This window comes from Ailuropoda melanoleuca, chromosome 7 (assembly GCF_002007445.2).
Source record: "Ailuropoda melanoleuca isolate Jingjing chromosome 7, ASM200744v2, whole genome shotgun sequence".
NCBI classification, from domain to species: Eukaryota; Metazoa; Chordata; class Mammalia; order Carnivora; family Ursidae; genus Ailuropoda; species Ailuropoda melanoleuca.
In genome coordinates, this window is record NC_048224.1 from 29,850,941 (window position 1) to 29,923,029 (window position 72,089).

Here is a 72,089-nt window from a genome sequence, read left to right on the forward strand (position 1 = left end):
AACATCGCCTGCGTCAATCACGCGCCTCCTGTGCGTCAGCGCCGCGCGGCTCCAGGTCCTGCTCCCCCCATCCCCCAGCCTTTGAATGGATACAATGTAGCAGCGCCCTCCTTCCTTCCGAGACTGGATTGGAACCCGTGGCAGTGCAGAGGCTCCGTTCGCCTCTGCCGGGTCAACTTTCGGAGCATCCTCCCACGGTGTTCTCCACACCACCCTGTCTGAAGTGGAAGTGGAATCGAAGAAATATACCGATGTCGTATATATATACTAGTTTTGTTTTCAAGTTTCTGGTGCTAACTCGAACCTTCGATTCTGAGCCGTGTGCTGTCAACGGGATCCTCCCCCCACTGCGCCACACACACACACACACACACACGCACGCACGCACACAAACATTGGGACATGTCAAAGAAATAGAATGTCACACCTGATTTAAGCGGACTGCATGAAGACCATGCCGTCGGCGTTGTTGCACTCAAATATTTTCTCCTCCTCAAAAATTCATATCTAAAAGAGGTTGTTTTCACTCAGCTGCACTTTGGAACTAGGAGACTTTAACTTTGATAAATTTTTGTTTTTGTTTGCAGCGAGAAATTCACACTTAAATTCAACATTTCCAGGAAGAAATTGCTCTCCCTCATACAGTCGCCCAGGGTTTCTGCACACCATTTCATGACAAATGTGTCCCAGAAGACCAGAGCAAATCCCATGGCGAGGGACTGACTAATAAATCCTGTTGATTGATTTCGAAATATTTAATTCGGGAGATTGAGGGGGGGCAACCATCAAAAAGTGAAAGTGTGATCTGAGATTTCCATTTCTGCGGGGGGGGGCTATGATTTGTAACAGTCAGACCCGCTCAGCTGTTCAACACGTGTGTGTTTGTTTTACACACGTTAAGTAGTTTCTGCTGCAGCGCGCACGTGGATGATGGATGTGCACTCAGTTGGGTTATAGTGGGTCCAGTTAGGAAATCCACACCTTAGTATAATGAAATAAGACCTTATCTTCCAGAGCCATCTGCATCCCTGCGCGAACACGCACTCAGCAAATGATGCGAGGAGGAGATGGATTAGCCTAGACGCTGAGGGCCAGCGAGGCTTAAACAGCTTTGGAACTGTTGCTTGAGGAAAGCGCAGCTGCACCTCAGGGAGTCTTCGGGCCGGTGCCTGACTCCTGCACCGGCTGCCAGGTCACTCAGAGAAGCTGGCTGGCGGAGCCTTCCCTTTCGGAAGAGCTGTCCTCTCCCTTACCCCCTCTCCCTGGCTTCATGCCTCAGGGCAGCCTCGGAGTCGCGCCAGCCGCACTCCTCCAACTCTGCTCCACCCGAGCCTGACAGCTGGGCGGTCCCGCCTGACCCGCGGGCGGGCCGCTGCACCCTCTAGCAGACTCGCGCCCTGGCGAGCAGCGCCGCTGCAAAGGGGTTGGCGGCGCGGGTCCAAAAGGCCCCCCTGCCAGGGCTGGCCGCGCCGCGCAGTTTCCATTGTGCAGCCCTGAGAATGGTCGGGGAACGCGCGCGCGCGCGCGCACATGCACACACACACACACACCCTCCCTCGCACACGCGGAACCGGCTGGGCCAGGGGAGGGAGGAGGAGGGTGACGTAGCGTCCCATGGCGTCACATTGACGTCTCGCATTCCAGGCACTCTATGGAGAGGCCGCTAGGGCTCCTGTGGCATAAATGACGTGCCGAGAGAGCGAGCGAACGCGCAGCCGGGAGAGCGGAGTCTCCTGCCTCCCGCCCCCCACCCCTCCAGCTCCTGCTCCTCCTCCGCTCCCCACACACAGACAAGCTCACACCCGCTCCCTCACTCGCACACACAGACACGCGCGCACACAAGCTCCGCACACACACTCCACTCTCTCCCGCGCGCTCACACCCCTCTCGCCCTGCGCCCTCGCCGGTGCAGAGCCGCGCGGCAGCCGGACGCCCCTCCCGGACTCACTTTGCAACGCTGACAGCGCCGGCGGTGGCCTTGGAGGTGGGAACTGCGGAGGCATCCACCCCCCTGGTCGCGGCCGGAGCCAGGACGCCCGCGGAACCCCTCGCCGGCACTCTCCCATGAGTCGGGATCGCAGCATCCCCCGCCAGACGCTCACCACCTCTGGGAGCCGCTGGGCTTGTACACAGCAGCCCTTCCGGGACAGCAGCTGTGACTCCCCCCCAGTGCAGATTTCGGGGCAGCTCTCTAGAAACTCGCTCTAAAGACGGAACCGCCACAGCACTCAAGTACGTATGAGATTCGCCCAGTTAATTGGGGGACTTGCTAAAAAAGTTGGCGCGCTGGGAAGCGTCGCTCCTGAAATTGACAACTTTGAGTGTGGGGTTTTTTCCCCCCTCACCTCCTCGCTCCGGCTTTGCTCGCTGAGCGGCCCGGTAGGTTCTGATCTGAAACTTTTACCCTGTAGCGGGCCCACGGGGATCTCTGGAGCTCGTGGGATTCCAACCCCCACCCGAAGAGGCGAAAAGCCTCTAACAAAGAGGAGGACCGGGATTTGTTCGGTAGCAGCTCCAGCGATGTAATTCAGGGTATTTCGGCTCTAGTTGTCATGGTAATGATGCTCTCGGCGGCGGCGGCGGCGGCAGCGGCAGGGAGTTGCAGCTCCGGTGATGAACGGCAGTAATTTTCCTGCCTTTTAACTAAGATTGAAAATAGGGGCTCCGGTGGGTCCAAGTTAATGTACCTAATGGTGACTCCCAGCTGTTTGACTCGGAGGAAGCTTGGAAGGGAAGGGTCATGGGCAGCAGTGGTTGGAGTTTGCAAAGTCGATCTCTGGAAAGAGGGCGTAATTGTAGGAATGTAGCTTATTGTATTGAAATGAGCCTGGGGCTCCACTAGGCACGTCTGCCTGGCGTAGCCAACTTGCCGGTGTACACTTTTCCCTTCAGAGGTAATCGGGTGTAATTGCCAACTCCCGAGCCCGGACACGCGTGGGGATAGTGTTCCTTTCCTTCGGGCCTTGGCTTGGTGAGGGAATGTTTTCTCTTAACAGAACTCGCGCTTTTGGAGAAGTTGCTCTGAGTGTTTTACTCTTAATAGAAATAAATGAAAGTTCTCAGTGGTGAGGGAAGAGCGGTTATGAGAGCGTAGCCTGCGGAGATTGACTACCAAAGGCACCTCTCGAACCCGTTGGAAGCTTGGGTCAGTACTAAGAAAGCATTTGTCCCTTGATTCTAAAGAACGTTCCTGGAGATTGCCTTTTATTTATGCCTCCAGATTCTTCAGAGGAAAGAGCTGCAAGGAGTTTGGTAATCAGAAATGTCGGGCTGTTATCCCAGAGCCTTAGGGTGCCAGGAGAGAGGTAAAGGGCAAATCCGTCCTGAATCTTCTATTCCCACGGCGGAGAGATATTTTACAGAACTGAGTTGAGGAAAGAAAAAGCTGCCCAACGGCGGCTACTGGGCACAATGAATGAAGGTAGAGTTCCCTCGAGTTATCTTACCTGTATAAGGTGCTCCTAATGGGAATATCAAAGACGCCTCAGGCCAAGCCACCTCCACACCGGCTCCCTCCCCCCACACCCACCCACTCCCTTCCCTGCGACCGCGCGCTCGCAGAAATTCTCCCCCGCGGTTTGTCTCCTCTCCCTCGGTCTTTCTGAGAATCTCTGTCTTTCCCTTTCTGTTGGTCTCTCTTCCACTCCTACTGCCCCCGCCCAACCTCCGCCCCCGCTCCCCAGGGTTGGAAACTCCGCGGAGGAGCCTCGGTCACAATCGTGCGTTTCACGGTTTCCTCCACACACTTCACCACGGGGAGGGGAACATGGGGGTGTTCCTTTCGTCTGCCCACGAGAAAGAAAGGAGCTTTGACAGAGGTAGTTATTTCTACCTAATTTACAACCCCGAGGCTCAGTGCTCCCGGCCCCGGCGGCCGCGAGCCGGAGCGGCGGAACGTGTTTCCAGGCGCGGAGGCTTTGCCTAGGTAACCCGCCAGGGGAGTGGGCGGGGAGGGGGGGAGAGCCGTGGGGCTCTTGGCTCGGCTGTAGGAAACGTGGTGTGGCTCTTTCCCGCGAACGCGCGGCGCTCGAGGGGAGCCCTTTCCTTGAGGAGACGCAACCCTCGCCCCGCGGAGTCAGAGGCAGATCCTCGGGGAAAGATTCCGCTCGAAAGGACCCAGGGGAGGGCAGGAATGAGGGCACCTACTGCAGGAGGTGGTGCGAGGTTCCTGGAGACCCGTATTGAAAATTCTAGGCAGACGGGAAGCTCCTGCTACAGCCGTGGGAAGATCCGCCGGTGCTTGCGCTGGAACGAGCGCAAGATTTCCGTACGATCGGCTGGGGCAGGACTGGAGCTGCGGCTGGGGGTGGCAAGGGAATCCCCGGTTTCCTGGCTTTCGAGGGCTTACCGGACCTGGGGGTTCCGATACCCCCTCTCTCTCTTCCTTCAGGCAAGCCGCTGGCGCAGGGGCGGCGGAGGACGAAACTTACACGCCTCTCTCGGCCCGCGCACCCCCGAGGTTTTTTTGGGTTGTGTTTTGGGTTTTTTTTCTGTTGCATGTTCCCAACCCTCGAGATATGAACGGGTCCAGGCAAAGGGGGCGCTGTAGGCCAGAGTTTGGGGCAGTGGATCCTTCCCCCAAGGCCCGCGGAGCTGCGCTTCCAGCTACAAAGTTTCGCTGAGGCTGTGCGCAGAGACGCTCGCCCGGGAGCCGCTCTCGGCGCCCTTCGGAATGTGCCCCCTCGGGGCCGCCGGATGGCCCCGAGCCTCGAAGTCGCCCACCCTCAGGGATACCTCCTGCTGGGTGCAGGGGGCCTCCCTCCGCCCATCCCACCAGCCTGGAACTCCAACTGCCTGGTCCCCTTGTTTCCAGCGCGGGCCTATTTCCACTGTGCCCTTTTGTTTGCTTGACCCCTGGCCCCCAAAACTCGCGGCTAATAGAAGCGAAGCTCCATTAGCATTTACAATGAAAAGCGCAGACTTTCTTAATTCCTCGGGGCATTCACGCATTCGTTCCGGACCTTGTGCATTTCCTATGCAACGTATAAATTCTGCAGGGGGGGGCAGTGGAGTTGGAAAATGGCTATTTTCCGCTCGTGCACACTTACTGACTCCTTGAATTCGGTCGAAACTCTTCATCAGGAGCTCTTTCTTTGGTTTTCCTGACTTGGCGAGCTCAGAACCAATTGTGGGGACAAGACAGATCAATTTCTGGACGATGACAGAATGCATGTATTTTTAGCCTAGGTTTGGGTGCCACAAAACGGCGGTGAGCGCAGTGGGTGCCTGAGAACCTTTCTGTGGCTCCCCCCCAAGGCGGTGTGATGCTGCTTGCCCAGGAACCCCGTTCACCTTAAGCACTGATTCCTTACCGTTACAATTCTTTGTAATTAACGTAGGATTCACAGTGACCCCCTAGCAAACCACCGTCTCCCAATACGCCCAGCCCAGGCCACGACGACCAGCCTGGTCTCACTTTGAGCTCTGTCCTCTCTCCCGGTGCCCGCAGAGCCTACTGCGGAAGAGCGCAGTCCGGCAAGCCCCAGCCCTGAGCCTGGACCCTCAGCGGAGCCAGGCAGTACTGCCACCGCTTCGCCTCGCCGGACGTCCCCGCCTCCTACCCTCTCAGCCTCCGCTGGAGAGACCCACAGCCCCACCATTCAGCGCGCAAGATATCCTCCAGGTACGTCTGAAGGCATGACCCCTTATTCCTCCCAGGTTGGGAGAGGTGGGGGTGCGGGGAGCCACACACCCCGCAGGCAGGCTGTTCATCTTGCCCAGCGCCAGGACAGTGACTGCTGGCCACGCATTTCACAGCACAGGTGGCTTCCTTGCACGAAGCTCTTCTGGATACCACGCCCTGTTGCTACCTAGTGGAGCAGCCAGATTAAATTAAGCGCTGCATTTCTCAAAAATATTTTTCCTAAGAAAAATGTCATACACCAATAGATTAGGATCTTTTTATACATTTTAATGCCTCCATTTTTGCTCTCCTTTTATATCCAGTTTATGCATGTAAAAGTTATGGGCTCTCTTTGAGCAATACAGAACATTTATGTTTGTATAAAACCCAAATCATTTGATGCAAAAGTTTGGATTATTAAAGCTCAGAGGAAAAGAGAGAAAGCATTAGAGCTGAAAACCAAGGAGTAAATTTGAATTGGCCAAAGGAAAGGATTGCAGGTTTGGCTTGTAACACCTCTTTATGCATTTGTTAAGGACATACCAGGTGCCTGGACTGTGTAATCACCAAAGATATGCAGATAAATAGAACTTAGTACCAAGCAAACTCATATTCTAGCTGGAAACCTCAGACACAAAGAAGAGCAATGCATAGGGATTGGCAAGGAAAGATGACAGAAGACTAATAGGGAAATCCTAGAGGTGCTGAAGGAAGGAGAATAAATGGAACATCGGGCAGTGTTCTTTCTTTTAAATCATTAGCCTTTCATTTCACCCCAACAAGACACCAGGATAAGTAATCCTTGAACTTCAAACTAGTGACTGTTTTTAAGGCCCTTCTTGGAAAATGAAGGCTTGAACTGGCCTCTCCTTATCACTGCTTCTTCCAACAGGCCCTCATCACCTTTTTTCAAGTCAAGATTTCATCCCATACACGCATGACTCAATCAGATTTGGAAATGTGGGTAAGAGAAAGATGTCAAAGGAAATGTGAAGTACTCACTTTTTTTGTTAGTCACAACTTCTATACGATAGACTCCAAACAGAGGTGAAGCACCTGCTTTTCCTTTGGTTCAGAAAAACCAACCACCAGAAACTGCCCATTTTATCATTTCTAGTTAGCCATAGAGAAAGAGAAATAATTAGATTAGAAAATCACCCACTAGATCCAATAATTCTCAAGGCCTTCGCATCCAGGTCACCCTCTCTGAACAATAATAAGCATCCTGGATACTAGTGCCTTTGGGGGCTCAACATAGTCAACTGGCAGAGAAACTGAACCTACTAAGGAACTGCTCTCTTTTGCAGAGGTACTAATTCTTCTGTCATAAGAAAATTTGTAGGCTAATTCACCTATTACAGTAGCTGTAAACCGTTGTCTTAAAACCGCCACTGATACATTTTATTAGTCAGAATTGGAATGTGTGTATATATATATATATATATATATATATATAACACTGTATATGGCAGAGAGCATGTTTGGTGGGTGTTTTGTTGCAGCTGCTGATCTTTTTCTTTGCAGATGGCACAAACTCCCCCGAGTCCATTTCCTGGGCCTATGTTCCCACCCCTCCACCTAGCTGGCTGAAGTCATCAACAGGGGTCCAGTCTGTGTAGGCTGTTAGCTGTGTTTGGAGAAATGGGGAGGGGGTGGGAGAAAGCGACCACAATGCGTGTGGGTAGGCTCAGCTGGCACTCATAAAATGTTAGGATGTCAGTCTCCCTTGGCCAGTAAGTCCCACGTAGGACACTTTTTTTTTTAAACTAACTCATAGATTTCTAAATCAATGTGTGTGACTTTGGGGACTAGTGGCCTCTTTCCCCAAAAATAAACCAACAGAGCATTCACTGGCTTTCTTTTTGTCCTCCCAACTTGTGGCTCAGACCATCCCCAACTAGTTAATAGGGCTCAAAACCACTTTGTCAAAATATCACTGGGCGTATGAAGGAAGGAATCAAGTTTCCCAGATCTGGTGGAGAACAAGGGCAAGGGAGGGAAGATGGGCAGAGGTCCCCAGGAGGCCTGGTTTTGGCGTCCTGTGGCCCCTTTCACAGTCTGTCAGGCAGTCTGTTTTCTTCCCAGGGAAGAAAGTAAGCATGAAGCTTTAAATCTATGCTAGCAGAGGGAGAAAAGGATGGCACTCCCTCTCCCGTTTCCCAGATTAGAGAGCAATGAATCCGGTGCTACCTGGCAGCTAGGAGAGAGTGCTGACTTGCTTCTGAAAGACCCTTTTCCCTGTCCCGCAGATATGCCCTGCGTGCAAGCCCAGTATAGCCCTTCGCCTCCAGGTTCCAGTTATGCAGTGCAGACCTACGGCTCGGAATACACCACGGAGATTATGAACCCCGACTACGCCAAGCTGACCATGGACCTTGGCAGCACTGAGATCACGGCCACCGCCACCACGTCCCTGCCCAGCTTCAGTACCTTCATGGAAGGCTACTCGAGCAACTACGAACTCAAGCCCTCCTGCCTGTACCAAATGCAGCCGTCCGGGCCGCGGCCCTTGATCAAGATGGAGGAGGGCCGCGTGCACGACTACCACCACCACCATCACCACCACCACCACCACCACCACCACCACCAGCAACAGCAGCAGCAGCAGCAGCAACAGCAGCAGCAGCAGCCATCCATTCCGCCCCCGTCCGGCCCGGAGGACGAGGTGCTGCCCAGCACCTCCATGTACTTCAAGCAGTCCCCGCCATCCACCCCCACCACGCCGGGCTTCCCCCCGCAGGCGGGGGCGCTGTGGGACGACGCGCTGCCCTCTACTCAGAGTTGCATCGCTCCCGGCCCGCTGCTCGACCCGCCGATGAAGGCCGTGCCCACCGTGGCCGGCGCCCGCTTCCCGCTCTTCCACTTCAAGCCCTCGCCGCCGCACCCGCCCGCTCCCAGCCCGGCCGGCGGCCCCCCCCTGGGGTACGCCCCGACGGCGGCCGCCGCGCTCAGCCTGCCGCTGGGAGCCGCCGCCGCCGCCGCCGCCGCCGCCAGCAGCCAGGCCGCCGCGCTCGAGGGCCACCCGTACGGGCTGCCGCTGGCCAAGAGGGCAGCCGCTCTGGCCTTCCCGCCGCTCGGCCTCACGGCCTCTCCCACCGCGTCCAGCCTGCTGGGCGAGAGCCCCAGCCTGCCGTCGCCGCCCAACAGGAGCTCGTCGTCGGGCGAGGGCACGTGCGCCGTGTGTGGGGACAACGCCGCCTGCCAGCACTACGGGGTGCGCACCTGCGAGGGCTGCAAGGGCTTTTTCAAGGTGAGCGCACGCCTCCTCCTGGCGCCCCCTCCCCTCTGCAGCCAGCCTCCTCTGCCACCCGCTCAAGTGAGCGTCCAAGAGGGTCCTTTCCTCTTCGAGAAGTGGCATTGTTACCCTGTGCGTTCCTGTAGCCCTTCCTAGCACCTTCACACCCACTCTCTCAGGGGGTTTTAAGTTGAGGTCCATTACCGGAGGCAGACCTGGATGGATTCCAGGGGGCGGTGAACCTCCTGACTTGGCTTTACCTTATGAGCATTTTTCTGGAGAGAGCCGTTAGCAGATCCTCAAAAGGATCCCTGGACTTAAAAAAAAAAAAAATGCAAAAGCCTCATTATATTCCTCCTCTGTCCATGCAGGGTATCTGAGGGGATGGGGTCTGTGTGCCAGGCCCTGGACATTTGTATCTAATTTAATTCTCATATAAGAGCTGGGACTCTAGAATCAGACAGACCTGAGATTGAAATCTGACCACCCACTAGCTATTTTTATTAACAGTATCTTGAAGGTAGGTATTAATTATCCTTGCTTCACAGATGAGGAAGTGGGGGCTCATAGAGGTTATTCAAGTTACCCCAAGACGCACACTCAGAGTGAGATGGAGGCAGGATGCCAGTTCATGCTTGCATGTTCCCAAAGTATACACCCTCTTTGCAGATCTGCCACAGCAGAATAGACAGGAGCAATGAGCTGGTTGCAGTTTGGGGCAGCTGGCTCTGTAGAAGATAGACGCTGGGGTCTCACCAGTCCTCTCCAGCTCTGTGCCACACACAGTGCCAGGTGCAGACACTGTTCATGACCCCATAGACCCACAGGAGAATTTTGCAGGGGCAGGTCTTTGTCCTTCCCCATATCTCACCCCTGAATAAGCTGAAGCCTAGAAAGAGAAGCTTTGCACATTCTATAAACGGTCATTTAGTGGCGTGCTTGGCAGTTCCAGCTGGTTTCTTTCAACGCTTGAGGTCAGTGCTCTTCCTACTGTTGAGGGGGAAGAGGCCTTGTTCTCTTGCCCCTCTACTTTTGCTGTTGACTCCCAGACTTCTTCAGACACTTAATTCTGTGCCACCCTCCCCACTCCCTTGGCCATTATGTCAGGCATTTGCAAACCCACAAATGCTCTGCCACAAAAACCACTCCCTGGACTCCAGTGCTGGGCAGGGTGGAGGGAAAAGGGAAACCAGATGCTGATTGGGTAACTGGTATTTGGGAGGCCAATAGCATATATCTGGGAGTGTGTTAAAATAGGACTCAGAACACTCAAATAGGAGTCCTTGATCTGTCACCTACCAATCTATGATGCTGAACAGGATATGTCTTTCTAGGCTTCCATTTTCCAGTCAGGTGAATAAAATTCAGGGAAGAGCTATGAGTATTAAATTAGATAAAGCAGTTATGAACACATTTTATAATCTTTAAAGGGCCATAAAACAGTAGTTCATTATTAAATGAAAACTACAATGTATTTATTAAAATGCACATGTATGTGGATTGGTATAACCACCAGCAAGCAACAGTTATTTTTGATCTGGGGTTAGGCGTCATGAGATTAATTAAATTATGCAGATAAATGAGAAAATGTTTGTGGGAAGACTTTGCAATATGTCTAGTGCCATATAGGAGGCATGCAGAAGTATGTTTTAAATGTAGAACCCTCAGTTTAGCCATTTTTTTTCTGTCTGAACTGCTCATGCTTTACCAGGGTTCTTTCCAAGTTAACCACGTTCCTGTAGCAGATTTCATTTTCACAGTATTTCAGTGAAATTGCTGAAGGGCATTGAAACAGGCAGCCAAAAAGGGTAAAAGAAAGAAAAACAATTAAGAGAAGTACGATTAACCCACAAATATAATCACCTCTGAATAATTGAGAGTTAACCAAAATACAGGAGTGGTAATACATTCCTAGTCTAGAAATGTCAATTAAGTGTTCCCCAACAGCGTCCCTTTTCTGCAGCAATGCCTTGAAAACAAATCTATACTTGAAAGGGTGGGGGTAGGATGGGGGAGAACCACCCCACAGATCTGTTAATTAAAGGAACAGGAGCAGGTTTTACCCAGTGGCTTTCTACCATTAAATTGAATTCTTTAAAAATGTGACATGAGGTGCAGTTAATGATGGGAATTCAGTGATTGAACCATAACGATCTCTCCCTGTCCTTAAACTGTGCAGGCAAACACAAATGTGCGGAAGGTTTCAGGTTATTGGGAAGATGTATACCTGAAGCAAAATGCCACCAGCTCTCAAATTGGCGTATAGCCTTGAGGATGATGGCAAGAAACATAGTTTTAGAAATTACTGCATGTCCAATGAAAGAGAGCTTCATTCAGGAAACATAAGTTTCCTACCCTTACAGACTGTTGAGAATTTAAATGCTGGAAACTCAGAGATATGTTTGTGTTTTGGAATTTTGCATTTTAAACTAAATGGATCTGGCTTTGGTAGATTTTTAAAGTCATAGAAGCAGTTTAGAAACCATTCCCTGAAATGAAATTAAAGGTGATAGGGTGAAAACTAATACATGGGGGTTGAGAATTGCTAAAAGGAAAAGGTTAAAAGTAAATCTAGAATTTTGGACCCAAAATAGATCACCAATCTCAAATTATCTGGATTCATTCCTTTCTTTCTTTCTTTCTTTCTTTCTTTCTTTCTTTCTTTCTTTCTTTCTTTCTTTTTTCATGCATCCCAGGCTTACCAAATAAATTCCAACTTTCTGCTCTATTTGGAATTGTATAGATTCAGGTAATTTCTGAATAATTTTGCCCTAAGTGGTAAATATACATCCACTTGCACAAATGTTTTTAATTTTTTTAAAAAATCGATCATTTTTTAAAAATCTGGAGCATAAAATATGCTTCATTATTTCTCCATGTGTCATTTTAAAATTATATGTGATTCTGAAGAATAAAACATCATTTTATATCCAAGCCCAAGGTTTATGATGTGTTGCTTATGATATGGCTATTTTGATGTCTTTGTCAATAGTCATTTATGAAATAACTTATTAATAGGAATTTTCATTGAAAATTTATGGCTCTCATATTTCCTTCTTTTTTTTTTTACTCTTTTTGTTTTTCCTTTCAGATGTGATAGTGGTTTTCAGTAAACAATTTTAAGATTTTGCTTTCAAAAATCAAAAATAACCAGTTTACCATACATAGCCTCTTAAGAGAATATTCTCTTAATATGTATTATCTTAATATTTTAAAGATAAAATAAATGATATAGGCAGGTTAAGTGATAGTGATTTTTTTTTGCATAAAAACATTTCCTATATGTTTTAACTAGTCAAGTCCTGATTTTGCTTTTTATGATTTCATCTCTATTGGGGAACAAAGCCAGTTACTGTGATATTTGACTTACAATAGTGATAGCCAACAAAGTACATCCCAGATAATTTTGATTTTATTTTAATAAGGTCAGCAATAATCAGGGGAGTGGAACAAGTAGAAAATTGTTCCCAAAGGGATATTAAAAGTGGAGATAATCTAATCCTCCAAGGTATGATATGTTGACCTGGTAATTTCAGATATGATTTTATCATTCAGACTTGGGTGTCTCCTGAGACCTGCTTCAGAACAATCCGAGATGATTTTCATTGTCAGCAGCTAACACTAATAAAATTGTTTTTCCTGCAGGCTAGCGTGTTAGGAAATTAAATTTATCTAATTATACGAATTGCACTGTCGCTTTTCACATTGTAATTAAAATACATCTTGTCAGGTCCTACCTCTTTCCAGAAACTATTAGTTGACTATCTCTGTATTGTGTTTTCTCAGAGAACGGTTCAGAAAAATGCAAAATATGTTTGCCTGGCAAATAAAAACTGCCCTGTAGACAAGAGACGTCGAAACCGATGTCAGTACTGTCGATTTCAGAAGTGTCTCAGTGTCGGCATGGTTAAAGAAGGTATGAACATAATGCTTTTTATTCAGCATGTTTATACGTATTCTCAGATACCACTGAAAAAACTGTTAATATTGACGTTGGGATGGTGAATTTTCCTAGTTTCCCTTTCTTTCCAACATTTTACTTTTATGGTGTGTACTACCATTTAAAAATAGCTGCAGCCTACTTATTCTAATTTCTCAAAATCAATAGAGAGCTTGTGTACATACTCTGTTCTATATTTAAGAAGGAGACTTTTAGGGCTAATTCATTACCAGACGTAAGTATGGGTGACTTTTATGCTGCTTGTTTCAACTCTCATTAAATCATTGTGTGGCTATAATTCCAAACTTACTGCCACTTTTAAATGGTTGGTCTCGTTAATGATTGCTCAACTGTAATGTGTTTTGATTCCTTTTTGTGATTTACGGCTCTTCATGGATATCTTTGAAGACATTTTTTTCTTTCTTTCTCTTGGCATCAGTTGTCCGTACAGATAGTCTGAAAGGGAGGAGAGGTCGGCTGCCTTCCAAACCAAAGAGCCCATTACAGCAGGAACCTTCTCAGCCCTCTCCACCTTCTCCTCCGATCTGTATGATGAATGCCCTTGTCCGAGCTTTAACAGACTCAACACCCAGAGATCTCGATTACTCCAGAGTAAGTTTTATGATGTCCTGCTTTTCAAATGAATGATCAGGTCTCTGTTCATGATACTAGTAACATGAGTTGATTGAATGACTATGCGCCTGGCACTGGACTTAACAGTTTTCATACCTTTCCTATATTTCTCACTTCATTTAGCAATTCTGGGGCATCCATTGCACTAAATCATTTTTGCTTTATTGGATCTCTAAATGCCTTAACAAATGACCCTGACAGTGCTGCACCTGTCGTACCATTGTTGCAGGATTCCTGGTGGTTTTGCCAATGAAAATCTGCACAGGTGAATTACAATGTGCAGATTTCTTTTGTGGTTTAGAGGAAGTGACTACCGCTTTTTTCATATTGTGATCAAACCATTTGGGTGAGCCTCAAGTCATCCTTCAGCAGTTTACCCAATTGCATCAGCACTGGTTGACCTGCTGCTTATTCGGAGGGATTAGACCACTGATGGAGAGGAGCAAGCTCTGGCCTTGACATTGGGAGGTATCAGGGGGACCGGGATGGAATGCTGCCTCTGCTGCTTCCTGCCAGTGTCACCTGGCTTCTGCTCTTAGCTTTCTCATCCCTACAGTGGAGATGATTATAATATTTAACCCCAGAGGGATGTTTGGTACATCAGCCCCACAGGAATGATGGTTTTGAAAACCATAAATGTGTACCAGTATTATTATTTAAGTCAACCAAAGCATATCAGTATTTTTATTTCTTAAAAGATGTGGTGAAATATCATCAGTTTGAACTCCAAAAATTCCCAGAAATTTGGGTAACACAGAGGAGAACCATGAGAAGGGATTTTCTGAGCAAATGTGTAAACATTAGTGGAAGACAGTTTTGAAAAAGACTTAAAAAAGCAAACTTCTAATAAGACAGGGTCTCACCAGAGAGGGAAAAAAAGGAAAAAGACCACAATTACTAAGTTATTTCTGCATGCTAGACATTGCAGTCTGTTGTGTCATTTCACCATTTAAAGAACCATGAACTGTGAGGATAGTTACCCCCTCTAATACAAGAAAATTTAGAAACACAGTTTGCGCGCAGATGAGAGAGAAAGACCAGTCCAGGGATCTCCAATTGGTTGAGCTGGCTTGGCAGCTGCTACCAGATTGCCCTCCCCAAGTCTAATCAGTATTTCAACTTTCTGATGGAAGAGCTGGCAAAGAACGTGTGTGTGTGTCTGCTATGTGCCCTCCTTGTGGGTTGCAGTGTTGACAGAAATGAAGGGGTGATTGGTATACCTGCTGTGATCCTCCATCCCTCATCTTTATAGGCTTCACAGCCTGTAAGCCTAGTAACATGAGTTGATTAAATGACTTTGCGCCTGGCACTGGACTAAACAGTTTTCGTACCTTTCCCTATATTTCTCACTTCATTTAGCAATTCTGGGGCATCCATTGCACCAAATCATTTTTGCCTTGCTGGATCTCTAAATGCCTTAACAAATGACCCTGACAGTGCTGCACTGTCATTATAGGCTCTGACGCCTCCTCTCCACACCTAATCACAAGACTTTGGATGAGAAGCATGGTAAACCCTTCACACCAAAGGTTGAGGACTCTTATTCTGATTACAAGTAGCATCTCTTAACTAAAGTCAAGTCTCAAATAATAGTCTAACAGAATAATGCTGTGGTTAAGGGCTTAGGCTGTGGAACCATGCAGCCCTCATGAAAATCCCAACACCGTCATTTAGTAGATGGGTGACCTTGAGCAACCGATTAAACCTCGTAATGCCTTGGTTTCCTCCTCTGTGTTATGGAGAAATAACAACAGTATCTACTTCCTGGGGTGGTCTGTGAAGAAGATGCAATAAGATGATATTTGTCAAAGCTTTAGCGTAGTGCCCTGTATGTTATCTCCCTGACCAACTTTTCTTAAGTTATCATTTGTTGAATATATGAACACTACACGTGTCATGGGCCATGTAGCAATACCGTTAACGTAAGTGTTATCATCTATTTCACAGATGAGGAGATGAAAACTGGGAAAGGTTAAAGGAGTGAGGTGCCCAAAGTCACATAGCTGATATTTATCAGAGAGAGGATTAGAAGCCAAGTGTGTTGGACCCCAAAGTCTGTGCTCCTAAATAACCAGGCTTCACTGTGTCTTTGGTTTCCATGAGAGTGGGTGCTAGAAAAGCATTCGAGAATAAAGACATCTTCTCCCTGAAGCAACCTTGGACCTCCCCATATGCAATTTGTCTGAATGAATGAAGCTGGTCCACACTGCCTACGCTGAGCCTGTAGAACGGTCTGACATTGTTCCAGGGCATTGGAAATCACTACCGATGGTCAGTCCAGAGAACTTAGGCCCCCAGAGTGATTTTTTGGCCCCAAATTATCCAATTATTGGTCTACATGGCCTAATTAGTCATTCAGTGGCAAACCCTCCCCAGCACTTTGAGTTGTCCCAGCTGGGAACTGTCTCCACACTGAAAAATCAATCCATTGTGTTTGCTTGCCTCTGCACTATTCAGTGTGTTAGACTGGAGTCATCATCCTCATCAACAAACATTTACCCACTTTAATTGTTAGCTTTGTCCAAAATAGCAGATTGATCATGCCAGAGTCTGGGTCACATTAATACTACCTTTGGGGCCTTGCTCAATTTTGTAAAGTGTATTTATTTTAATTGCATTGTTTTGGAATCAGGTTGAACCTCATAACTTGGATTCTCCTGCTTTTAGATAGCTTTACAAAATTATCAAAACTTGGACCAAAATCAATTAAATTAAAAGGCTTTTTAAAAATACAGTGAGTTTTCATCAAAAACTTGGATGAAGGCATAGAAGGCATGCTGATCACATTTGCAGATGACAGAAATCTGGGAGGGATCGCTAATATGATGGATGTCAGTATCAACATTCAGAGTGATTTCGACAGGTTGGAACAGGATGGGCTGAAGCCATCATGAAGAAAGTTAACAAAAATAAATGTGAAGCTCAGCATTTAGAATTTCAAAACATGGGAGAGCCTTGGCCCATCAGTAGTTCATGTTAAGAAGATCTTGGGACTTTATTCCATACACTCTCAATATGAACCAACAAAGAGTATGTGTGCTGGAAGGAAGGGATGCTGAATTACCTTAGGTTGCAGTAGTAGAAATATAGGACCAGAACCAAGCTAGTGGTGGTCCTACAGGCTCTGTCCTATGAGACCATACTTCAAGGGTTAAGTCCATTCCCAAACTGGAGTCTAAGAGGGATGTGGACACACCGTTTCTGGAAACTTGTAAGGGATGGTTGGAGGAAATGAAAACATCTAGATAGGAAGGGAGGTCTGGCAGGATTAGGTTACTCTTTCACCCTATGGAAAGATGACTGTTGCTCCCAAAGGTAGATCTAGAGGAAGAAGAAGGGGGTCCCCTTCCGGCTCATTCTGAAGATAAGGATGAGCTCTCTTAACTACAAGAGCTGCTGTGGAAGCATGAGTTCGTCAACACACGAAGTAACTAAGGAGAACACATAACAGGATTTCTCACAAGCAGAGAAGTTATTTTGAATATTGAATTCCTTCCAACTCGAAGATTTTATGATTCTGGGGTTTACCTTATTATCCCTAAATGCAAGTGATTTTATACTTCTGTGATTTTAGATATGTGTGTGTGTGAGAGAGAGAGAATATATGCTACGTAACTTGCTATTTAACAAAATTGAACTTGCTTTGTTCTCTACAAAACATTACCATAAAATGAATGAAGCAAAATGAATTTATTGAGTGCCTGCTTTGAGCTAGGCGCCATCACATATGTCCTTACATCATTTCACTTAAGCCACAGCTTTCTGTGCTATAATTTGTGGTTTCCGTCATTTTTTTAGGAATGTCATTCCTTGAAACTCAGTTTTCATAATACCTTCTGCTGTTATATATGCGAATGTATAAAACTGGAGGTGACTTTGAAATCGTCTAATCTAACCACCATATTTTCAGAGGAGTCAGTAGAGACTTCCAGGGCTTATGTGTCTTCCCTGAGGTCAGGGGCAGAGCTAGGGCTAGATCTGAATCTCAACACTCAAGGTTTTAAGTTCCTATTTCACCATACTGCCAGGTCTGTGTAATGAAAATTTACTAGGTTTTTTTTTTTAATAGAAGCTTCATTAGGCTTTTTAAAATTACAATAATAGTAATACATATCCATTGGTTTTTTTTTAAAAGGCAAACCATTTAGAAGAAGACAAAGTGAAACATGAAAGTCTCATCTTCATTTATTCCTGACTAATCCCACGCTTCAGTGGTAACAAATATTAATATTTTAGTGTGTGTCCATAATTTATTACGTTTTAAATAAGAATTTGTCCTGCGGATTTGAGTCAGGCAGTTGATCTGACCAAGACAATTTGTTGACGATGCCAGTTTCCCCCATGAATCGGGCGAATCGAGAAATGAGACAATGTTTGCCAGATAGGTATGTTCTAACCTTGTTCCGGCATGTGTGCCTCTAAGGTTGTGAGTGAGTGGTTTTCCTCATTTGTGGGAAAGGGAGGTGGAGGAGTTGCGTTCCAAGTCACAAAGGGGAAGGCATGCATGTGCGAGAGGCCAGAAAGAGAGCTCCTCACTCTGTGAAGTGTTCCTGGCTCTGGGACCTTCACTTCTCCTTTGGGCCAAACTTCTCTCCTTCAAAAGTGAGCTCAGATCATTGTATATCAGTGCAGTCAAAACATGTCACATTTGATTTGTTTCTCCTTGAAATGTAGCTATTCTTTGCCCCACAGTTGCTTTTAATTTAGCAATACAAGTATATATAGATACCGGGCTTAGCTTCAGACCCTGCATAATTACTAATGAGAAAATATACTTAACGTCCTCATTAGTTGGTCATTCCAAGTATTTTTTAGCAAACTGGGATGTTTCTTGGTAATTGGTGTCACTCAGGGTAGTAACAGACTCCAAATACAAGAGATGCTGCTCGGATAAAACCAGGCACCCGCAAATGGCATTTAAATATGTTGACAAGATAGCCTGAGAAACAATGCGGGGAACACATGTTAGACTACAAAGTAAACAGTATAAAGACTCTGCAAAGAGAATGGTTGCATGAAGCTACTCAGAAGACCCTCTCAAATTGCCACGAATGCACTAGGTGATTTCAGGCCACTTCCTGTGCCCCAGTGGGCCTCAGCTTCCTCGTCTGACGGGTGAGGAGATGGGACTCAATGCACGGCCATGCTCCCTCCCAGCCTTCTCATTCTCTGAGCCTCTGAGTATCACACCTGCTCTAATCCCACTGTGGGTAGAGCTCAGCATTTCCCGAAGTGGGGTGCCCAGAAAGACCCAGGGTGTTTGCTTAAAAATTCAGATTCCTAGGCCACACCCAGACCTACCGATTCAGAACTGGGAGAGGGGGAGGAGGCAAACAGGAATCCGCATTTTAACAAGCTCATTGGGCAAGTTGTTGCCACACGAAAGTTTGAGAACCACCAATATAGTTTTATAAAAACAATCCAGTTTTACCTCAAATCTCCTGTTTCCCAACATTTTTTTTTTTGAGGCTCCGAAGGAATGAGCGATAGACTTATAAATTTTCAGAAAGTAACCAAGCCATGTAACAAATAACTTATGGAATGGCTGCTGGGTGTCAGGCACTGCTCTTTAGCAGTGGACACATGGTTGAAGAGAAGCTCCTGTGGCCGCTGATGTGGCAGGAAGGAGACAGAAAGTAAGCAAAGGTATCACTGTGGTGATGCCATTAGTGGGAGGAGGAGAGGGGGTTTTTTTGTTTGTTTGTTTTGTTTTTTAGCAGGGAAGGCAATTAGAAAAGAAAAAAATGGGGGGAAAACATATTTGTTGCCAGTTTTGTTTTGTTTTGTTTTTTAAGTGTCAGTTTTTAAACTGTAAAAACCTAGGAATATGTCTACAGAGTTTGGCTCATGTAATGATCACATCTAAAACATACAAAGAAATAGAAAGAGGCAGAACATTCTGAGAGGAGATAAAATGTTCTCAGGACATTTTACATATTCAGCCTGGACTGGCAGTGAGATACAGTAAATATCAGATTCCATTCTGCTCTGAAAACATCACATTGCTAGTGTGCTAGGGCTGGCATTCACTGAGGGTCTCACTTAATTCCCATTCGAACAACTTATTTAGGCCTGGGTTGTTGATGAAGTCTGACCTCAATAGCCATAGTGTTGCCATATGCAAAATGGAGACTCACTTAAGTAACTTCTGTTGATATTTTCAGCTCTAGATTCTCCTTCTAGGTTATTCAGAAAAACTTCCATCAGATGTTACCTGTAGCCTCTTCTAAACAGTTAGTAAACTTAATACTGTGTCTCTCACTAGAGGGAAAGCCAGATTTTGGATGGATCGATTATTCACATAGGCTGAGATAAAAAGCCTAAACAGGAAAAAAGCCTAAACAGGAAAGACTTTTTATAAAGTCTTTCTCTATTTGACCTAAATTAGACGGGAATGATCGATAAGCAAATATTTCCAGATTTTCTCTGGTGAACCCCAAACCTGCCTAGGCCAGAGACAGAGTGATGTAGGGGAGCCCAGAAGCAGAGAATGGGGATTTGATTCTTCCAAGTCCAGATCCAGTATTCCTCAGCAAGGTTTGATAAAAACTGCCAGGCCAGGTTGCGAAGGGATCCAAAACGTTTTGTTCTGTTTCTTTAAATCTCATGTTCAGCAGAGAGGACGCTTTGTCTGTCTTTTCCCCTAGCATTGGGTGCTGACCCACCAGTCACCCCCAAGTTACTGGTGGCTCAGGCTGAATCCAGTTTGGCCCCAGAATTCTGGAACCTGGACCAGAATCCCTGCGGGTGAAGCCCAGAGGGTCTGGCTGGAGTCTGGCCTGCTGGGCCGGCTGGCTTTTCTCCTTGCGGGACTCCATCAGACACAACTGCACACGCAGGGTAGGCAGGATCTGAGCCCCCCTGTGTGCAGGATGCATGAAATGTGAGCCCAGCAGGGACGGAGGCCGACAGAGGATGCTGGGTGGAAGCTAAGCACTCTGGAGGATTCTGAGCAAATATTGAAAGCAGAGAGATTATTGAGTTGTGAGCCATGGAGGTCAGTGTAGAAGGGAGCGATTAGGTCCTGTTCCCAGGAAAAAGTTTACAACCTTTGGTCTTTTTCTCTCCATTTAACACACTATTTTAAGACAAAATAATGCTGAATCAGTGTCAAATTCTAGGCAGTAACATCATACCTGGTCTGATTAGCAACGTTTAGAATCATCAAATGCCAGAGCCATCCTATGGAAAATTGGCCAGGATAGCGGATAGTATGGGCCATAAAACACACCTTAACAAATTTAAAAGAATAGAAAACAATGTCTGCCATCAAACCACAGTGGAACTAAACTAGAAACCAATAACAGAAAGATAGCTGAATGCGAAATCCAGAAGGAGTCTTAAAAATCAGGTAGCCCGCTCACTTTCTTCTCCAGAGAAGTTTAGTTACTTGGCTAGGGCTGAACAGCAGGTCAATGCCAGAGCCTGGAGGAGGACCCCATGACCTGCTGCCTACTCCAACATTCTTTTCTCTACTCCAGATACCGCTCGGGAGTTTCACATGTAGTGCTGTCGGCTTTCTAAAGGGGGTTCTGCTCTAACTTTCCTCCTGTCCTTTGAGAATATATGGAATTAGATTCATATAAGAAGAGAAAGTAAAAAAAATAATAATAAAATCCCTTTTCCACTCTCTTCCAGTTAGTAGTATATGTGCTAAAAGGAGATGGGAGGAAGTGTTGTGACACCAGGATCATGCCGCCATCCTTGACTCTCTTTGGGAAGGAGGACTGCTTCCTTCTCCTGGACTTTGCTCCCAAGGAGCCCCATCACAGCACAGAAACATCCAGGGCTTCATAGAATCCAAGCTCTGGGTGGGATTATTGAGAACGGAGGAGCCAGCACTCTGAACTGAACCTGATGTTATTTATAGGATCCTAGAAAGTCAGCGCTGAGAATTAGAAACCTTCCGGTTCAATCCTTTTCCCCATTTTATAAATATGGAGGTGAAGGGACAGTGTTAGTTCCAAGTATCTTAATCGTTATCAATATCATCGCCGTCATCATTTGTTAAATATCTTCCTTATGTCGGGCGCTTCAAGCCTATCATCATATATAATCCTTACAACAGAACTGAGGAGTGTATTATCCCCATTTGACAGAGGAGAAAACCGAGGCTCAGAAAAGTGAAGTCATTTATCCCGGGTAACTACAGGCTGAGCTACATTCTTTCACAAATTAGGGGCCTGGACAAATCTAGGATTAAAGCAACTGGGCCCCTTGTCTGATGGTGTCTTTTGTTATTTCATGATGCCTCTTGGGAAAGCACAAAGGGAAGGAAAAAAAGAGAGAGAGACCCAACTAAGACAAGTGCCTCATTCCCTCCTATTTAAGTAGTTCCTCAGTCAGCACCTGGTGCTTATTGGCTGGTCCTCCGCCAGCCAGGGCAGGGCACTGCGACAAACCTAGGCAGCCCCCTGACTCTTCTTTCACTGAATAATATTCAACGACAACTTACTGGGGGTCAATTACGTGCCCGTCACTGTGCTGCTGACAAAACATGGGACCAAATACACACGCGGAGACCTCCAATTAGAGCAAAGCAAAATGCTTTTAAAACGATGCCACAGGCTACCAGCTAGAAACTTCAGACATATTAACAGCCAGGAAGAGTAGGAGTGGAAATCGCAGGGCCATGTTTAAGTCTTGGCTGGACCTCTGTTGGTTGTGTACCTCGGGAAAGTCTCCAAGCCTCCCTGAGTCCCTCTGAGCCTCATTTTTCTCATCTATAAAATACGGATTAAAATCCACACCCCAGGAGGAACTGAGAGAAAGGACAGAAACACACACGAGGCTGTGTTAGGGTGCATATCGACATGAGTATTTCGGCAGATCCCTTAAGTCTCTGTTGTTGGTTGTCCCTTGATTATTATCTTGCTGTATCAATCTTCCTGCCGAAAGCAGGAACGACTTTTTCCTCCAGTGACTCAAGCAAAACCAGGACTCTACGAGACTATCCAAAAGCTGGACAGGGACTTCTCTTGAGCCTTTCTTCTCCCTTGAGATCAGTGCCATTCAATAGAATATTCTGCAGTGATGGAAATGTTCTACACCACACATGGCTTTGGAGCACTTGAAATACGGCCAGTGAGGCTGAGAAACTGGGCTTTATATTTTATTTAATTTTCATGAATTTAAGTAGGCACAAATCCGCTCAGGACTTGTGCTATCAGACTCACTGATGGCACATGACTGCCTGGGCCCTGTTAAGGAGACACATACCCCCTCCCCTGCCTGGTTTGTTTTACCTCACAGAAATCCACCTGCAGCAAGCAAAAATCATTCTCTTCTCCTATTGGTTAATTCTGTGGTTCCAAGACTCCAGTGTGCATGAGAACCAGCTGGAGAACTCCATAAAACAGTCTCACCTATCCTCAGAGTTTCTGCTTCCAAAGGTCTGGGTCAGGGCCCAAGATGCTCATTTCTGGCACATCCCCAGGTGTTGCTGGTGCTGCTGGTCAGGGGACTGCGCTTTGAGAACTGTGGCTCAGTTAGCAGCTTAGAGACAGCTGTGCTTTAGTGGAATCAGTAGACCCTGGAGGCCTCCTCCGACACAGACCTCTGGGGTAATGCTTCTCAACAATGGCTGCTCTTTGGAATCACCTGGGGAACCTTTGAAGTTCCTGATGCCCAGTCCCCACCCCAGACCAGTTAAATTGAAATCGCTGTACGGATGAGCTAGACACGGTGTTTTTTAAACTTGATTTCAATCTTGCATCGGGATTGAAAACCACTGCACTAGTGGGCCATCATCAGATTTCTTTTGTCTGTGAAGAGGTAACAAAATTTGCTGTTTACATTGTGAAAATCAGATGAGACTAAATGCAAAAAAAAACAAACAAAAAAAAACTTTCATAACCGTGGGACCTAAAAGTAAGGATTTAGGCACTGACAGTCTTGGAAAAGCCAATTTTGCAAATGGTGCTGGGGTCCCCGTTGAACTGAGCTAACACGGCTCTCTGCGGTTTGCCTTCTAGTACTGTCCCACCGAACAGGCCGCTGCAGGCACCGACGCAGAGCACGTGCAACAGTTCTACAACCTCCTGACAGCGTCCATCGATGTGTCCAGAAGCTGGGCAGAAAAGATTCCCGGATTTACTGATCTCCCCAAAGAAGATCAGACATTACTTATAGAATCAGCCTTTTTGGAGCTGTTTGTTCTCAGACTTTCCATCAGGTAATTGCGATGATTTTATCTTTTTTTTTTTTTAGTTTTCCCCTTGCTTTGAAGAAGTTGGAAGCCTGCTGTGTTTGTAATGGAGCCATCGATGAAAAGCTTGCTCACGAAGGAAATAGGAAATATGATGAGGCATTAATGAAACGGGGCCGTGGGTGAGAGCACTGGCCTGTGCCAGGACCCCTGGGTTCTAGTCTCAGTTCCAACATGGACTTGCTGTAAGACCCTGGGTCGGTCACTGGCCTCCCCTGAAATTCACTTTGCTTTGTGAAATGCGGAGGTTAGATCTATTGGTCTCTGAAGCCCATGGCGGTTCCAACATTCTATGATTCTAGGAAGATTCTCTCATGGTGCATAAGGTATTTCCTGGCAGGCTAGTATTTGTTTTGAACATTGCATTTACCTCATGGGTTTCTATTTAACAAGTGACTGTTCTAGTACACCAGATGGGGCTCTGAAGAGTTCCCACAGCTTCTCGACCCCCAGTGTTTACTCCAAGAGAATAGCTTCTGGATCAAAAGATTTGGTCCAATCTATCCTACTCAATGACACCAAAGACAGAGGCAGTGATTTTCCAAAAAGCTGGAACCTGGGATCTAAGCTTCTCTCTAAGCTTTTCATACTGTGTTACCAGAAACTCTTGTTTGAAGTGCAGATTCCCATGCCTCATTCCCAGCTATTTTGGTTTGGAGCTACTTTGGAAGAAGTAATGCAGAAATCTGCATTTTTAACTCATGCTCCCGGGATTCTGATGCGAGTGGCCGGAGGTCCAGGTTTTAAACTCTGAGGCTGCACCATTCCGTCCTGTGCGCCTCTGTGGCAGGATCTGTAGGAAAGTCAGAGCTGGAGTTCATCTCGGGAGGTAGTCATTAGCATAATTACAGCCAGTCTGGTGTGCACAGGAGCCAAGCCAGCAATGGGACTGTCCTCTGTTAGGCAGGCAGCAAAGGATTAAGGGAAAAGCTGCATGCGGGCAGGTGCCATATATGCACTATTCACCAAATTTTCTCCAGTGCCTGGTTCCCGGAATGGCACATGCCTAAGGACATAACTGCTAAGTGAATGAATGAATAAAGCTACCCATCCAAGAATCCCAAATCAGGAAATATTAACTTGTTAGTGCAATAGACTGAAAGAGAGAAATACGTAGCAAGAGACTGGAAAATTAAAGGAAAGGGAAGATTCAAGTAAGGACCATAGAGAAATCAGAATTAGTTCCACCTCATATTCGTTGAGCTCCTCTTGTGTACCAGGCCCTGTGCATGGGCTTTCAAATCCTTTATTTAATTCCCACAACATCTTAGGAGGTAGCAATCAGAATTCCTGTTTTATAGAGAAGGGAAAAGAGAGAGGAAAGGAGTGCCCCAGGCCCCACGGCTAAGTGGTGATGTCTGGGTGTTCCAGGGCACCTTTCAGGAGAGAGGAACGAGATGATAAAGGACATAATATAAACTATCAGGCAGATTAAGAAAAAGCCCTGCACAGCCCCACTGTTAAAAGTACCGAAGGAGACATAAAACAACGACTCCTTTGATTGTGGGTCACTTTTTACTTCTGTGATTGACTTCTGGCAGTTGCAAGGACTTGGTGTTCTAAGAGTCTGCCTAGTGGAATTGTAGTGTCTAGTCTCGGGTCTTATCAGTTTTTGACATTTAAGAATAAGAGGGAGAAGTCCCGGCCAAGGAGCCCTGAAGGGAACAGGCTCTAGTTCACTAGAGAAAGAGGCGGAGCCTGGGGCTTCACTTCCACTCTGCGGGAGTGCTGCCTCCACCGCCCCTCCCCCCGCCCCCTGCTCCTCAGGGCTGACGCTCACCAAGAAAGGTAGCGCAGACAAGTGGTGGTGGTTGTTGATGCCAGGAGCACAGTCTTGTCCATCAGAGTATCTGGGCAGGTTCCACCACACTGCACTAGGTTCTGAACGCTGCCCCATGGCTGTTTAGGTGCCTTTGTGTTCTGATGTTGGACAGACTGAATACCTGTTTGATGTGTCTCTATCTCCCACCCCCCATGACTTTGTCTTATAGGTCGAACACAGCTGAAGATAAGTTTGTGTTCTGCAATGGACTTGTCCTGCATCGACTTCAGTGCCTTCGTGGATTTGGGGAGTGGCTCGACTCCATTAAAGACTTTTCCTTAAGCTTGCAGAGCCTGAACCTTGATATCCAAGCCTTAGCATGCCTGTCAGCACTGAGCATGGTCACAGGTAAGCACCACCCTGGTCACCAAAGTGACTGTGTCCCCCTTCCTCTCCTTTCCTGTGTTAAAGGTGGATTCCGGCTTTGGCTGTCACACATACACCGGAAAATTAGGAAAATGACTGCCACTTAGAGCCAGCCTTGGCTTGCAGTAAATAAAACGAGCACATTGCCACACCCCTTTGGAAATGAGTGTTGAGTCTAGTGAATCAACAAGTGTTCACTGATCTCGGCACTCTGCTCACGTCAGTGGGTTTTCGGAGGTGATAGCACACGTCCCTAGAGGAGCTAGAACATGTACATGAATGCATGTGAGACAGGGTGCTGTGCCATGGTGGGGCTGTGGGAGTGGGTACAAAGTGCCGAGACATCGAGGGTAGGGGCGTTCTTCTCGAAAGAGGTAACATGTTACAAGCGTGGATAGTCCTTGATAAAAGCACAGTATATCTCCAGGCTAAAGTAGAAGGGCTGAGAATGGTAGGGATGCATAAAAATTTGCTAGACCCATTGAATATATGGCTGTCATAAGTTTCAGGAAGGAAATGAGTAAAAAAAATAGAGTGCTGGGAAGTGAGACTGGCCTGACAGGGAAGGGTTTGGTGAGACACGAGGAGCCTTTCACACCTTAGTGAGGAGGTCCGAGATCATTCCGGGAGCAGTGGGGATCTGTGGAATGTGTTGACCAGGGGAGCATCAGAGCCAGGCTTGCATTTTAGAAGGAGCTACCCCGACAGCTGGTTTTGAGCACCAATAAGAGGGAAAAGGCCAGTCCAGGTATAGGAGCTGTGGTTTAAGAGGAGAGCCCACTCGGTGTGTTTGTTGTACTTGTTAAGTAGAAATTAATAGATGATGATGAGCCCAGGACACGTGAGGGCCAGACAGCCCCCACCTGGAGATATTGGCCAGCTCAGTGCAGAGAATACAGAGAAGGAATTAGGAAAAGGTGGTGTGGGTCCCGCCTCTGCCTCCAGCCGGCCATGTGTCCTACAGTTACAGCTGCCAGGCCCACTGCCCTTAATGTGGGGATTTGCTCAGGGAGGAAGCATGGACTGTGGAATCCAACACCCCCAGGTTGTAATCTGGGGCCCTGTATTTAATAAGTGTGTGCTATTCAGTAATGCATTTCATTTCTCTGGACTGCAGTTTCCCCATCTGTAAAATGGGGATGACAACACTTATTCTATGAAGCAGCAGTAAGGATTATAGGAAAGTTGGTTTGTGATGTAGCCAAACTGGATTCAGAATAGGCATTTGACCCACCTACTGTCCATCCTGGAGTGACAGTAACAGGGACCCCCTCAAAGTAAGCACATGCCTGCCCCTGCCCCTTGAAAACCCTAGGGAGTCCAAAACCAAACTCGGTGGCATGAGGAAGCTGGTGGTGGCTTTAGGAGGTGTTATGTTGGTGAATCTCTCCTTGGATACTTGAGAGGCTCAAGGAGGACGCTGGTATTGAAGAAATGAAGCTGCACTTGCCTAGCGCTCGGGCACAGGGGGCCCTTGTCCTTTGTGGGGTAGTCCCGGTTCCTGCCCTCAGTCCTGCCAGCCTGTGCAGAGCTGTCCTAGGTGCTGTGGTTAACACCCACAGGAAAAATAACTCTTCTTCTCTCATTTCTGCACCTTGCAGTACTTTGCGGTTTGCTGGTTGGGAGGGGCTTTGAAATAAAAGCAAGCATCAGGAAATGGCACAAAGTGTGATGTCTGGAAAACAGTGGTGTGCGCCTGTTGCAGGTAGTCATTTCCCTGTGAATGTGGGCTCCCAGGAAATCCTGTCTTCGGAATAAGCTCCACTGATAGTCCAGGGTGATTGTGGGGCTGCGATCAGTTGGGCTTCTGGCATCAGAACACTCATCCCAAAATCGTCTGCTCCTACACCACAGGGAAGAACTCATGAAAAGGAAATGAGCTGTTAGAAGCTTAACCAATCTCTTTTCCAGGAAAATTATGAAGAATCTGGGCAGTATTAGAAGTTGGCACACACATGGCTTTTATTTTCTACTTCTTTTTTTCTGCTTCTTCCACCTGTCTCTAGGCCTCCTTCTGAAAAACTAGGTGGTGAGGTGGGGCAGGAAATGGTTTCTTTCAGATCGCTCTCATTCCCCACAGTTGTGGTTGTCAAATGTTTTTTAAGTCCCCAGTTTATCTGCCCTAACTGTCTTCTTTCACCGGTGTCCCATCCCTGACATGGGAGCAACAGCAATGCTTTGCTTCTGATGGGATACCGGTGACGTGAGGTCTGGGAACAGTTAATTATGTTTCATCCATAAGAAGACCCCCAAACAGAAAGTTAGTGTGGAATTACCATGTTATAAGTATCCACTCATTAAATAAATATTGAGGGCCTACTATGTGCCAGGCTTGGTGTCAGTCTCTCAGGATGCCAAGATGAGCCATGCATCAGTTCTACTGTCAGAAAGGGTATGTATAGCCTTCTAGGAAGTCATACGCGATTAGGATGCAATGAACTCGATGTGTGGCGGTTAGTGTCCAGGTCCTTAAAAGCAAGAGATTCGGTGCAGGGGGAGTCCGGATTACTGCTCATGTGCTGTGCTGGTCATGAATGGCTTCCCAGGGAGGTAGCATGGTGCAGATGGCTCAGGCATGTCGTGGGGGCCAGGAGTGGCTAGGGCAGAGCCTTCCTCAGCTTTCCTGTGCATGAACTCACTAAGCATCTTGTTAAATTGCACATTCCGATGAGGCAGGTCCAGGGCAGGGCCTGAGACTCTGCATTTCTAGCAAGCGCCCAGGTGATGTTGATGCTGCTGGTGCAGGGACCACACTTGAGGAGCAAGGAACAATGAAAGCTATTGGTAATTAGGATTCCATGAAATTAATAATAGCTACCATTTTTAAATACCCAGTGCCAGGTACTGTGCCGAGGGCTTTACATGTGCTCTTTTGTTGAATGTTGTTTAGTAAGTAGATCTAGAAAGATCTGGGATGGATTACAGCAGAGAGGGAACCAGAGGGACCAGGCAAGAGCTATGGAAACGGTGTAGTTAGTAGTTACTGCAGACCTAACTCAGAGGCAGTGAGATTGAGAGGAGGAGCTAGATGCAAAAAACATCACGGAGATAATAATCAGTTGATTAACTACAATGGGCAGGGGGAGGAATCATTAGACATGGTTGTGAGAGCGATGGGGAGGATGGTGAAATCCTTCCTAGGCAAACTCAAGAGAAGTGGCTGATTTGAAGAGGATGTTAATGAGTTGAGTTTTAGACATAGAGGATACTTGCTAATATTTTTTAAGTACTTAACTGTATGCTGGCATTGTCCCAAATACTTCACATGTATTCATTCATTTGATTCTCACCACAACCCACAAGGAAGGTACCCTTATCAGCCCTATTTTACAAACATGGAAACAGACCCAAGGTCACTGGGCTTATAAGTGGCAGAGCTAGGTTTTACATACAGGAAATCTGGCTCCAAAGCTTCTTTGTGCTAGGTTTTAGAGTTTGTGGAGTTCTTTACCATTGTGTGCTGCTCATTAACTTCCAACTTTATATTTATTCTCAGCAGCCCACGTGTTTAGTATCATTTAATCATATTTTACAGGCCATTGTTCCTCCATGTACATATTCATTGAACAGATAGTTACTTGTGTCTCCTATGTAGTAAGCTTGGTGTTGTAGGTAGTTTCCTAATGGTAGGAAAACACAGTCCATGCCCCCATGGAGCTTACATTTAATGGAGGAAGCAGATAAGTAGATAAATAGCTGATTTCGCCCTGTTATATCCTTCAAGGGGAAAAAATAGAATGCTGTAGGAGAATATGACCTAAACTGGGAGCAAAAAGGCAAGTTCCCTTGAAGAAATGTTTGATCTGCAATCTACAGGATGAGTAGATCTTAACTGGGTGAAAAGGGAAAACCATGAGCGCAGACCTTAATAGCTCTATTATATTACTCCATCTCTCCCTCTCTCTCCCTTTCTCTCCCTCTTTTCTCTCTCATATTCCTTCCCTTTCCCCCTCCCTCCCTCCCTCTTCTGTCTCCTCCCCCCACCTGCCTCCCTTCTTCTCTCAGCATGGATAGCTGAAATTGCATAGGAATCCAACAGTTTCTTTAGATACTAACACCACACAGGTCAGGAATATGATCTATTGTCTGTCTGTTTTGTTCACTGTTCTACCCCAATGGCTATAACATTGCTAGGCACAAAATAGGTACTCCATATGTACGTATTTGTTGAAAGAAGTAATTAATCAATTAGTCAATTAGGTACACAGTAAGTAGGAAGGAGTTACAGGGAGGCTGAATTCATCTCAGGATGAAGAACATTCTAATATAATGTTCAAGGCATCCTGGTAATAGAAACATGTCTGGACTTGGAGCAAAAGAAATTAGCCACTTGCTGAATTTGACTGTGAGCAAGTCACTTAACTCTGTGAGCCTGAGCCTTCTTATCTATTAAATAAAGATCATCTTTGCACTGCCTGTTTCACAAGGATGTTGAAAGGGCGTGATAAAATAATCTAAGTTAAAGAGTATGATATAAGGGGCTACTAAGTACATTGCTATTACCCAGCTCGTGCTGCGCACTGTCTTTGTGACATCTCCGTAGGGATTCTTGTCTTGGGTGGGAGTGTGAACTAAATGACTCAAATCCTTTCCAACTCCTAGGTACTAGGATCGTGACACATAAATCCGTTACTTAACCATTTCTATAAGATGCATCTTAAAGTTTTGGATACAAAAAGCTGAGTTAAAATAAGGAAATACTAGATAAAAATGATGTAGCTCGAAGAGCAAGAAATGCCAGAAGAGCTTGTTTTGTTTAGTGGTGGACAAAGACCCTACACTAAAATCTGTGTGTGACTCTCTAGGAAGGGGGAAATCCACATGTCCGATTTCCCCCAGATTTGAGGAAGTCTGTCTGTCAGCACTGCAGCCATGTTTACCCGGCACCAAAAAGAAAAGAGGTCCCTTAAACTATAAAACATCAGTGATTGGTGTTTTAAGGAATTTCTGATTACTAGGAAGGTCCCAGACACTTAGCGACTCCCTGGTGATTTGGAAATCTTGCTAGCTGCTGGCGCTCGTTTGCATGGAGACTGAATCTTATCTCAGCCCTTTTGAAAAAGTAAAGAAACCACAAATCCAGTTAGCTGTTCAAGACAACAAAGAAGGTGCCTTTGGCTTCTAATAGGAGTGTCTCTGAATTCCTCAAGGAATTCCAGGCCTAGGGTTGATCCAGCTGGCAGGGAGGTATCGATCTCCACTTGAATTCACTGAATAAATAATGGTTGCCATAGTTATGGAGCAATCACAACTGGTTGGAGAGCAGGGAGAACTCTGAGGCACCTACTGTGAGTTTGGCCATGAGAAAGTCTAGTTACAAGGTTCCATAATCAACCCCTTCCCCAAATCCAGCCAACACCTTGCTCCATTTCTTTATCCCGAAGACGAATATGGGATCATGAATAAAATGCCAGACATGGGGCACTGAAAGGAAGGCAAAGTTTAAATCAGTGGATTGGTATTTTATTCTTGCTAAAGCCTCTCCCTCCCCCTGGGTTGTGAACCTAATTTGGTATAGTGCGGTATTAATGGAATTTACTCTCAGCAAGATGACTGTTTGATCATGTTAGGGCGGCTAGAGAAACCAAATCCCAGATTGTTCTATGTTAACAGTTTAATATACAAATACTGCTAACTTGGAAATTTTAAAAGGAAGGAAAAGAGTGAGCTGACAATCTCATAAATATTCTCACTTTTCTGTTTCCTTTCTCCCTTCTCTATATGCAGAAATAAATTTTGCATAGATGTCATCACCACTTAGATACCATTTTATATTCTCTTCTTTCTTTAATGTGATATTACATATTTTTCCATGTTGCTTTATAGTCTTCCTATTTGTCCTTTCTGATGTCTACAGAATCTTCCATTATGTGCATACACCATTTAGCGGTTTCCCTATTCTTCCACCCTTTCTCTTTTTCCCAGTTTTTTAATAGATACTGCTACCCCCAATGTCTTCGTGCATACAGTTTGTCTTCCACTGAATTTCTCCTTCAGATAAATTCCCAAGAGTAGGGTTACTTGGTCAGAGGCTATGAGCATTTTACAGCTCTCGAAGTTACTGCCAAACTTGCAGTCTGCTTTTTTCTTGGGGGAGGAGGGGGGGTGGGGAATAAAACTTTAGGAAAAACACCGTTGCAGGCAGAATTTCTCTTAAAGTTCACTCCTGGGTGCGTCTTTTGAGGCTAAACAAAGGGATTGTGTATGCAGTAAAGGTAAACATAGAGGACAGGTTTGCACCTGGGCTAATAGTTTCCTGGAAAAAGCAAAATCATGCACTGCAAAGCTTGGGAAGTTGGGGACTTCAGCGTTTTGTTTGACCCTGCGGTTGCCAACCGTTTGCCCCGCGGCAGGCACTGTTGCAGGGGCTGACGGCACCGTGCGTGTAGCACTCTGCCGCTGGCAGAGGGCTTTCCTGTAGCAGCATCGTAGTTAAGCCTCACAATAACCCACGGAAGTAAGTTTTATTGTAATTGTGCTTTTTCTTTCAATTTATTTTGTAATATTTAGGACACACAGAAGAGGGGGTGCCTGGCTGGCTCAGTCTGTAGAGTATGCAACTCTTGATTCAGGGTTGTGAGTTTGAGCCCTACATTGGGTGTACAGATCACCTAAAAAATAAAATCTTGGGGGGCCTGGGTGGCTTAGTCAGTTAAGTGTTCGACTCTTGATTTCAGCTCAGGTTGTGATCTCAGGGTTGTGAGATCGAGCCCCTGAGTCAAACTTAGCACTAGGCATGGAGCCCGCTTAAGATTCTTTCTCCCCCTCTGCCCCTCCCCTCCCAGCCTCCCCACCCCCATTCTCACACGCCTGTGTGCATATGCACCTGCACACTCTCTTTAAAAATAAAATAAAAAAATAAAATAAAATAAAATAAAATCTTGAAAAAAGAGGCACACAGAAAGGAACAAAGAATACAATAAAGACTTGTATATCTACCACCCTGTAATCCCTATTTTCCTAGAAGGACATTGAGCCTCAAAGAGATGAGGTCACATGGCTAGAAAGTAACAGAACCAGAAATGGAACCCAGCTCTGTCTGGCTACACATCCAGTGCCCTTTGCTCTATATTATGGTGCACGGAGATGAGACGCCTGCAATTTACAATCCAACCAAGATGCTGCTAGCAATTTTCACGGTTGTAGTTTAATGTAATTATAACACATCAGAGCTGGAAGGGACCTTAGAGGTCATTAAGTCCAACCTCCTCCTTTTAAGATAAGCCTTAAAGAGGGAGGAACTCACCCAAGTCATACACAACTAGCCAACCTAGGGAAGAATGCAGATCTCCTGGTTCCTGGGCATCCTTTGATTTAGGGCAAGAGAAGAAAGAAATGCCTGGATATTGCTTCATTTTGCTAATTGACTGTTTTTGTTTTTGTTTTAAGGAAATAACTCCCCTAACAAAAATATCCCCAACTGAGGATTAAGAGTATACTTATCTTGATGATGACTCAGTAATGTACAGAATTGTTGAATCACTGAACACTTTCGTACACCTGAAACTATTACAGTGCTGTAGGTTAATTATTCCGGAATCTAAAAAAATTTTTTAAAAATATATCCCCAACTGAAAAAATAAACGTAGGAAAAACTAGGCACTGTTGTTTGATTTCCTTTTGGAAGGATGTCTTCCACCTCACAAGAATTATTGTTTTACATGTAAATATGCTTAGAGATTAGAAAAACCCTGACTGAGATAACCAGGGACAAGCTCTTCTCTCAGGAAAGAGACTTTGGTGTCTAAATGCTGAGAGAGAGCTAAGTGATTTGTACTGGACGTGAGGCTCTTTTCTGATTAGAGATGCAACATTGCTCTGGGGCAGGAGGACAAAATCTTTGGGACTTTGGGAAAATCCCTTAACCTTAAAATAAAATAGGAGATCATAATATTTAACATGGGGATCCCTTTCTGTATTGTTCCATAAAATACAAGATACAGGTGTTCATGTCTTGCTACCTTGTAAAATGCCTGCAGTGCCTCTTTCTGGGCCTCTTCCCTTCTCTTCGACTTTTCCATCGTCACAGCAGGGAGACATGTGTATTTTGTACCGAGCGCCAGGTGTAGGTCAATAGGTGTTTCAAGGGGGGCCAAAAACAAGGAAAAGAAAGCTGGATTCTTCTCAGTGCTTGTTAGCACGAAAACACAAGAAATGCGCTTTGTGCTGGGTCTCGTGGGGCAGCCCCTGCATTAGCAAATGGAACTTACAGAACCCCCTTTGCCCACCTGTTAAGATGGGAACGTGAATTCATTTGCCTGGATGTGTTTCTTTGTCACACTGAAAAAGTATTGCTTCCTGACCAGGCTTTTGTAGGATAATGTCTGCAAAATAGTTACCACTCTGTCTTTCATTCAGTGTGGCTGTGTGCGAGGAATGGTGTGCTTCCCCTAAGTTGGTCCTCCCAGAAACCCTAAATTAGGGACGATCCTCACCTTCATTTTACAAGGAAACTGGGGCTCAGAAATTAAGGGGCTAACTCAGGGACACACAGCGAGGAAGTGGCGGGACTGGGATTCAAGCCCTGGTCCCATTTAATACCAAAGGCCACGAGTGACCTCTAGGACGGAGGCACTTGGATTATAAAATGCCATCCCAACTGGTGCAAGAAGGCACAGGCCTCAATTCGGGATTCAAAGTCTCTTAAGATGGGGGTGCCTGGGGCACCTGGCTGGCTCAGTCTGCTGAGCATCTGCCTTAGGCTCAGGTCATGGTCTCAGGGTCCTAGGATTGAGGCCCACATCCAGCTCCCTGCTCAGTGGGGAGTCTGCTTCTCTCTCTGCCCCCCCTGCCCCCACTCATGCTGTCTCTCTCCCTTTCTCTCTCTCTCAAATAAATAAATAAATAAATAAATAAATAAATAAATAAGATGGGGGTGCCTGGTTGGCTCAGTCGGTAGAGCATCTGACTCTTGATCTCAGGGTCATGAGTTCAAGCCCCACGTTGGGCATGGAGCCTACCTTACAAAAAAAAAGAAAAGAAAAAACAGAAAAAAACAAAGTCTCTTAAGATGTAACTGACCCCTAAGTTGCCCTTTTCTATCCCTCTGCAGAACGACATGGGTTAAAAGAACCAAAGAGAGTGGAGGAGCTATGCAACAAGATCACAAGCAGCTTGAAAGACCACCAGAGCAAGGGACAGGCTCTGGAGCCCAGCGAGCCCAAGGTCCTGGGCGCCCTGGTAGAACTGCGCAAGATCTGCACCCTGGGCCTCCAGCGCATCTTCTACCTGAAGCTGGAAGACTTGGTGTCGCCACCTTCCATCATCGACAAGCTCTTCCTGGACACCCTGCCTTTCTGAACGGGAGCAGCCGGAGCGGGGAGCCGCCTCGGTGGCTAGCACCTGCTTGCTAAGCAGCAGAGGAATGGGTCTGGACACCTACCATTTTCTGTCCTTCCTTAAGAGAAAAAGCAGCTCCTGTAGAAAAGACTTTTTTTTTTTTTTTCTGGCACTTTTCCTTACAACCTAAAGCCAGAAAACTCGCAGAGTATTGTGTTGGGGTTGTGTTTTATATTTAGGCTTTGGGGTTGGTGTGGGAGGGGAGGGTATAGTTCATGAGGGTTTTCTAAGAAATTGCTAACAAAGCACTTTTGGACGATGCGATCCCAGCAGGAAAAAAAAAGGATACTATAACTGTTTTAAAACTCTTTCTGGGGAATACAATTATAGTTGCTTTGTATTTAAAAACAAGAACAGCCAAGGGTTGTTCGCCAGGGTAGGACGTGTCTTGAGGTTGATCTTTAGAATATACTTCCTGTATCAAGGGTATGTATGTGGTGCAAACAAGGCAGAAATTCTCTCTTCTTAATTTCTCTCTTCCTTTATTTTATTTTAACGAATGGTGAAAGATGAGGATTACCTATAAATCAGACATAGCAAAATGATAATGGCTCTTCGCTTCCATATACAAGTGCAATTTTTAAAGTGCTGTCTTACTAAGTCTTGTTTAACAACTCTCCTTTATTTTATATTGAAAAAAAAAGGAGGCAGTCATGTTGGCAAATGACACATGTTAATTTTCCTAGCAGAGGCTTTGTCCACCTGCCCTGTAGTACCCTTCTGAGGGACAGTCCACCCAAGATTTTAGGTCCTCCTTAATGGATCCAGATCTCTGTCCTGACTGTCCAGCTGTCCTGAAATGGGCTCAGATTATAAAAGGGATTGCCTACAGCTGTTTTGGTTGTGTTCTATTAACCCAGACAGAGTTCCCTAAATTTGCTTCAGATAATAGCAACTGACTGACTCATTCAGAAGCCCCGGGAGCATTCAGTGAGTCTCAAGTGTTTGATCCCTAAATAAGAACACACAAATAAGTAGGAACTGATCGTACAGGGTAAACACCAGAGGTGATAAGATTTTTAAAATAGATATAATTTAACTTTTGTTATTGGTTACAAAGACAATTTTGGAGAGCAAGTGAGTCTTATTTAAAAAAATAATAGTATGAATGTGATTACTAGACAGGATTAGTGGGCTGCGTTTCAACATTCCGTGTTCGTACTCCCTTTTGTATGTTTATACTGTCGACGCCATATTACTATGAGATAATTTGTTGCATAGTGTCCTTATTTGTATAAACATTTGTATGCACGTTATATTGTAATAGCTTTGCCTGTATTTATTGCAAGACCACCAGCTCCTGGAAGCTGAGTTACAGAGTACTTAAATGGGGTGTTCACAGTGACTTGGATACACCAATTAGAAATTAAATAAACAAATATATATATAAATATAGCAGGTTACATATATATATTTATAATGTGTCTTTTTATTAACCATTTGTACAATAAATGTTACTTCCCATGCAGTTATTTTATGATTCATTTGCAGTGACTTTTAAGGCAGTACTGTTTAGCACTTTGATATTAAAATTTTGCTTATGTTTTGCTAAATTCGAATAATGTTTGAAGATTTTTAGGTCTAAAAGTCTTTATATTATATATTCTGTATCAAGTCAAAATATCTTTGGCCATTTTGCTAAGAAACAAACTTTGAATGTCAAACTGATGTCACGGTAGTTTTTGTTAGCTTTAAATCATTTTTGCTTTAGTCTTTTTAAAGAAAAAAATAACAAAACTATGCTGTTTATATTGTCATTAAATTATACAATCAAACAAATGCCAAATGAATTGCCTAATTGCTGCAAAGGATAACCCAGATTGCAAAGCATATATGGTTTTTTTCCCCCAAGAGTCATTCTGATACTTGATCATGTATTATGTTTGTGTGAGCTTTCATGAAAGATTATTATTTTTATATCCAGGTGATAGGGTCTGCAGTGTTAGGCTCTTGGAACATTAGACTTGTCAGCTTGTCCCCCGCCCCTTCGAAACTCATAGAGGAGAAAACTGGGGCCCAGCAAAAGTAAAAATTGCCCAAGGTCCAATAGGCTAGTACCAGAGTCAAGACTAGAACCTAATTCTCCTTTCCACAGTGTTTTTATCAACTTCTTGTATCTATAGGAAAACAGGCTTTTAAAAATAACCACTGATATTTACATTTTACCTGATAACCGTGAGTAAAGTAGTACTTTTGCATTAATTTTTTTGAGCTTATATGCAAACATAATAAACATTATTAAATATCAGGAAAGCTAACATTTCGTACAAGGTAGCTTCAGACCAAATTCAAATTGAATTTGAATAAATTAGAAATACTGTGCATACATAACCCTTTTGTGCACCATTAGTATTGGAAAGTTAAACCTTGTTTTTTGTCATGTCCATAATAGAAAAACAAAACAAACAGAAAAACCGGAGCCCTGGAGACATGCTGTTATTTTTTATTTTTAAACCCATCAGATTTAAGGAAAAGACTTTTTAGTTGTGATTAGTTGGAAGGAATGAAGGTTTTTAGTTATAGGTCCAGACACTAGTGTTGAAAATAAAGGTTATAGCCAGTGTTCTTCTGTCTTCCATAGTTGTTAAGAACTATGAGAGCCTCCCACGTAATCCATCAATTCAACTCTCTTCTTTTGTCTTAATGTTGACACACAAGTTTATACAGAGTGGATGACCAAACTAGCTCAGAAGAGGACAGCAAGAATTAAAGCAGGTGATTCTTCCCTTGTGGGAGAGCTCTCTCAGTGTGAACATGCCTTCTGTGGGCGGAAATCAGGAATCCACCAGCTGTTAATGGAGAGTGCCTTGCTTTCATTTCAGACAGCAGAGTTTTCCAAAGTTTCTCTGCTCTTCTAACAGCATTGCTCTTTAACGTGTGTTAACCTGTGGTTTGAAAGAAATGCTCTTGTACATTAACAATGTAAATTGAAATGATTAAATTAAATTACATTTTATCAACGGCTACCGATGTGTTGAATAAGCATGCTTCATTTAACAGTATTCTCTTCATCATGTATGTAATAGTATTTGCTTAAACACGTCCCCAAATGGATTTTTTTAAAGGCTTACTAATGCTGAAAAATTAATAGGCATTCTGAATTGGAAATATATTAAACCTCACTGATTGGGAAGAAGGACATTCTAAATTCAATAACCATTTATTGACTACTTCCTGTGGACAAAGCCCTGCTGCGTGCTTTGAGGAGATGCAAACATGCACAATGTTTGAAGCTATTTTCTTTCAACTATATATAGACAGATCATATATATTTGATATACATAACTATATTATATATATATATATATATATATATATAATGGAGCTAGTAATTTGTTGCCTAAAAATATTCTTTAAGGGTATGAAGGATTTATTTCTATATCAAGATGATGGGATATCAATTGTTTATGAACCAGAATTTACAAGAATCAGGATTAGAGTTCTCCAAGACAGATCAGCACTCTTTGTTTTTTTGCTGACACCACTACTCTATATTGCCTAGAAACCCCTCTCAGTGGGCAATGCAAATGCAACTTTCATTCAACTCTACCCCAAACATCATATATTCTGGATTAGGGTAAATGTCTTTTGTGTGTGCATTGACGGCTGTAAAAAAGAAATGTGGAGCTGCACAGTTTAGTTCATCAGTTCATACACAAAGAATTTTCTGTGGCATCTAAGTGCTGTGTTTAGTCTAGGGGCCAACCCTTCTTGCTTCTTAGCAGTGCCTCCATTTCCTCAACTGTACAGTGTGATGAGTAAGAAAAGAATGAGAGATATGGTGGAGCTCCATCTTGCAAATGAATTTAAATATAGGTGCTTAGCCGAAGGAGACGCCAGAGGCAAAAGTCTGGTTTGAACGAGGAGGGACGTGGGAAGTTCAGGACTAAATAAGGGGCAGATGCCTGTAGTTGAAATTTCCATAAGTTAAATGCACAAAAACAACACAAGAAGCTAATTGTTGACTTTTTTTAAAAAACTGGGGTAAAATACACATAAAACTTACATTCTTAACCATTTTTAAGTGCACAGTTCAGTGATGTTAAGTACATCCGCACTGTTGTTTAACCAATAGCCAGAACTCTTTTCCTCTTACACAACTGAAACTCTATAGCCATTAAAAAATAACTTCCCATTCACTCCTCCTGCAGGTCTGGTAACCACCATTCTCTCTGTCCTTATGAGTTTGACTACTGTAGGAACCTCATCGGAGTGAAATCATACGATATTTGTCCTTTTGTGTCTGGCTTATTTCACTTAGCCTGATGGCCTCAATATTCATATTATGGTATGTGTCCTTTTTAAGGCTTAATAATATACATTGTTTGTATATACTACATTTTGCTTATCCATTCATGTGTCAGTGGACACTTGGGTGGTTTCCTCCTTTTGGCTATTGTGAGTAATGCTGCTATGAACATGGGTATACAGATATCTTTGCAGGACCCTGCTTTCAATTCTCTTGGCTAACTGTTGGCGTTTGAGCTTAAGGATATCAATGCTTGTCAAGGATAATCTTGATTATAAGTGATTTTTTGCCTCAGGCCCTGATATCAGACCTTCCCCATTTTTCTCTCTCAGAAGGTACCTGAGTTTATTCCATGAGCAAGCTGTTTGTAAACCTTTGTTCTAGGACTCAGCTAAAAATGGAAAGAGCTAAAATCTAAGAGCATTAAATGGTCCATCATCTTGTCCAAACACTTTTTGAAAAATTCCATACTTTGCCCAAGGGGTTGAGAATCCCATCAAATTTCAGAGAGGGTTTTTGCACCTTCTATTATCTGACACCCTTCATTCACCATGAACAAAATTCTTCAAAAAATGCTTCAGAAAATTCTTCCTCAGGGCTATCTCTGAGTTGCACTGTGACACAGACTACATTTTTTGTGTGTTCTGTTTTGCTAGCGTTGCACGGACAGTTTCATTCCTGTTTTATTTTTCCTTTGTCTCGCCCATCTCATGGTCCCATCAGCGAGCCAAAGGATCATTGGCCCCTTCTCCGATTACCTGCTGTGATGCTGGCCATCTCTCATGCAGGGCTTCTAAGGGCATTTGATTCAGGGGAAGAGAAGAGAGATCTAGTATTTATTAGGCGTCTATCATGTGTGTCAGACCCTCTGGTAAATACTTGCATACATGATCTCATTTAATACTTACTACTTCTGAGATGGTGTTGTCATCCCAGTCTGAAAGTGGGGAAAGAGGCTGGGAAGTACCTTGGCCAAGATCCTATTAGATTTGAACACATGTCAATATGTCTCTAGGACCCCTGGATGCATTCCTGCAGCTTAGTCTTTAGACTCCTGCTCCCCTCTGGAGCACAGAGATCATTTGCCCTCAGTTCCCTGCTCATCAGCAAGAGCTGAGGAATTTTGCCCAGGCACCGGGCTACCATCCTACACACAGACTCAACCTCATTTCCCTTCCTGTCAAACTTATCACCTGTCCTCCTCATCCCTCAGACTCTCGGACTCAAGGCCCCCACCATTTTGTCTCTAGGTCTCTAACTCTGTCCCTCACCAGGCTTATACCCAAAGAGTCTTCTTTTTTTTTTAGGATTTTGTTTTATTTGACAGAGAGAGATAGAGAACACTCGCAAGAGAGCACAAGCAGGGAGAGCTGCAGACGGAGAGGGAAAAGCAGACTCCTTGCTGAGCAGGGAGCCAGACGTGGGGCTCCATCCCAGGACCCTGGGATCGTGACTTCAGCCGAAGGCAGTCACTTAACCAACTGAGCTACCCATGTGCCCTGATGTTCCTAAGTATATAGAAAAAAACACACATGTGAGTATACTAGCTAACAAAGCTGCCTGCATATGATTCATTGTCCATTTATACATACTTAGGGTTTTTTTAATTTTAAAAAATAAAGAGTACATACTTCACATTTGTATTTTTGCTTTCCACGTTGCCAAGATTCCATGTGAAATTAAAATAATATAAAATTGGAAAAATAAAACTGATTAAAAAGAACAAAGTAAAATATATGCACAAAAAGCAGAAGTGATTTAAAACTAAAAAATAATTATAAAAATTATTTTTAAGGTCACTGTTTTTATTTTATTGCCTCTTTTTTTAAATCATTTTGTTTATTTCTTTTTTTCAACATGATAAGTTGCATTTCTAGCAAGTTCCCAGGTGATGCTGATGCTGTGGTCCTGGGACCACAGTTTAAAAACCACTAGTCTAGAGAGATTCTTGCCTATGTTTATCAGGAGATGTGTACAGAAATGTTCATCCCCTATTATCCCACCCCTGGACCCACCTCCCCTCTGGTAACCATCAGTTTGTTCTCTATCATTAAGAGTCTGTTTCTTGGTTTGTCTCTCTCTTTCTTTCCCCCTTATGTTCATTTGTTTCGTTTCTTAAACTCCACATATGAGTGAGATCATATGGTAATTTGTCTCTCTCTGACTTAGTTTGTTTAGTATTATAAATTATAAAATGATTTAAACGTATAAAACAACAATAAAACAAACATCTATGAACATACCATGCAATGCAAGAACTGTTGGAGTCTCTGTGCTTCCCCAGTTGTAGTCCCCTCTTCTCCCCATTAGCCTGAATTTTAGTTATCATTGCATATGTATACATTCTTAAACAACTTATTGTTTAGAGTTACATTTTTATTTTTTTTAAAGATTTTATTTATTTATTTGACAGAGAGACACAGCCAGCGAGAGAGGGAACACAAGCAGGGGGAGTGGGAGAGGAAGAAGCAGGCTCCCAGCAGAAGAGCCGGACATGGGACTCCATCCCAGAACGCCGGGATCAAGCCCTGAGCCGAACGACTGAGCCACCCAGGCGCCCCTAGAGTTACATTTTTAAAAGTTTATATTACCAGTATCATAAAGTATAAACTCTTCTGCAACTTGTTTCTTTGCTCAAAATTACATTGGGATTTATCTATGATATCACATAGCTCTAGTTTATTAATTTATTAATTTTCATTTTTAGCACTCCTTTTAGTACATTGTAATTTCTTTATTCATTTTCCTGTCAGTGGATATCTAAGTTATTTCTATATTCTTGCTATTGCAAGCTATTTTTGTACACATCTCCAGATAAACACAGGCAAGAATCACTCTAGGTTAGTGGTTTTCAAAGTGTGGTCCCAGGACGAATAGCATCAGCATCTCCTGGAACTTGCTAGAAATGCAGATTTTCAGGGGCGTCTGGGTGGCTAAGTCAGTTAAGCACCTGCCTTTGGCTCAGGTCCTGATCCCGGGGTCCTGGGATCAAGCCCTACGTCAGGCTCCCTGCTCAGCGGGGAGTCTGCTTCTCCCTCTCCCTCTGCAATCTCTCTCACTCTTGCTCTCTCTCAAATAAATAAATAAAATCTTTAAAAAAAAAATGAAATGCAAATGTTCAGGCCCCACCCCATAGGTACTGAATCAGAAATTCTAGGGGTGGGGCCCAATGATCTGTGTTTTAACAAGCCCTCCACATGATCATGGTGTATACGAAAGTTTGAATCACTGCCTTGGGCTTACCAAGAATTAGAGCAGCAAGGCTATGGGGTATACAAACCTTCTCCTTTACTAGATACACCAGTTTGCTTCCAAAGGGTTTGTACCAGTTTACACCCTCAACAACAGTGTATGAGAATGCCTACTGTTCTAGACCTTCCTCCACACTTGGATTCATCAGAATTTTTTGTTTTAGCTAATCCATTGGTTATAATATAGCATCTTGTTGTGCTTTGTACAAGTACGAATAGAATTGCCATCAGGATTTATCGACAGTTCTTTGTGTGAACATGTTTTATTTCTCTAGAGTAAAAACCTAGGAGTGGAATTACGGGGTAGGTTTAAGCTTATAAGAAGCTGCCAGATCTTGCTACGCAGAACTAGAATATCTAACCAGGCATGTCGTTGTTCAGGATAAACCCATTTTCCAGACTTCCACAGTGAGGCATGGTCTTGGCCCAGGTAAATGGATGTAAGCCAATGGATGTAAGTGAAAGGGTCATCTGGTTACTATCTCCTATGTGTCACTCTCTCCTTCCAGATGGCACTTGACAGTGGCCTTCTAGAGACAACATTATTCTTGTCTGGCCCCAGAAAGTGGCTCTATGGGTGGAAATTTGAAGTCGGAAAAGAATCAAGAGTAGAACCATGATAGCTGATATTTTAGGATGGCTTATACAGACTGCTGGTCTTGGAATAGAGCTGATGTGTATTGTAACCCACATGTTCGCTGGGGCCCCTTCTACCTAGGATTTAGAAGAGATTATTTCGAACTCACTAATCCACAAAGCAAAAAATCCGAAGACTTCCTGGAGATATCTGCAAATTCTGCCAATTTTTACATTAGTTCTAGCTTTGGGGTCCCACATCTATTTAGCTCTGCTAATGGACTGTCTTGCTGTATTTCGGTATCCTCCCTATTTCTGATGTTGCTCTTGAAGTGGAACTTAGATGTTTTCCTTACCTTCCACCCCAATACCACATACAGGACTTTCCCAGGTTCTAGAAACCTATCTTAAGCAACAGCTGGTATCTTTTACCCCTGGTTTATTCCTCTCTCGACCTTCCATCTGGAGCATGGATGCTACCTTAGACTATGGAGATAAGGGTACATCTTAGGGATTGGAGAAAAGTAAGTTGAAAGGAATAAGGACCTCAGAGGGTTGTTTTTGTTTTGTTCTGTTTTGTTTTTGAGAAGAGATACCCTCTCAGTTCTGGGTTGCTTGTTTCTAAACTTTGCATAAAAGAGAAATAAGTTCCTTGTTTAAACTACTGTTACTTTGAGTTTTTTCATTACTCAAAGCTGACCTATATCCCAACTAAGACATATAAGATGCAAGAAACATAGTTCATCTGCAGCATAGGCTAAAAAAAAAAAAAAAAAAAAAAAAAGGTCAGGAGTATTAAGGATAGTGACTCAAAATGAATCATTCATGTTTTGAGGCTACCAAATAAGCTAAAGATATCTCAGGTCACAATTATTTATTTATTTATTAATTCCTTGATTCACTCAGCTTTGAACTAGGTCCCGTGTTGCTAGTTCTCCATAACCTTGTAGACCTAACACTGCCTGCCCCCTCATAGTCTTAATTCTTTTTTCTTATGGTTTCTCTCTTACCACCTTCTAATTTCACTTTTGCCACTAACCATCTTATTCAGCATTTTCCAATTCTTATTCCTAAGAGAGAAAATCTGATAGATTTAGTTCAACTTTTCTTTCTAGGCCAACTGTAAGTCCCCGAACAATCTAGGAATTAGGTGCCCTCTAGACATCTCTGGTCCAATCAGCTATGGTTGAAGAAGAACATGCATTGACCCTTCAGAAAATATTGTGACTTGTGGCTCCTGGGTAGTTCAGTTAGTTAAGTGTCCGACTCTTAATTTCTGCTCAGGTCATGATCTCAGGGTCGTGGGATAGAGCCCCCTGACGGGCTCCTCACTCAGTAAGGAGTCTGCTGGAGATTCTCTCTCTCGCTCTCCCTTTGCCCCTCCCCCCCACCTGCTTTCTTTCTTGCTCTCTCTCTAAAATAAATAAATAGATCTTTAAAAGAAAGAAAGAAAGAAAATACTGTGACTCGAATAGTCTCACTCTGAAGGAGCTGTAAACATAGTGGCTCTGCGACTATCATGGCTAGTATAGTAGGAAACTTGACTTGGCTAATGGGCCCAGTTGTGGAGACAGCTTTGGTAGAATCATTCCTTCTTGATCTCCTTAGTGCCTAGCACAATGTCTGGTTCCCTAGAACCCTTAGAAAATGCTTCTTGAGTGAATGCAAGGTAGATATTCACTGATGGGAATGAGAGATGGAGAACATATCAAATTCCCAAATTCCATATGTCCTTTCAAAGTTGGTATCTAGAGCCAAAGGTCTAGTTTCATATTTTTCTGAACTTCAATGTAAAAAAAAAAAAGGACAGAAAGGAAATCAACACAATCCTAGGGAAGGTTTATTTTTTTCCTTTCCTTTAGAAAGCAGCTGTCAGTTTAACTTATCCCAAAATACTGTCAGTGATGAGCATGACTGAAAATGCGTTTTATCTGTAATTAGAGAGATTACATTAAACACTATTATTTGCAGACACACATTGAATTAACCCTAATCGAGGCTAGCAAATAGTAGAGCCTGCCTATTTTTTGCCCCAAAATTTTTAGAAAATTGTGACAGTTGACACACGAGGGACAATGCTGACTAGATTTCTTTCCATCAAATACCAGACAGTAATTGTAATTGCCTTTAAAAATGTTTTAAGCAGTTTTGTTAGTAAATCAGAAGTTGCCACAAATCATGCTGAATAGTTTCTAAACATGGGGGTTGTTAACTGTGCATTCCAATATGAGTTTAATGAATTGATTTTCTAAGGAATTTAACTTTGCATCTGTTTTCTGGTGTAATTAATTCACTCTGATTAATGTGATTAGCATGGATATCAGTGGATTACGCATGATGCCCTTTATTTATTCACTTATTTTTAATCTGCCACACTGTCCATTGGGAAATTATATAAGTGCTTTTGGGGGAAACATCTTGCTGGAGACTCTGATCACATTGGATTACTGCAAAGCGGAATCCTGGTAGGAATTTACTAATTATTCACGGGCTGTGCAGCAATGTACTTTTGTTTGAGGGACCTGTTAAAATTTACACAGTCCTTGCTTTTAAAGAGCTTATAATTCAGAGGGGAAGATGAGACAAATGGTCCAATGCAAGTCACTCACAGGAAGAATGTCTTCAGATTCTTTGTCTGAGCACCTCTCCCCTACTCTCCTTAAATAATCCTATTCCTCAGAATGTCCCCCTCTTCTCTAATGCCTCCCACTATCTTGAGTGGTTCTAGTCATACCTCAACTACCACTCCCAAATCTATGTGTCTAACTCAGTCCTTCTCCATGAGCTCCAGACCTGGAGGTTCCAGATGCCTCCAGATATATTTTCTTGGATATCCCATAAGTATTTCAAATTTAACAAACCCAAGTTCGTGATTTCCAAGCAAACATGCCCCTCCTGTCTTCCCAAACTCTATAAATCACTCCTCCATCCATGCAATCATCCAAGCTAAACTAGTATTGTGAGTCTCAGAACAGGAAAGGATTCATTTCTTCTCCAAGATTCTCAAAATTTAATGTTCATCTTCAGTGCTCATTGGAATCATCTGGAAATCTGATTAAAACACAGTTTCCTGAGACTTGTGCCCAGAAATTCTGATTCAGCAGTCTGGAGTGGGGATCTGTGACACCAATGCTATTGGTCTGGGGACCACATTTTGAGAACAATTGCCCTAGAGAATGAAAAGAATGCAGGCACATTTCCATGATCTACCAAATCACTATGTGAGGAATCATTGCTGGAGAATGAAAGCCCAGGAAGAAAATCTCCTCTGTTTACCCAAAGGATACAAAAATACTGATTCGAAGGGATACCTGCACCCCAATGTTTATAGCAGCATTATTTACAATAGCCCAATTATGGAAAGAGCCCAAATGTCCATCAACTGATGAATGGATAAAAAAGTTGTGGTATATATACAATGGAATATTACTCAGCCGCAAAAAGGAATGAAATTTTGCCATTTGCAACGATGTGGATGGAGCTAGAGAGTATTTATGCTAGGCAAAATAAGTCAGAGAAAAACAAATAGTGTATGATTTCACTCATATATGAAATCTAAGAAACAAAATGTTGAACATAGTGGAGGATAAAAGAGGCAAACAATAAAACAGACTCTTAACTATAGGGAACAAACTGAGGGTTGCTGGGGGGGATGAGTTAAATGGATGATGGGTATTAAGGAGGGCACTTGTGATGAGCACTGGGTGTTGTATGTAAGTGATGAATCAGTAAATCTGACACCTGAAACTAATGTTATATTGTATATTAACTAACTGGAATTTAAGTAAAAACTTGGAAGAAAAATAAAAAGAAAGAAAATCTCCTCTGGGGAGAGCATTTCTGCATTAGTCAGAAGCAGTATGAACACTACATCAAAAACTAATGATGTACTGGGCGCCTGGGTGGTTCAGTGGGTTGGGTGTCTGCATTCAGCTCAGGTCATGATCCGAGGGTCCTGGAATTTAGTTCTGCATCGAGCTCCCTGCTCAGTGGTCCTTGCTTCTCCCTCTACCCCTCCCCCCTGCTTGTGATCTCTCTCTCTCTTTCTCTCAGATGGATAAATAAAATCTTTAAAAAACAACAAAAAGGGGCGCCTGGGTGGCACAGCGGTTAAGCATCTGCCTTCGGCTCAGGGCGTGATCCCGGCGTTATGGGATCGAGCCCCACGTCAGGCTCCTCTGCTGAGAGCCTGCTTCTTCCTCTCCCACTCCCCCTGCTTGTGTTCCCTCTCTCGCTGACTGTCTCTATCTCTGTCAAATAAATCAATAAAATCTTTAAAAAAAAAAAAACAAAAACAAAAAAACCACAAAACTGATGATGTGTTATATGTTGGCTAACTGAACATAATACAAATAAATAAATAAATAAATAAATAAAAAGATATATTGAAGCAGCATGTGATTCCTTCATCCGTCAGCTATGTGCTGAGGTCCTGCTCTCCGCTAGGCACAATGCAAGGCACTGAGATAGGCTCTGAGATATAATGCTGAGTAAAACCATGATATGATGATTTTATTTCTTATATACACACCGCGTCTTCTTTATCCATTCATCAGTCGATGGATGCTTAGGCTGTTTCCATAATTTGGCTATTGTTGATAATGCTGCTATAAACATCGGGGTGCATGTATCCCTTCAAAATTAGTATTTTTGTGTCCTTTGGTAAATACCTGGTAGTGCAATTGCAGGGTCATAGGGTAGTTCTATTTTTAACTTTTTGTTTTGTTTTGTTTTGTTTTGATGAAACTCCATACCATTTTCCAGAGTGGCTACACCAGCTTGCATTCCCACCAACAGTGCAAGAGGATTCCCCTTTCTCCCCATCCTCACCAACACCTCTTGGTTCCTGTGTTGTTAATTTTAGCCATTCTAAGAGGTGTGAGGTGATATCTCAAACACAGTGAAGTTTTAAAATGTGAACTCAGGCAATCCATTGAAACTTAGATGTCTCATCTGTAAAATGGAGATAATGATGTCACTGTCTAGACCTCACAAGAAATAGAAGACGTCTATCAAACAGAAGACTATATTAAGTGTCTAGTCCAGTGCCTGGCTCATTGACTGTCAATAAGGATATTCAACAAATGGTAATTAATTCTTATTTTAATGTTAGAATTAGCCACTCTAAAGTGCTAGCCAAATGCTAGTTGTAATTATTTTTAGCATTATTTCATAGACTCCTCACCGAGCTTACCCAGATAGTCGGCTAGGCTTTCACAATACGAGAAAAGACCCCAGACAACTGAAGACATGACAGAACTTGGGGGTTTGTAGAGTGCAGAGTTTCTTTAAGATTATTGGGGCTTAAGTGTTAATAATCGCTTCCAAACATTCCTCCAAAAAAACTTTTCCATGTTGGCATACTAGTTGATTAATTGTAATTCTTCCAGATAAATTGGAGTTGACTCAGAAGCCAAAAGAACCAAGAAAATTTGATCATTCTTATGATGCTCTAAGATTTCAAATGTCACCTTGTCTGAAAGGAAAGTGATATGGAGATAAAAAGAAAACTTCTATTTGTTCTTAAACACTAAATGAGGCACCACCAAATGATGGAATGCTATACATCCTATGGAAATGGCATAGATTTGAATTTATTAATATGAAAGAAAGACAGCAGCCTGTATGTATGTCGTTTTGATTTTTACAAAAAGAATAAGGAGTATTTGTGCCCACGTAGAAAAAAGTCTGGAAAGATACACAGCAAATTATTAACAGTATTTTTTTCTCTGTGAAATAATTATGATACTAATCCACAGATTAGTCCGTAGTTTCTAGATTTTATCTGAGGACTCTATATGATTGGCACGATAAGCATTTAGGAAAGAGAGAATGAGTCCACAAGTCCTATAAGGAACAAGCAAATCTGAGGAAGCCCTCAGGCAATAGTTCTCGAGCTTAGCTGCATATTAGTATCACCTGGGGAGTTTTTTAAACATCTCAGTTGCCAGGCTGCCCCCAAGACCAATTAAATAAAAGTCTCTGGGGCTAAAACCCAGGTTTCAGTATTTTTCAAAGCTCCCCAGGTGTTTTCTATGTGTAGCCAGGGTTGAGGACTCTGCCTCAGGTGACTTTCTCCTGCATTTCCTTGCTCTTGGTAGACCCCCAGGGCCCTGGCTTAGGGTGGCGGGGGGCTGGACCCATCCCCACAGCAAAGCTAGTCTCCAGAAGGGACCTCACTGCTACTTGGCTCCCATATCAATGCAGTTTTATTAAAAATAATTTTGAAATGGAGCAGAGCTAGAAATGACTTCAGCTACTGGGTGGATACAAGAGCAGCCGTGAAAAGAGATTATGAGCTAGAATATCTGGGTCCCTGGGATGCCTGGGTGGCTCAGCTGTTAAGTGCCTGCCTTCGGCTCAGGGTGTGATCCCAGGGTACTGGGATTGAGCCCCACATCGGGCTCCCTGCTCCACTGGGAGCCTGCTTCTTTCTCTCCCACTCCCCCGCCTTGTGTTCTCTCTCTCGCTGGCTGTCTTTCTCTCTCTGTCAAATAAATAAATAAAATCTTAAAAAAAAAAAAGAATATCTGGGTCCCTTGTGAGGTGTGCGGTCTAACAGCTGTGTGATCTTTGATAAGTGACTTTTCTATTATCCTTGGATTCCTCGTTGCTCTGCCTCTCTGGGTTGCTACTAGGATTAAGTGGACTAAAACCCATTAAGAGTTTTATAAAATGTAAAATAAATGCATTATTATTTTTACGATTTTGTAGCTAACAATATGAAGAACATACTCAGGGAAAGATGATATCTGAGGAAGACATGACAAAGGTTGACTTACTCTTCCATGGAAGACCTGCGCCCCTGGATGGACAGGGAGACCTAAATTCAAAGACGATTAAATAGGGGCAAATCCATGGGCTGAAATTAAAAGCACTTGACAGGCCAAACATGAAACATTTCTTTCTGAGAAATTCAGAGAAGAGACTCTGAGAAAGATCTTTCCTTTGCTTTTCTGATGACTTCCAGGAATTTGTCCCAAAGTGGTGATGTCCCTGAATAAATAGGTTTTCTTCTCATAATTAAGCCAGAGGTTCTGGGAATGGGATGAGCACAAGACTGAATTCATTACTGAGATCACTCACAATTTAATTCAGATCCCAAGGAGGTGGTCCCTATTGTCACCAGAAAAGAGTCCTTGCATCTAGACAACAGTCTACATATGTCTCTATACTGACTTTTTCTTTTCCTCTGGGCTTAATCTATTCTCTGAAAAATAACAGATCCTGGAAGGAACTCTACTGCAACACTGTCTGTGAGAGGAGCTCAGCAGTAGATGGGGCCGTTTGAGATATCATTTGACATCAGTAGTGACTAGAGGAAGTTGAGAGTCCCTTAAGAACAGGGCCTATGACTTTTTCATCTTTGTATTCCCTGCAAGTCACATAGCATAGGACCTAGGAAAAGGCTACAATGAATCAATGCCTTGGGAACTTCTCCTGCGGTTTCCTAGCAGTTTCCTCCTTTTCCTGCAGTTTCCTCCACAGTTCCTGGCCATGGTAAAAAGTTAGTAATTATTTACGGAATGAACAACATTTCCACCACATCTAACACACTGAAGATGTCCACTGTTGTATAAGCATGTTTTCCTTTTGTCCACCTTAGCTCACTATTGGCTACAGCCTCTCATAAATGGATTTATTGCCCCACATTTTCAGGGTTAATATGGCTCTACACTGAAGATAAACCCTAGCATGTCGATGGTACATTCTAGTTGTATAATTTAATTAGATCTTCACAACTTCAAGAAGAATGACTATTGCAGTAATCCAGGCAAAAGATAAAGGAAACCCAAACAAGGAGAGTGGCAGAAGGAAGGAGGAAAGTGGGAAGCTTTCGAACCAGGTTTCTGGCTTGGACACCGAGTGATGGTGCTTTTCACTGAGAAATGGAGGAGGTATAGTTTTGAGGGGAACTATGGTAAGTTTAGTTATGGGCATCCTGACTTGTAGATGCCTGTCTATCGTCCAGGTGGCGGTGCTGAGTAGACCACTGGGTATGCAGATATGAAACTCAGAGGAGACATCTGGATAGGTATATTCTTGAGCACCATCAGCATATAAAATTAATAGTAATTCAGCAAGAATGAGTATAGGGAGAAGAACAGTGAAAGTTTTAAGGAGAAGGATGTGCCAGACCAGTGGCAGAGAATTGAGGAGAATGGTAAAAATGGATACAGCCAGCAGTAAAGAGGGGTTAGTGTGGAAGGGGACATGAGGTGAACAGAGAGATTGTTGAAGATGGCAAAGACATGTTTAAATGCCAATGAGAAAGAACAAGGTGGGCCCACTAAGCACCTCTTTATGTGCCCATCACCACACCTGACCCCAATAACCCTCAGAGAGTACTGGTCACTCCTTCACTTCTGCCTTTGAAACCTAGCACAGGTTCTTCTCTTGGCCAACTCAGAATCATACAAAAAATGAAATTCTAGGAAATACGGTTCTCAGTTTAGCCAAGTTGACATATCACTCTCCGCACAGTCCCATCAACTTGATGTCCACACGAACTTCTTTAACTGTATTTAATTTCCAGATAAAAACAGCAACAAGACCATGCTTTTGCATAACATGATTACATTATCCTTCATACAACTGAAAACTTGTTGACCTTCTCCTAATATAAGGGTACACAAAAGTCTACTTCATCTATCCGAAGAGCAAAGTTTTGCCACCCAACCAGCACTAAACTGAGCCTTAAAAAAGCTATTACATAATTCAACCAGGTCACTTGCTTCCAAGGGGATAGGAAGACTAGTACTGCATTCATTCTCTGTAAAATGAGTTTCCTGGTCAGAACCAAGGCTGATGGGATACATTATGGTGAATAAAGCATTCTGTAAGTCCATAGATGAGTGGTTTTAGAAGAAACACTGCAGGAAGGGAAGGCAAATCCATATCCAAAGTAAGTATTCTAGTAAGAACAACACATTTCTCTTCTATGGTGGAAATGGTCCAGTGAAATCAGCCTGATGCCAGGTGACCTGAGAAATAGTGCCGTATCACCAGTTGGTATTGGTCTTTGTTGCTGGCAGGTGGGGACTCGGGAATGGAAATAACCATACTGGCTTTGGTGAGAGAAAGTCCATGTTTCTGGATGACCTCTATCCCTGCAACTATGACCACTTTATTTATGAGAACAATGGGCAAGGACAGAAGTGATGGGAAAAGATTCTTTCTGACATCCATAACACAGGTCATCCTGTCTACTTGATTATTAAGGTCCTTCTCTGGTAACGTTGGCCTTTGGTGAGCATTCACCTGGGACACACATATCATATTCTAAGTTCGCTCAAAGAGGTCTGTCTTCATATCGCTTCTCCAAAACTCATTGCCTCTGATTGTTCCATCATCTCCCTTCCAAGTCCATAACCAATCAACCAAACTGATAGCCTTTGCTCATGAATTAATACAGATCCATGCCTTGGTCATTTTTTCCTTCCAGGCAAATTAATCAACCAGGTACACTGTTTTGCCCATTGAGAGAAGTTCTCTTCAACACTGTCCTTCGTGGCCACACCTGAGTGGGGCTGTATGCCGCAGACACACGACTTCAACTTCTGCTAGCATTTTTGGTAGAAATATCTGTAAACCCAAACCAATATTTTCCTTCCTCAATCAACTGATCCTAAAAACACCCCCATGAGGCCATAGATGTACATTGAGAGAGGAGAGGCGATGTAGCAAAAGTGGGTTCCTCGGGAATCTGGGCCACTTACTGATGCAATTTCTTATGTCTCCGGGACCTGCTTGGGCCTGATCTCTTACATATCACTCCCACCTGATGATGAAGTGATACTGTGCACACCCAACGTTATAGCTTATTGGGTCTGACATCACTCATTTTGTGCTGAGCAGCTCAGGTTGCATGGTATCCTATAGCTACGTGTTGAGTCTCTAGTAGGGCCTGATGCTACGCCAGAAGCTGTTTCTCAAAAGAATAGTAATTGGGAGAGGATGACATAATTTTGTTTCAAAATCTCTAAAGATCTGTGCTATGATTCACCCACAAAGTCTTGCCAAATGCTCTACAACGCATCTCTCTCTGTTAAGAACTTCAACAACCTTTGGATCTGCTGAGTCAGACAACAGCTTCTGGTGGTCTTTACTAATGGGCATTGAGAAAAAAGTACTTGTCATATCCAGAGCTGCCAGAGTGTATGTTGTTTTGCTTCAGCAAAGAAACCACATCTGGAACTGTAGCCGGGCAAGCAGTTAGAAAGAAGAGCTCTTGACAGAGTGGAGGAGAGCAAGGGCAAGCTGTGACTTGCTGGGAACCTGTGCTTCTGTCTATTACCACATCCGACTACAATGACCTTCAGAGAATGGACCTGCACCTCCACTTCCACTTTCCATATTTGCGCTAGTTTCTCTTTAGGCCAACTCTAACCATGAGTCACAGAGTAAAGGGAATACTGGGACATGGTTCCCGGCTTAACCAAGTTGACCTAGCATAATCCAGTACACTGGGTTTTATTATTGTTCTTATTTTTTATTCTTTAGCATGTATATATACTTTGTTTATTCTTTTGCATGTGTGGTTTACTTCATAATTTTAAAAAAGATGTTAAAACCAATTTAAAAATTGATGTATAGAGGCTCTTGTTACAGAGATATTTGTAAAAAAAAATCATTTGTGACGGAGAAAAATTACATTTTTTGCATGCCACACTCTTCCCTCTCCTACAGAAGAGATTCCTTTTCTGAGTGCTGAGATGCATCTAAGGATGCAAACTGGAGAAGGAGCTATGAGATGGGGGTGAGGTGCTGGCTTGGGATGAGAGGCTAAAGAATTTAGGAGACCAATTCTGGAGGGAGGGGGAAGCTTTTTGAAGAGTAAAGAAAATTGCTGGCCACGATGGAGAATTGGGAAAAGAACAGAGATCTTGAAAGGGAATTTTACTAAGGCTTAAAATATGATTTTGCAATACAAAGCCTCTCCCCTGGATGCACGAATTCTCAGCAAAATATCTGTTTCTCATCCATGCATGGAAGAAGTAGGTCTATACTGGGACTATGTCAAAATGCTGAATGCAATCTAAGTAGCGGTTCTCCAGCCAGAGCTACAACTGCTCCCAGGAAGCCTGCTACACTCCTGTTAAATTGGTAAAAAACCAATGCAAAACACTGTTCTTATATTGCTGTAAGCATTTTCTGCCCTGCAAGAAGACATTTTGAGGCAGGTTATCCTTTGTTTCAGAGGATAAAGCCCTGAATTGGCCCTTTAGCTACTCAAATATAAAACAAATTTCCTCTTACTGTTCTTGGGAAGACCCGTAATGTAACCTGAATGCAGATATTTTAGCCAAAAAAACCAAGTGACTACGGTATAATACAAATTGTCCTGGCTAGCTTTTAGCAGCCCAAATTATGCATCTACAGACTTTGCTGCTTCTTTGGGAGAAATGTTTATTTTCTCTGTAGAGAATTAAGCTGGATGTTCCTTACCTAGAAACAGGTGCTTATTCTTGTAGGGATATATGTGCCTTTATGTGCAGAAAGGGGAAGCTGTGAGGAAAAGAAAAGCAGGAGGGACATGTAAACAAGATCTTCACCTCACCCTGGAATAGTCTTTTAAAAAGTTGGGCTCAGTTTGGTGCATGCCGGTTGTTTAATCTCCTGTACATGGGACATGTGGTTAAGAGCTTGGGCTCTGGGTCTGGGATTAGACCACCTTCATCTGAATCCCCTCTCCCATTTATAGGCTGTGTTGCCTTCAACAAGTTACCTAACTTCTCTGTTCTTCATTTTCTTTATTTTAAAATGGGAGGGATGACAGTTGTTACTCTATAAAGTTGTTGAGATGATTGAAAGAAGTGTGTAGAGGGTTTAGCACAATGCTTGGCATATAGTAATGACACAATACATTTTAGAATAATCAAGGAAATGCTGACGTTGGGCCGTCAATGATATCATTGGCTAGTAGGAACCAGCAGATGAGGCCACACTCCTGTGAGTAGGCTGGAGTCTCTTTAAAGGTATAATTCCCACTGCTACTCAACCCAAGAATCTTTGGGTTACAGGGGTAGATGATGGAACAAGGAACCAAGAACAGACAATGTGAGAAATGTGCCAGAAATTAGTGAGAAATATTTACAATGAAGTCCCAGATCTCCTGGAAGAACTAGAGAAACTGTCTGAAATTAAAGGGGAGTCCACTGAGATGCCAGAAGCAAGACTCTGAAAACCAGAAGAGATAAAGCCTGGTCCAGCTCTGGGTGAGGGAGACATTGAGGATGACAAGCAATTCAACGTATGAGACAGAGGGCTGGGATCTACCCTCATCTCAGGGGACTTCCTCACTACTTGTGAGGAAAACACTGAATGGGTTACTGTTTCTATCAGCATCGCTGTGTAACAACTCCCGCCTGCCTCACACCCAAATTTAGCGGCAGAAAAACAGCGATTGTATTATACTTATGGCATCTGTGGGTCAGGAATTTGGACAGAGCATAGCAGGGATGGCTTGTTTCTGCTCTCTGATGTCTGGGGCCTCATCTAGGCGTTTGGAATCATGTGGAGGTATCTTCAGAGTTGATGCTGGATGTGGCTGCGACCTCACTAGGGCTGACCGCTGGAAAAAGTACAAGTGACCTCCCCATGTGGTATCTCTGCAGGGGAGAGCTGGCACTTCCTCCTCTTAGTGGCCGAGTTCCAAAAGCGAGTATCCCAAGAGGACGGGACAGAGACTTAATCACTTTCTATAATCTAATCTTAGAAGTCACGTGGTGTCACTTCTTCCAAAGACACAAACCCACTCAGCTTCTAGTGAAGGAAACGTAGATTCCACTTCTCCATGGGAGGAGTGTCAAAGTCACGTTGTAAAGGAGAACAGGTGGGATGGGGGTTATCCTTTTGGACATCTTTGGAAAATAAATTCTGCCATATGTGGATGGCACTACTGAACTGCTCTTCTTGCCTGCGTTTGGGGGAGTTCTTCTTACATCCCTCTACACCTGAGACTCCAAAGCTAAATGAGCAAAGTCTTGCTCCATGTGGGAGTCCAATAGGACAGAATTTCTTGAAAAGTTCAGATTAGGAAAGAGTGGCTGTATGATATGTTATCACCTGGAAGGAAAAATCTCTTCCAACCCAGTGAGTGGAAGAATACAGACAAAACATGATTTTGGAAAAGCCAGAAGCAATAGAAACATATTCTGCTTGGAGACCCAGTGGAGATCAATAGCAGGATGAAGAACAGGAAGAAAGAGCAGACCGATGAAGGCCATAAAAGGAAAAATATTTTCTGTGAAATAGAAATAAACCTCAGATGGGGCACTTGGCTGGCTCAGTCAGTAAAGCATGCAACTCTTGATCTCAGAGTTCTTAGTTCAAGCCCCACATTGGGTGCAGAGATTATTTAAAAACAAAATACTTTAAAAAAAAAAAAAGAAATAAAACTTGGACAGAATTAGCCAATCTTAACTTATAAAAAGTAGATAGCAAACTGTTTGCAATTGGGAGGCAGGGGCATTAACTGAGAGAAATTATTTGTTGTTAGTATGTATTCTGTCACATTCAGGAATGAGAGCTCAAAGGGGGACCATACTTCTAAGAGATGGTGATATCTTAGAACTACTTAGTACTTTACTATTATTACTTCTTATAAATTTATTGTAACAGGTATACTACATTCACTTCTTATTATATTATGTTTTTTTGATGCTATATCTTTTATTTATTATGTTAAGTATCCAGTATCCTAATTTGCATTATCTCTGAATCTAGGTTATACTTTCTGGAGTCTGTCAAACTATTTAGTCATCACTACCTGGAACATTTTAGCACCAGGTGGCAGCAAAATCTGAGAGCTGAGATAAAATTCTTGGCAGGAAAGTAAACACCTAATTAAGAATTTACGTCAAACCTCAGGATCGTAAATCAGGAGTAGCAAATGCATTACTTCCCAGCTCCCCTTGTCTCCATTTAGATTACCCCCCCCAATTTTAGTGAGTGATTATCCAAATTGCGGATATACCCTATCCCTGGCCCCCATATGCTCGCATACAGCCCTGCAGACACAGAGAACAGCCAGCCAGCCAAGTATACCATGCGGAAAGGGCGAGCACTAGCGTAGCCCAGGGCACAGAGAGCCCGAGGAATAAACCAAACTGGCATCCATTCAGGAAATCCAGGGTCTAAAACAACAGAGACCAAGTTCAAATACCAGTTTCCAAAGGGCCAGAAGCAGACCCAAAGTCAGGGACCTGAATGAGACAAAGAAGAAATACAAAGCAAAAGCAAGTATGAAGCGTAACAGAAACTCCCCTTTAGAGGTCAGATGCTTGGTTATTTTGAGCTGGACTAAAGAGACAGAGAGGAAACCAGAGCCATGCTCTCTTCTTAAAGGTATCCAGGGGTTGACTGCATCACCTCGATAAGATGCTCGGACTATCTGGGCTGGCCAAAGAACAGAGTTCTGGGATCCTTTTCTGGTTTTACCCTGTACTTGATGGGTCATCCAAACTGGTCGTTCCCAAGCTTGAGGTGACTCGCTCATTAGATGAGAGTTGGTACATATCTAATCTTGCCAGGAGAGATGGTAGTGATTTGGGATGGCAGTTCCGATTTGCTCTTGTTTAAGAAACACTGCCTTTGTCACTTCAGATTTGATCTGGCTGGGGCTTGGTACTTAAGCTGTCAAACCGGATAGAGGTGCATAAATTTTAAGTCAAATACAAAATCATTTTAAAGTCCATTAAACAGATAATTCAAAATGGCCAAGCAACTTTATTTTCAGAGGCTCCCTTAATCATGATGAAGTTCCAAATCATATTTTTCAATAATTATATTTTGCAAGCATTTTTTAAAAGCAGGTGTCAGAGCTTTTAGGCATTTTCAATTCTTCTTCTTAGTTGTTGCAAAGGCCCACAGTTCAGGCCTTGGAGCATGTATCCAACTCTCAGATGAGACACCATCATTTGAAGAATCTCTATAAGGTTTGGGAGGTAATATTTTATAATCTTTCTTTATTCCAGATGATTTCCATACAACACCATGTTCCACTGTATGGCTATAAAAATGGGTTTTCATGTCATGTGTCTAAAGGAAAAACAACAATATTTGTTCCATAGAACATTTCAGAAGACGTTTGAACAGGTGGGAGGATTGCAGCTTTTGCTCTCAGGAAGAAAAGACCTATTCTGGTCAGTAGCTGCCTCTTGAGAAGTAGTTATGTTTATTTCTGGCCTTACGAACTAAGAGGCAGACTGTCTTCACAGAGCAGGTGTTTTTGGACAGTTCGCAGCAAGATGAAATCAAAGTACCTCATGGTGAAAAGTTGCCAGGTGCCCAGAGAGACCCCAAAGGGGCCATACCCCTGGTGTGATCTCCATGTTTCAGAGACTACACCTTTGGGACCTGATTTAGCAATATGGTGAGAGTGGACCTCTTCCTCTCTCTATCACTCTCTCAAAGGGACACCTACTTACAAGCTCTGGTGTATAAACCAGAAAGCTCCTTTATTTATTTATTTATTTGTATTTTTTATTTTAGGAAGCCCATTTACTAACTTATATCTAGGGGCTAGTATATTCTTCATCTATAGACAGATCTACACAGATTATTACCAAATTATTACCAAATAATAAGAGGGGGGAGCAGAGGGAGAGGGACAAGCAGACTCCACGCAGGGTGCAGAGCCCCACTCAGGGCTCGATCTCACAACCTAGAGATCATGACCCCAGCGAAAATCAAGAGTCCGACACCCAACTGCCTGAGCCACACAGGTGCCCCTCATGAGAAGTCTTAGTAAAACTGTAGCGAGTCCACCTTGACCACGTACCCACTCTTCCTCCTACAGTCACCGCAGAGGCAACAGTTTAGTTCTAACGTTATTGCTTCTACCTCTAAATTCCTCTTTCAGAATTCCCTTCTGAAGTTTCCTTTCTGTCTTCCCAGGTAGAAAGTCATTCCCCTTTAGAGGATGGTTTTTTAACTTTTTTCAGAAATGGTCTGGTCTATTAGAAACAAAAAAGGATGAACTTTGATCACCTAGTCAATTAGATGAGGGGGCAGGGAAGTGAAGAAGGTAAAGATGGAGGGTATACACAGAAACCAAGGGAATTGATTAAACTGGGGGTCTTGTAAATTGGACCTGAAAGCAATCTTTAGACAGGAATTTTTTAATAGAAGAAAATGTCCTTAGTACTTTCAAATTCTTAAAGATCATCCTGCTTTCAAATGTTGAAAAATGCATGTTTAAAATGATAAGGGAGATTGAATATAGGATGACTACAGACTTTTCTATACTTTCCTTTTTTTCTGATACAGCATTGTAACCTGAGCATTACAGATATCTTTTTGTAACAGAACAGATTTCATTCCACTTCAAATGTATTTTTATATGTACGATTTTTTAAATTGGATAACAGATTTTATCTTCAAAGCTCTCATTGGCTATAAATCTTAGTTCTTTTATTTAAACTTAAATAGAATTTTTAAAACACATAAGAAAAAAATTTAGATAGTTTTAAGTTTGTATCTCTGCTTAAATTCTTTTGAAAACAAAATTCAAAGTTTAACTCTAAATGCAAAAATTTTCAGTTACCCATAGATTCACATTATATTAATAACAATGATACACATGACTTTAACCAAATTTTGAAAGTTAGGAGATCAGCAGTGTCAGAAAGTAACTCCTGTAATGTTACTTTCCCCAAGTGCCTTATCTAGGCAAATTTTCCCAGGGGGCGTTTCAAATAATTGTCACCAGAAGTTAATTGAATAAGAAATTTTTTAAAATAAGAAATCATGTTTATTTATAATTTAACCTTATCCAGGAAGGATTAAAAATGACTTACAAAACTATATATAATTCAACGAGAGTTTTTAAAAGCAAGGGAAGGATTAAAAAGAAAATGAACTTGGGGAAAGTAAGCCAGGACTAAAGTGAGTTTTCACGGGGCGCCTGGCTAACTCAGTTGGTAGAACATGTGACTTTTGATCTCAAGTTTGTGAGTTCAAGCCCCACATTGGGTGTGGAATCTATTTAAAAAGTAAAATAAAAATAGTGAGCTTTCACATTCATGCTTTGAAGTCCTGTATACTTGCTAAATTTGACTTAGGCTTTCTAACAGCCACTGCAAAGAAAGAAACAATCAGTTCCAAGGTTCATAAAGTAAAAAAAAAAAAAAAAAAGTCTACTTAGAGAGGGGCAACATTCTACATTCTAATCCCTGAGGTGGAGGAGCTTAATCAGCAGTTAACCTAAAATATTTCCTCTTCATAAATGGAGCTGGTTACAAGTAGAATTACGTAATCTGCCAGGAGTACTTGAAATACGATTCAGACCATGTCACTCCTCTGCTCCGAAAAGTTTAGGAGCTCGCCATTACCTATAAATTAACTATTAACTTCTTGATCTGATATTTTGGGGGGGGCCATCCTCAAAATCAAATGAGCTTCAGGTGAGCTCCCTGAAGGCAGACAGCATTTCTTATTCAATACTGTATTATCGGCATGGTCACAGATAATACCCACAGAGTGGGTATTAACAGAGGCTCAAAGATAATATACAGAGGAACTCCCAATCAGGCAAGAAAGTTGATGGAAACCTCTCTAGTCCTCATCTCTGTTCTTCAAAGGCCTTCCCTGCCAGCTCTACCTGTTGAATGCTGACCAACATCTTCAAAGTCAATAATAATAATAATAATAATAATAATAATATCTCCATCACCCACAATAGCCACACTATTATAACTCTATACACTTACTATTTTATATATAATCATATATACTTATTATATTATATGCTTATTCTTAGACACCGTAATAACATTACTTTGCATTTGTATAGCGCTCTAGAAAGTGCAGACACAACAATTTTAAACTGTCCTCACAACCGGCTTGCTTTGTGGTCCGAGTAGGGATCACAATCCCTCCTCTACAATGCTGAAACCAAATCCTGTAGATGTGCATCTTTATTGAGTGGTATATGCCATTTCCTCCCAATTTCCACAATGAGTGTGGTCTCTTCCTCTCCTTCAGATCCTGGGGGAGTTCTTGTTTGCACATCTCTTTTGACACTTCATAGTAACTCCGTATATTGTATATAGTGCATTACAGTTTATAAAACACTTTCTCATGCTAAATTCCTGTTTCTTTCTCATTCTCACAACAATTTCACTTAAAGAAAAATAATTATCTCCTGATCTTAAAGCCCCTGCTGCTCACTCCACACTTTCTAAAAACGTAAAAAGTGAAAGCTATTCAGTAGATTGCACCAGCCATCACCATCACCATACTCACTTCCCCATCCTCCAAGAACAATTCAAACTATCACTTTTAGATCCCTCCTTTCTGCCACGTGCTGGGATGCTTTTCTATAGAAAATACTGCTTCAATTTACCTTTCCTTTGCCTTTAGATTGTTAAATTTAATTCCCTTCCTCCCTGCCCCCACCAAAACAAAAAATAAAAAACAAAAAACCCAGCCAAAATCTAGAAATAAAATATATACTTTCCTTCTCTGTGGATACTTTGACTAATGAGGAAAAAGAAAAAGGCTGGAGAAGCTGAGAAGGAATTGACACCCTTTCTGAAACTCTGTTGCACTGACTGATTTAGGGACCAATTTTGGCTGGAGTTCAGCATGATGGTATAACACATAGGTTAGACAAGAGCTGCCAGTTAGAGGAATTTCTGATGAAGACCTCATCAGGTAGGAAAAGACTCCAGGAGAGGTATTTTGGCTAGGAGGCTTTTCATTCCTCACCTTGGCTCAGAGTGACAGATCAAGACAGAAGGTGGCTGGGGAACAGAACCAAGATGGAGGCCACTACCAGAAATCTCCTGGTCTGAGTACAGGAAAATCCCTGTACCAAGATGTAGTATTACACAATTCCAAGGGGCACGCTTCACATGGAAAACAATGGACATAGTGCCCTTAGAGTTGTGCAACATGGGGTCCGTCCCTTGGTGTCTGGCTCTTTCCTCCATTCCAATGAGTGCCATAGGGGATATCCATGTTGGAGACCCTCAAGAGAATTGGGAACTCTCATGCTTTCATAACTCATTTGATGATTTGGTGCTTGGTGCTGTGATTTCAGCTCATTTTATGTCTTCCTATAACTTCCTATCAAAGATGCAGGTGTGCAGGGAGCATAATGGGGTTCTCTAGACATGCCGAGTAGGGACATGAAGGCCAGCATCATGCCCAATGTGTAATTCCTCCCACAGCATAACTCAGACTCCTTGTGGCAAAGCTTTCCCTGGAAAAAGGGTCCATTTTACCCAAACTGTGTGGCCTCCATTGTTTTATCTATGTTTTCCTGGGGGAGAGCATCACCTCTTGAGTTAGTGAATTTGAAATTATTCCAATTCATATATAGAGCCTGGTGAGTATTTTCTACCCCTTTAGGTCTGTGTCTCTTAAAACGGACTGCACTTTAGAATTAAATGCCTGGTTTCTGCTTAGGAACAATTAAATCAGGATCTCTGAAGGTGGAGCCCAGAAGACTATATTTTTTTAAAGGTCTCCAGGTGGCTTTGTTGTGCCATCAGGGTTGGGAATCTATGCATCAGGTGGTTTCTTTTTCTTTTTCTTTTTTTTTAAGATTTCCTTTATTTGAGAGAGAGAAAGATACTTTGCACACATGTGAGCAAGCCAGCAGAGGGGGAGGGGCCGAGAGGGAGGGAGAGGGACAAGCAGGCTCCACGCTGAGTGCGGAGCCTGCTGCAGGGCTCTATCTCAGACCCTGAGATCACCGCCTGAGCCGAAATGAAGAGACAGACGCTCCACCGACGGAGCTACCCAGACACCCCGCGTCAGGTGGTTTTCTTATTTTTCCTCTGACCTCACCCTCACTGACAAACTGAGCTTCAGAAGGTGTGCCCAGATGGAGAAACTCAGTTGTGAAACTGGAAAAGAAACCAATGGGATTGCAAAGCCAATGAGACAAATGACATCATCTAGAACAAGTATTTATCCCGTGCTACATTCCAGGCCACCAGCTGTGAGCACACCATAAACAACACAAGGCCCCTGCCCTCAATACGTTGTACTCTAGTTGGAAAGACAGACATGTGAACAGCTCTACCGCAGAGCAAAATTAAATGAAGATACTGTAGGAGCACAGGCTGGGGAAAGAAGGGAAGGGTTTGGGGGAGAAAAAGGATCTGGGATGGATCTTCGGGGAGGAGTAAAATTTTGATCAACAGAAAGGAGGCAGAAAGCATTCCACAGGGGGGAACGGCTTCAGCAAAGACACAGAAACAAGAAAGTGGATGAGATATTAGGGAATTACAGGAACCTGGTAGAGCTTCCGAAAATGGTGGGCTAGGTGACTGGAAATTTAAACTTTGGAAGGCCTCAGAAGCCCCCAGGAGGAACTGGTAGGGGTGTATGAATCTGCTATGATGTGTGTCTTAGATGGAGGGACCACGACATGGGTTCAAAAATAGTGCCATGACCAGATCTGAAACAAATAGGAACATGGTCAACATGAATTTTGGTAAATACGTTTGAGGTAAGTTACTCATCCTGCCCTTAGGCAACCTTCTGTCTGCTTACCTGACCCCACTACTCTGGAAACCTGAATATACCTCTGTTGCCTTCTTTGTGTCTCTTACATTGTTCTTTCTGTTCAGAATGCATTTTCCTCCCTTCGTCGTTAATTTCTACATATTGACCAAACTCTGAAGTCATCTTCTCTGTGCTTCTTTCTATATCACTTTTTAAGGATAGCTAACGATAGCCAAACTATGAGCCCCTAGAAGACAAGAATGGAATTTTAAACCCTCAATCACCAGGACTAGGCACAGTAGCTGGCTTGTTGGCCCTATAGATTGACTGAAAAAATGAATGGAAAAGCACTAAACCACATGTTGGAAAGATTTAAACTTAGCAGTCACAGGGGCACCAGGGAGGCTCAGTCGGTTAAGCATCAGACGCTTGTTTTCTGCCTAGGTCATGATCACAGGGTTGTGAGATAGAGCCCTGCGTCCAGCCCCCTGTCAAGCCCCACACCTACTCACGCTCAGCGGGGAGTCTTCTTGAGAGTCTCTCCTTCCCCTTCCCCCTCTCCCTCCCCGTCTGTCCTCCCCACTCTTCAAGAATGCACCCCTCTCTCCCTAAAATGAATAAAGAAAGAAAATCTTAGCAATTATGTCCTTTAAGGTTTAAGTACAGGGATTCAGGAAATTTTTTCCATATTTAAAAAACCATACACTCAGGTTTTAAACATTTCTCTTCCGAAGTGTTCACTTATACAAGCAAAATGAGTTACTGAACCCATCAATTTATTTCCATGGGGGAAGCAATATTTCTTTCTTTGGAAATAATCTGTCAAAGAAATATTAAAGTTAATGTGTCTTTGGCTAGAGGAAATACAAATACCACTCAAAAGCCCCTGCAATCCATCGAGGCCTACAGAAGGGAAAAAATCCCCTAAGGGCTATGACAATGGTATTTCGGGGCTTGCTGGGTAGAGAAGAGGGAGGGTGGGACTCTTTGTGAATTTTGTTGATTTCCAATTCCTTAAATGTATTTCAGTAGTTGGGGGATTAAAAGGTTTACTGGGGAGAGTGTCAGTTGTCAAAGGATTGAAGACAGATTCTATAATCCTGTAAAAGAGAGCTCCGGCAGCTTCTCCAACAGGAATCTAGAAATATTTGGTATCTTGGAAATCATTTTGCCCTATTGTTAAATTCTCTTAGTTCTTCTATGACGACCCTGCTGTGCCTGGAAGAAATGGCAACTTCGTGAACTTAACTCATGTTGCTCTCATGCTCTCTTTGCAAGGCACTCTTTCTCCTGGCGGTCTATCAGGTTTTGCCTCACGTGCTTTGCTGCTGTGTTGTTAGGGGCACACATTAAAGATTGTTATGACTTCTTGGAAAATTAACCTCTTTATCATGATGTAATGTGCCCCTCTTTATTGCTGCTAATTTTCCTTGTCCTGAAATCTGCTTTGTCCAAAATTAATACAGCCATTTCTGCTTTCTTTTGATTAATGTTAGCATGGTCTATCTTTCTCTGTCCCTTTACTTTTAACCTTTCTGTGTCTTTATTTTTAAGATAGGTTTTGTGTAGAAAACATATACTTGGGTCTTGTTTTTTGTTCGCATTGATAATCACGCTGACCAAAAAAATGGTGTAGCCAGAGCATTCATGTTAAAGTGGTTACTGATACAGTTGGTTTAATACATACCATGTTTGTAACTATTTTCTATTTATTGCACTTATTTCTCCCACCCCTTTTTTGCCTTCTCTAATATATCAATTCTACTTCTTTTTAGATTTTTTTTAGTGATTATGCTAGAGTTTATAATATATATTTATAACTAAACTAAGTATACCTTCATTTTTTTTAAAGTTTTATTTTTTTAAAGTAATCTCTATGGCTCCACATGGGGCTTGAACCCATGGTCACACGTGGGTCTCGAACTCACAACCCTGAGATCAAGAGGCACATGCTCTTCCAACTGAGCCAGCCAGGTGCCCCTAAGTATACCTTCAAATAACACTATAGCACTTCATGTGTAGTGCAGGTACCTTCCAACGGGACTTTTCCCAACTCCTCCCTCCTATCCCTTAAAGTAGTGCCACCATTTATTTTACCTGTATTAGGTAAAATAATAATGTATTATTATTACTTTTACCTTGAACTATTAGCTCAATGAAGAATAAGAAAACTAAAAGATTTTATTTTAATTTCACTTATTCCTTCTCCTGGGCTCTTCTTTCTTTATGTAGATCCAAATTTATGACCTCCATCATGCTCCTTCACCCTGAAGAACTTCTTTTAACATTTCTTGCAGAGCACATCGACTGGAACTGAATTCCCTCTTTTTTTTTTTTTTTTGAGGGGGGGATCTGAGAAAGTATTTTTTCTTCACTTGTAAAGGATAATTTTGCTGAATAGCGAATTCTAGGTTTGTGCTTTATTGGCTTTTTTCTTTTTCTCCAACATTTTAAATATTTCTCTCTACTCTTTCCTTGCCTGCATGATTTTTGATGAGAATTCTGATGTAATTCTTATCCTTGGACCTTGCGTGAAGCCCACTAACACCATCTTGTACAAACCCTCCATGATGCCTGTCCTGTGCCCTGAAACCTTCTGGAGTACAATACCCCCACCCCCCAACACATTCATTCTTTTTGTTTAACCACAGCCTGGAGATAGGACTTTGACACACACCTATTCTTTTTTTTTTTTTTTTAAGATTTTATTTGTTTATTTATTTATAGCAATTGGAGAGAGGGGCAGAAGGAGATGGAGAGAGAGAATCTCGAGCAGATTCCACACTGAGCACAGAGCCCAACTCAGGGCTTGATCCCGTGAACCTGAGGTCATGACCTGAGCCGGAATCAACAGTTGGATGCTCAACGGCCTGAGCCACCCAGATGCCCTGGACACATGTATTCTTCTATGTTCACCCCTCGGGTAGTTCCCAGCAGTACTCGACTCCCAGCCTGTAGGGCTCTGCAAGGTTTGAAGGGAGGTGGAGTTGTAGAGATATAGTTGTCTTGTGGGCACCCAATCAGGCTTCTGTTTTAAGTCCCTTTGATAAAGCATTTTTCGTGAAGCTGGATTTGGCCTTTTTCTTCTGTCTTAGCCTCCTTCTGCCTTTGGAGGTCATTTTGCATATACCTTCCCTTCACAGAATAGTTTTCTACAGGTCACATGTTTTTTTCTCTCTGGCTTCTTTCAAGATTTTTTCATTATACTTTTTTTTTTTTTTCCAGGGTTGACCATGATATACCTAGGTATAGATTTTTTTTGGCATTTATTTTGTTTGGTTTTCTCTGAGCTTCCTGCATCTGTGGTTTGGTGTCTGTCATTAATTTTGGAAAAAGCCATTATTACTTCAAATATCTCTTCTGCTTCATTCTCTTTCTCTTTTTCTTCTGGTATTTCAACTAGTGTATGTTACATCTTTTGAAATTGCCCCACAGATTTATCCTGTTCTTTTTTTTTTTTTTTTTTTTTTTTTTTTTTTTTTTTTTTTTTTTTTTTTTTTNTTTTCTGTTTTTTTCTTTGCATTTCAGTTTGGGAAGTTTCTATTGATGTATCTTCATACTCACTGATTCTTTCCTTGGGACCATGTCCAGTCTACTGACAAGCCCATCAAAGGCATTCATCATCTTCATTACAGTGTTTTTTATTCCTGGCATTTTCTTTTGATTCTTTCTTAGAGTTTCCATCTCTCTGGTTACATTACCCATCTGTTCTTGCATGTTGTCAGCTTTTTCCATTAAGCCCCTTGCCATATTAATCATACTTATTTTAAATTCCCTATCTGATCATTACAGAATCTGTGTCATATCTGAGTCTGGTTCTGATCCTTGCTTTGTCTCCATAGATTATGTTTCTCTCTTGCCAATTAATAGCCCTTGTAATTTTTTGATGAAAGCCAGACATGATGTATCAGGTAGTAGGAACTGAGGGGAATAGGATTTTACTGTGAAGTTTTGTGTTAATCTCCTAGGACTAAGCTATGTTTAATGTCTGCTGTACCAGCGGGTATCAGAGGCTTCAATTTCTTCTGGTATTTTTGTTTTTAAAATTTTCCTAAAAACTTCTTATATAGGTATTGCACCTTGCAGTTCTTTTAAACTGTAATCCACTGTTTATATTGGAGTGGTAGGGTGGTGCTAAGGTGTAGGGGAAAGGCAACATCCTATAATCCTGTGATTAAGTTTCAGTCTTCTGATGGGCATATGCCCTTGGGCTATGACTTTCACAAGTTTTTCTCAACCTTTCCCCTACCTCCCCCCTTAGGAGAGACAGGAAGGTTAAGAGGGAAGAGTTAGGTAACTTCTCATCTCCGCCCACCCCTCGATAAATCTCTGGCTAAATCTTTTCCTTTGCAGAGGTGGCCTTTGTTATGGAGAAGGCCCTGGGTGTGTTTCAAAATGGTTTAATACCTCCCCCCATCCTCTGCCAGAAACACGAGGAGTTTTTTCTTGGCTTCAGAACTTGGTGAGGTTCATAGAGGTAAAATCCATGGAAATGTGGGGTCCCCCCAAGGACTGCAGCCCCCAGGAGTTTCTCACTGTCACGCAAGTCCACACGTCACTACGTACAATTTGTCAAAGTTATGATTTAGATGTTCCTACCAGCTTCAGATGTTCCAGAGGCTCCTGTTTCAGGTAAGCTGATGTGGCTGTGATTCTGTGTACTGACCTGTCTCTCCAGATTTTGGAGGGCAGTTTGCCCTGCAACCTCAATTCCCTGATGGGTCCAAGAAAAGTCACTGATGCTTAAGTTTGTTCCGTTTTGTTCTTGTTGTAAGGATGGGAGTGATGACTTTCAAGTTCTTTACATGGTGGACCTGAAACTAGAAGCCCTCAGAAGTCTGTAAAAGCAAACTCAAATAGCATTGTCATTCATTCAATTTTTCATTTATAGGTACAAGGCATTGAACTGGAATCTATGGGTAGATACAGAGATAAGCAAAACATGGATCCTGCCCTCAGGGAGCTTACATTCTTAAAGAAAAAAAATTTTAATATGAATATAGTTGACACACAATGTTACATTAGCTTCAGGTGTACAGAACATAGTGATTCAACATCTCTGTAGATTATGTTCTGCTCACCACAGTGTAGCTACCATCTGTCACCATACAGCACTGCTGTGGTGTCATTGACTATATTCTCTATGCTGTGCTTTTATCCCAGTGATTTACTCATTCCGTAACTGGAACTCTGTACCTCCCACTCCTCTTCACCCATTTCGTCCATCCCCCACCCTCCCTTTCCTTCCGGCAAATGTCAGTTTGTTCTCTATTTCTGTAGGTCTGTTTGTTTATTCATTTGTTTTAGACCTAGAGGGTATTGTGCTAAGTGAAATAAGTCAAACCGAGACAGACAAACACCAAATGATTTCACTCAAATGTGGAACCTGGGGGCTTATATTCTAACATGGGACAGTACAAGCCAATGTCTCAACCCCTGTGCTTGAATGTGTTAGAGGCATGCAGAGGCATTAACCTTCCCAGCTCCCAGCACAGCTGGGCCAAGTGGCAGAAGCTAAGAGCAACTTTCTTAATTTTGCTTTATAAATATCATCATTTTCTATTTGTGCCACAACAAGGAAAAGGTTGAAAAGCACTGAGGATGGTAACGAGACAGATACTAAATTACTGTAATAAAATGTAGACAGTGATGTGTCAAAAAAAAAAAAAGACCAGATTATAAGGTAGAAAAAGTATTTGGAGGAGGCAGGCATTAAATTTAAAAATTCTAGAAATATGGGGAGAGGCCATATTTGGGGTGAACATGTAAAGATGAGTAGGAGGACTTGGATGTGCAAAGAAGGAGGGGCAACTGGTGGAGAATATTTCACATGAAAGAGACATGAAAGGATTGGGGAAAGGACTGGAATGAAGAATACCAAGGAGTTAAATTTGATTAGAGCACGAGGTGTGAAGGGGAGTAATAGAGATAGAAAGCAAGGTTGCACCTGTGCAGAATATCTATCAATTTGCTTATCTGTATATCTGTCATAGGGTATTTATTTATGTATTTATTTATTTACCAGAGGGAGAGAGATGGGGGAAGGGGTAGAAGGGGGGAAGAGAGAGAGAGAATCTTAAGCAGGCTCCACACCCAGTGCAGAGCCCATGCAGGGCTCAATCTCACAACACTGAGATCATGACATGAGCTGAAATCGAGAGTCAGATGCTTAAAAGACTGAGCCACCCAAGGACTCCATCTATCATGTGATATTAACTGACATTCATGATAATAATAACTAAAGTACTATAAAATTCCAGGTGCCTTGCAAATTGCCCAAGTTTAAATAACATTTAATGATGGCTAAGTATGTTTACTGAGGTTTTTTTTTTTTTTTTAAGATTTTATTTATTTATTCGACAGAGATAGAGACAGCCAGTGAGAGAGGGAACACAGGCAGGGGGAGTGGGAGAGGAAGAAGCAGGCTCATAGCGGAGGAGCCTGATGTGGGGCTCATCCCATAACGCCAGGATCACGCCCTGAGCCAAAGGCAGACGCTCAACCGCTGTGCCACCCAGGCGCCCCTGTTTTTTGTTTTTTTATGAGTAAAGCGATATTGGTTTATTAAGTGAAGGTACAGAAAAAGCTCTAGAGTGAGAGAGGTTCTGACAGGGTTCCCAACAGGGCCTTCAGGGTTGGTCTTTTATAGAAAGCTAACCAGGGAACTTAAATCCTTTTAACATCTCTATTGATGTCACCATTGTCATTACAATAGAAATTTGCATCTTTGGAGCAGAGATGTGGCTATGAGGAAGTAAAGTCTTATGCAATAATTCTTGGTCACACCAAGTTTTGAGAATAATTAAGGTAATTAAAAGAACAGAAAGTGGTGTGGGTAGGGGAGTTTCTAGGTAGATGTCTGGCCATTTAAGATACTCTACATGTGAAATGATTATCAAATTCCTAATTGATGAATGGATGATGAGTGGAGAATTCCAGAGTTACTGTATGCCCACAGAGTTTACTCCTTTTGGTTTGATACAAAGTCTCTGAAACTGTAATATACATGAATAAACTGTTTGGTGATGTGGTGTGTGTGTACGTGTGTGTGTGCGTGTGTGTGGTGGTGGTGGTGGTAGGGGATAGTAATGCAGAAAGTAGAGAGGTACTAAAGTTAACTGGAACCAGGAATTTGAATGTGCTCCAAACTCTTTCTTTTTTGTGCATCTAAACATTTTCACCTCCCTCCCCTCTCTAACTCTTTTGTGGCTTTCTATTTTATTTTCAAATGGATGAAGGGCTTTAACAAGAGTAGGGATTACTGTTGTTAATTCACCACTATCTCAGAGAGAGGTAATAGAAATAATATTAAGGAAGTATCTATTTCCTTATTTACTAAGAGGTTTTGTTTGTTTTAAATCAAGAATTGCTAGCTCTTTATTTTCCTTTTTTATTGTGAGATAAAGTATATAGGTCTTAGGTATACAGCTTGATGAATTTTCACATATGTAATCACACCATGTCAATATATAGAACATTTCCAGCACCCTAGAAAGCTCCTTTATGCCCTCTCCCAGGTAATGCCATCCCAAAGGTAACCACTATTTTCACTTTATTTTTAACCATTCTTCATCTCAGTTCCCAAGATGGTTGGAATGATAGAATGCACAAAGAAACAGAATGCATTCAGAACTGCAGTAGATGTTTTAATAATTCACGGATCAAGGAAGAACCTAGTGAGGATAGTGGCTTTTAAATGTTTTTTGACGGTTACCTGGATGGCTCAGTGGGTTAAGAATCTGCCTTCAGCTCAGGTCATGATCCTGGCCAGCCCTGCGTCTTGCTCCCTCCTCAGCAACGAGTCTGCTTCCTCCTCTCATCTGCCTCTTCCCAGACTCGTGCTGGCTTTCTCTCTCTCTCTCAAATAAATAAATAAAATCTTTTTTTTTTTTTAAAGATTTTATTTATTTATTCGACAGAGATAGAGACAGCCAGCAAGAGAGGGAACACAAGCAGGGGGAGTGGGAGAGGAAGAAGCAGGCTCATAGCAGAGGAGCCTGATGTGGGGGCTCGATCCCATAACGCCGGGATCACGCCCTGAGCCGAAGGCAGACGCTTAACCGCTGTGCCACCCAGGCGCCCCAATAAAATCTTTTTAAAAATGTTTTTTGAACATAACCTGTAGTAAAAAAAAAAAAAAAAACCCTCCCCCCAAAAAAACAAAAAAGGTGTTTTAACACCATGAACTAGGACATACCTATACTCATCTCTCCACAATTACAAATAGGATCTAAGAGCAGCATGGCTTCCTCTGATCTACCAGTTTATGGAGTGAAAAACAGGGCCACTAAGAGCTCTCCTATGAGCATCTTCTCCTTTCAAGAAACCAGTCAGCCTGAGGCTAGAATCCTAGCCTCAATCCCAAATTACTGGGTAAGGTATCTT

The 72,089-nt window shown here is 43.0% G+C and overlaps 1 protein-coding gene across 5 annotated transcripts; it reads left to right on the forward strand.

Moving 5' to 3' along the window:
• Positions 1–1,756: 1,756 nt before the first annotated feature.
• NR4A3 (nuclear receptor subfamily 4 group A member 3) lies at positions 1,757–38,123 on the forward strand. 5 transcript variants are annotated; one of them, XM_034664192.1, is made up of 9 exons: positions 2,601–3,421; positions 5,450–5,623; positions 6,516–6,587; positions 7,873–8,873; positions 12,645–12,774; positions 13,238–13,410; positions 23,406–23,605; positions 25,630–25,808; positions 34,879–38,123. In XM_034664192.1, exons 1-9 carry the CDS (start codon positions 3,412–3,414, stop codon positions 35,124–35,126), a joined length of 2,187 nt encoding a protein of 728 aa, XP_034520083.1. In that variant the 5' UTR covers positions 2,601–3,411; the 3' UTR covers positions 35,127–38,123. The 5 variants fall into 5 exon arrangements, with proteins under 5 accessions (XP_034520085.1, XP_034520087.1, XP_034520083.1 ...); XM_034664194.1 differs by lacking the exons at positions 2,601–3,421; positions 6,516–6,587 and adding an exon at positions 1,757–2,232; XM_034664196.1 differs by lacking the exons at positions 2,601–3,421; positions 6,516–6,587 and adding an exon at positions 2,253–2,379.
• The last annotated feature ends 33,966 nt before the right edge of the window (positions 38,124–72,089 follow it).

Coding starts and splice junctions, on each gene's coding strand:
- NR4A3 (XM_034664192.1), top strand. Junction 5,624..6,515: donor GCGCGCAAGATATCCTCCAG/GTACGTCTGAAG, acceptor TTCTTCCAACAG/GCCCTCATCACCTTTTTTCA. Junction 12,775..13,237: donor TGTCGGCATGGTTAAAGAAG/GTATGAACATAA, acceptor TCTTGGCATCAG/TTGTCCGTACAGATAGTCTG.